This window comes from Sorex araneus, chromosome 2, assembly GCF_027595985.1.
Source record: "Sorex araneus isolate mSorAra2 chromosome 2, mSorAra2.pri, whole genome shotgun sequence".
NCBI lineage: Eukaryota > Metazoa > Chordata > Mammalia > Eulipotyphla > Soricidae > Sorex > Sorex araneus.
In genome coordinates, this window is record NC_073303.1 from 205,169,047 (window position 1) to 205,231,546 (window position 62,500).

Sequence of the window (62,500 nt, forward strand, 5' to 3'; positions counted from 1 at the left end):
CTCCTGGCTCTGCACTGCCAGGAAACACTCTGGCAGTCCTCAAGTGCCCCTCGGGGATGCCAGGGATTAACCCGGGTAGCCATGTGAAGGCAGGTGCCCTCCCAGCTGTGCTATGGCTCTGGCCCAAGGCTCAGCATTCTCTGTTCTTCGTAACCCCACTGGCTCAGCCTGAGACACGAAGGTCAGAACTATTGCATTAAGCAAAGGGTGTTTTATTTCAATAGAGCGAGTTACTTTCTCCTTTCCTTCAACAGCAACTAGCTGATCCTGTGCAGGAGCCAAGCTAAGCCTGCCCCCCACTGCAGGGACACCTCCCCAGGAGTTTCTTGAGCGCCCCTGTCACTTCCTTGTTCCGCAGGCTATAGATGAGGGGGTTGAGCATGGGGGTGATCATGGTATAGAAGGCGGACACCACCTTGTCCTGCTTGGAGGAGTGATAGGCCTGGGGTCGCATGTACGTGATCATCGCGGCCCCGTAGAAGAGAGAGACCACGGCCATGTGGGAGGAGCAGGTGGCGAAGGCCTTCTGCCGGCCTTCCGCAGAGCGCATGCGGAGCACTGTGGCCAGGATGCGCACGTAGGAGGCCGAGATGACAGAGAAGGGCAGCAGCAGCATGAGCACGCAGCAGACGTAAATCATGGTCTCGTAGAGAGACGTGTCGGCACAAGCCAACTTGAGCACGGCTGGGACCTCACAGAAGAAGTGGTCGATCTCCTGGGAGCCGCAGTAGGGGAAGCGCAGGGTGAAGACAGCCTGGATGAGTCCGTCCACCAGGCCAAAGAGCCATGAGCCCACCACCATGAGCCAGCAGACGCGACGGCTCATGATCACCGAGTACCTCAACGGGTTGCCGATGGCCACATAGCGGTCATAGGCCATGAAGGCCAGGAGGAAGCACTCATCGCCCAGAAGGGTGAGGAAGAAGAGGATCTGGAGCCCACAGCCGGTGAAGGAGATGGTACCGCCACCCAGGAGGAAGTCGGCAGCCATCCGAGGCACGATGGTGGAGATGAGCATGAGGTCCATGAGGGACAGCCAGCTGAGGAAGAAGTACATGGGGCTGTGCAGGCGAGCGTCCACGTTGATGAGTAGGATCATGAGCCCGTTGCCAGACAGGGCCACAAGAAACATGAGCATGATGAGCGAGAAGAGGAAGAGGTGGAGTGGCGTGTGGGTGAAGAGGCCCAGGAGGATGAAGTGGGAGATGAGGGTCTGGTTCCCCACCCAGGCCATCGTGCACACAATGCTGTGGTACCACACGGGGCAGATCTGGAAGCAGGAGGTGTGTGTTTAGTGCCACAGCACTGAGGACAAGGCAAGGTGTGATTCTCTTGAAATATAACATCATGGGACCTCCTGCAGCTATCCCCCAAACACAGAAGCCTTCATTTGGAAGGATATATGTTCATTGCCATACTTAGTACACTAGCCGAGATGTGGAAACAGCATGAATGGCCAACTACTGGTGAGTGGATCAAGAAGTTGTGGTCTAAGATATAAAGAGATAGAGTACAGCTGGGAAGAGGAGGAGAAGGAGGAGGAGGAGGAGGAGGAGGAGGAGAAGAAGAAGAAGAAGAAGAAGAAGAAGAAGAAGAAGAAGAAGAAGAAGAAGAAGAAGAAGAAGAAGAAGAAGAAGAAGAAGAAGAAGAAGAAGAAGAAGAAGAAGAAGAAGAAGGAGGAGGAGGAGGAGGAGGAGGAGGAGGAGGAGGAGGAGGAGGAGAGAGGAGGGGGAGGGGGAGGGGAAGGGATTGGGGAGGGGGAGGGGGAGGAAGAGTTGTAGTCTACATACACAATAGAATGCTATTAGAAAGAAGAAAATCATGCAATTTGCCACAATATGGATGGACCTACAGAATATTATTCTGAGTGAAGTCAGAAGGAAAGTGAGAGGTACACCATGATCTTTCTCATAGGTTGAACTTATGATGCATGGTCAGGAAGCAATAAAGGTCCAAAGACAACATAAAGAGAGAACTGATCCACACAACTGAATTCGGGGAGGGGGATTCAGAAAGAGAGGTGTTGGAGAGGGAGGCAGGTACATCAGTGGTGCTGGATGTGATGCCTTATTAATAATATTATAAACCACAGAATCTCAATCAATTAAAAATATTTTAACATGACTTGGATTAGAGGCCAGAGAGATAATACAGGGGTTAAGGCCTTGCAGGTGGCTGATGGCTGAATCCCTGCCACCAAACAATCACCTGATACTGCTGAATGTAATCTTGGAGGATTCTGAGCACTGCTGCTGGAGCCCAGACCACAGGGCCCACGCAGCACCCTCTCCTCAGGTCTTTGCATTGAACCACCTGCCACGTTGGCCAAATATCACCAGGAAATGCTTGAGAGGGCCTCCAAAAAAATTATTCATGAATGGATATGAGTTGGCTTAAAAGAAAAAGCATAATAAAATACCCCTAAGTAAAAAAATTTGGGCCCAGGGAGAAGACCCAAATCATTAGTATACAAGATCCCAGGAATCATGTGGTTTCTGTAGCACTGGCCCGAACAATATGTAGGAAGTAGATAGTCCTGAGTACTGCTGGGTAATGATCCAAAAAGAAAAGAGAAGAAAAAGAATCTGTAGCAAAATTCAGGGCATTTGCTGGCATATTAGTAAAGTGGGTAGGGCCCATGTCTTGCATGCGGTGACTGGGTTCAATTCCGGCACCATATGTGGTCCCCAGAGCCCTAGCAGGAGTGACCCCTGAGCACAGAGTCAGGACTAAGCCCTGGAACACTGCCAGATGTGGCACTTATGTAAGTGAAACTATATGTGACATAAAGGATGTAAAGTTTTCCCCAAAATTAATCTCTAAAATCCATGTGATGTTAATTAAGAGTCCAAATGGATACTTACAATGGGAAATGGCCGTGTGGAAGAGAAGTTTGAGTGCACCAGTACGGTTTATGCTGGACAGAGTGGAGGCAGCTGGAACATGAAACAAAATGGGAAGAGACAACAGGAGAAGTAGAAAATGAGCTGAGGTGGAGGAAAGAAGAAAGAAAGAGAGAAAGAAAAAAAGAAAGGAGGGAGGGAGGAAAAGAGAGAAAGAGAGAGAGACAAAGGAGAAAGAAAGAAAGAAAGAAAGAAAGAAAGAAAGAAAGAAAGAAAGAAAGAAAGAAAGAAAGAAAGAAAGAAAGAAAGAAAGAAAGAAAGAAAGAAAGAAAGAAAGAAAGAAAGAGAAAGAGAGAGAAAAAGAAAGAGAGAGAAAGAAAGAGAGAGAGAGAAGGGAGAAAGGAAGGGGAAGGAAGAGTGGAAGGGAGGGGGAGAAAGAGAGGACATAAAGAAAAAAAACAAGAAAGAGAAGAAATAGAGATAGAGAAAGAGAAAGAGAGAGATTTTGCAATGAAACGGTACATTTACTGACCACAGACTTTGTATGGGTGCTGTGGGCTCCAAGTCTAATCCACTCACATCTGAGCTCAGGTAGTACTTGGGAGCCAGGTGTCAAGGACACTCTCAGCCTGCCCTTCAGGGAGCAAGAGGTAATTCTCATTTGTTTGGTTCAAGCAGGTAGGGCTCCAGAGGGTGATGCTTTGTCCTGCAGGACTACTGGACTATCTACGGTTGATGTTCCATCAGATGCTGGTGATCAGTATTAAGCCCACAAAGAGAAGATGCAGGGCTGAGACGTTCAGACAGAGAAGGGAGCAGAGTGGGGACAGAAAGGCAGCTCGGGAGCAATGCAGGGAGTCTGCTCTGGGAGGTCAGGCAAGGCGCAAAGCCCTCACAGGTCAGTGATCACAGAGCAGGGTTGGAGTTCAAATTATTAGCTTTCAGCCAGTGCTCCCTAACACTTATATCAGCGCAGTGAAGACAAGAATAATCCTCTTACAGGGGCCAAAGTAATACAGCAGGGAGGGCACTTCCTTTGCAGGCTACCAACCCAGGTCCAATCCCTGGCACCCCATGGGGTCCCCCTGAGCTCTGCCAGGAGTGATGCCTGAGTGCAGAGCCAGGAGTAAGCCCTGAAATGGCCCCAATAAATAAATAAATAACCAGAGAGATAGTACAGTGAGCAGGGTGCTTGCCTTACTCCTTGCTCAGTGCTTGACGGTCTTCCAGTGATGTGCAGGAGACACGTGTGCTGAGGACAGCAGTTGTGCCTTCTGCATGCTAAGCAGAAAGTCATTCAATTCAGCTATCTCTCCAGCCTCTGGAAAATGCTCCTTTCAACATTCAGTGCTTTGGAAATCAGAATGTTCTAATGTAAAGGGAACACCACTGGGCAAAGTTAACATTTTTTTCTTTTTTTTTTCTTTTTGGCTTTTGGGGTCACACCCAGCAACGCTCAGGGGTTATTCCTGCTCTGCACTCCGGAATTACTCCTGGTGGTTCTCAAGGGATGCTCTGACCCTTATCAGATGCACTGTTTGCTTTTTTGTTTGCATTAGTACTGGGAAGTGAACCCAGGTCCCCACATGTGCAAAGCATGAACCCTAGTACAGAGTTACATTCCTGTGCCCATCAATTAGCTTTCAACACATGTATGTTTGTTTGTTTGAGTGTCACACCCAGCAATGTTCAGGGTTTCCTCCTGTCTCTGGACTCAGGGTTCATTCCTGTAGGGGCTCTGGGGATCATATAGGGTGGCCAGGATGGAATCCAGGTCAGGCATGAGATAGGCAAGCCCCTCCTTTTAATTAATTGACGAGGTAAATGAATCCTTGCTAGTGAAGGAGGTTGGACACAAACGTAATATAAACTCCTGCTACCAACTGAGATGCAAGTTCCCCTAACAAAGCTTTACTGAGGGCACGGGGGACGTGGCTACATCACGTAGAGCAGGGTGACAGCAAGAGGTTTTCTAAGGCAAGAAGGCTTGTCTGCATCCCTCAGATCAGACTCCCCAGGGCCCTAGGCTGTGTGTAAGAGGTTTTCCTGCTAAAGTGTACCTGAAAATTTGGGGAAAGTCCCTGCAGCAGAGAAGGGCAAAGTCAGGACCCCACCATCCACCCTCCCACGCCTAGCACACACACACAGCTTTCGTGGAAAGAAAGGAATTGCCCTGTGTGACAAGGACACACACATGCCGAAGAGTATTTTCCAAGCTAACAGCAGAGCCCTTAACTTGGAAACAAAATAGTATATGAAGTGGCCAGAGTGATAGTACAGCAGGGAGTGTGCCTGCCTCGCATGGAGCGAACCCAGATTGGATCCCCAGCATCTCATAGGGTATCCCGAGCACCTCCAGGAGTTATCCCTGCGTGATTCCTGAGTGCAGAGCCAGGAATAAGCCCTGAGCATCACCAGGTGTGATCAAAAAACCAAAAAAGTACCCAAGAAAAAAAGGTGTATAGTCAGGTACATCCTAACAGAAATATGCACACACATTCAGAGAGAAAGAGAGAGAGGTAATATAGTATAAACGGGATATGCATATATATGTCTATTTATATAGAGAGATAGAGATATATACAGATATATGTATATAATGTGGGAGGGAAGCAAGCAGAAATTTGTTTCCAATACTTTGAAGCACAACTGGAGAGAGAGGAAATAGGAGGAACAGAAGATTCTACCAAAATCTTACAAAATCTTAAAATAAGATACCAGGAACAATAAACTCTCCTGCCATCCTGCTTCAATTGAAGGGGGATTAGCCACTGTTACATCCTCCTTGATTTCAGAAAACAAGGTATGGTCATTCCTGCATAAAACCTGTGGTCAGGTTCTGAGGAAGGTCCCTTTCCCTCTCTGGGTCTCCAACTCCCCAGCTGTAAAATGACAGAATAAAAAAGGAGAAAGAGAGAAAGAAAGAGAGAGAAAGAAAGAGAGAAAGAGAGAGGGGGAGGGAGGAAGGAAGGAGGGAAGGAGGGAGGGAGGGAGGGAAAGAAGAAAGGAGAGAAAGAAAGAAAACCCTCAGGTGTTCTCTGCACACATTAAAGACAAAGATGATAGGGGAAAAATACAATGTTTTAGAAACCAAATCTAATGCCATGAGGGGTTGGAGTGATAGTACAGTGGGGAGTGCACTTGCCTTGCATGTGGCTGACCAAATTTCAACCCTGGCATCCCATATGATCTCCCAAGTCTGCCAGGAGTCATCCCTGAGCACAGAGTCAGAAGCCAACCCTGAGCACCTCTGGATGGGCCCAAAACACAAAACAACAACAGCAAAAGTCTAAGCACATGTGAGTTTTCTGTCTTAAGAGAAAGAGTGAAGAAGTGAAGGCAGGACTAGTTGTTGGGCGGACCTTTCAATCCTTTGATGAAGGGGAAATACAAGACAGTGGAGGAGACTTACCTACACCAAATAATCAATAACTCCTGAAAGGTTTTACAGTCTGCAGCCTCCCGTGTTCAGTGATCAGACCTGCACCCAGTGAGGGCTGTTCTCACCAGTACACTGGCTCTGCCACAGGTCTCTTAGGACGGGCAGCCAGTGCCCCTCCATCTTGAAGTAAATGGGCCTGAAATACAAATAATGAGCAAAAAAAGAAATTTCTTGGGGTTGGAGTAATAATACAGCAGGAAAGGTGCTTGCCTTACACATGGTCAACCTGTGTTCAATCTCCAGCATCCCCTATGGTCCCCTGAGCACCACCAGGAGTAATTCCTGAGTGCAGAGCCAGGAGTAACCCCTGAGCATTGCCAGGTGTGGTGCAAAAAAAAAAAATTCTAGAAGGCAGAAATAGAAGTTTCTAGAAGAAAGAAAGACAGCTGGGCTCAGAAGAAAACAAGACCAAAATAGAAGCACGAAGGGCCAAGGAAAGGCAGAACAAGAAGTTTCTAGAAGAAAGGGAGGCTGCTGGCCTCAGAACATCTCTAGAATTCCCTCCTGGTCTATGAAAATAGGGGTGGGCACTCCCCAGCACAGGCAGGAAATCCCCAAAACCTTTCTAAAGAACTGTGGAAAAATCTTGAAGACCTACCTTCAGCTTGATTAAATTGGGACAGAAGCAGGTTCTGAAAAGAGAAGCAAAAAGACCGGAGAGAGAGCGAGAGCCAGCTAAGTGGGGAGACAGACAGACAGAGAATTGCCAAATCCCCAGCAGAACAGGGCTAAGAAAACACTTTCCAAGGACTAGAGAGAGAGTAAGCAGGGTAGAGTGCTTGCCTTGCACCCAACTGACCCAGGTTCAGTTTCTGGCACCCCATATGGTCCTCAGAACCCACCAGTAGCAATCCCCTGAGTGCTGAGTCAAAAGTAAGCCCTGAACACAACCAGGTGTGGCCCCAAAACAAAAGTAAACACACCAAAAAAGAAAATGCCTTCCTGAAACCAAAGTTGCAGCACAAGATCTCGTGTCCCTCATCAAAAGAAAGTTGGACCCTGGAGCCAGCAAAGAGCCTCTCACCTGCGGAAGTGGCCCCCTCACTGGGCCAGGGCAAGCTGAGAGGTTTTATTCCCTGCTACCCCTTCACTCCCCCCACCGTTCTCTCCTGCATCCCTCTGCAATGACAAAGGAAAATAGTTTCTAATTTTCAGGAATCCCTGGAGACCTCCCCTCTTCCTCCCAACTCTGTCCCCAGTCTGGCAATTAGTCATCCCAGGGAAGGGAAAGTTTTCTGACAAGGTCTCTGCTCACCTCAGCTGCTCCAGCAGACAAACCATTTCCCACGGGACACTGGAGAAAGACATTGAGGAGATTTTCTGTGGACTAAGGGAGGAAGAACTGACTCCCCCTTCATTCCAAAAGGGAATGGGATCCACAGTTTGGGCTTTGTGTCTGCAGTCCACCTGGCGGATGGGCACAAAATATGGATGTAGAGCAAGTCAACAAGGCATCTACCATGGTCTTTCAGGGCCTCCAGCCTCTGCATCATTCTCCCTCTTGACCCAGGTGAGGCAGAAGCAGCAGATGTGGGGCTCTCTTCATTCCTGATTCCCAGGTTCTTCACTGTTTTCAAGAATGAAAATATTCAGTAATAAAGATGTTCAGACCCAGAGCTGGAAAATAGGAAATTTTGTAGGAAAGTAGAAGAGAAAAGAAAAAGAAGTTCCCCAAGCGGGGAGAAACTTAGTATAGGACTAAGTCAAGGGAAGGTAGTTTTTTGTAGACCTTTTAAGAGCTCCTGGAATTCCTTATCTGTTGGCAAGTGTTTACAAAAGACACCAGAAAAGCTTAGGGATGTCTATCTGGTCTAAATCTTTCTGGGCATTTTTGCCCCTTATCTTAGTCTCCCTGATGACCTAGGCTCCGGGACAGAGTGGTCCTGGAAATCTAGGAAGGCTGGGACAGGACCTTGGGAATGAAATGTGTGAAAGGTGAATGGGGAAAGGTGGCGAAAGGAAACTCTGGCTTCGTTCTTCATTGGCGAGGTGAAGCAAATTTTCCAGAACTGTTAATTATCTTAGTTTCCCCATCAGCCTAGACTCCAGGACAGAGTCTTATGGAAGCCCCAGGAATGCTGAGACAGAACCTGGGGGGTGGAATGTGTCAGGTTGGTGGAGAGAGATGAAACATCTGGAGAGGAGAAACTGTGGCTTTCTCTCTCACTGGCAAGGGGGAAACTGAGGCTTCCTATCTCACTCGTCGCATGACTCACGTTAAATGAGAAAATGGTGCTTGCCACCACCACACTGAAAAATCTTATGTCAGAGCTCAATTCCGTTTGAATTAACTGTGAGCCCCAAGAGATCAAGGGTTCAAGAAACACACACTGGGGCTAAAGGGATAATGCAGCGGGTAGGGCATTTTGCCTTGCATGTGATCCACTAGGGTTCGATGCTTTGCATTCCATATGGTCCCCCGAGCACCTCCAGGAGGCAGAGTGCAGAGCCAGAAGTAACCCCTAAACCCACCGGGTATGACCCAAAAAGAAAAGAAAATTTCTTTAAAAAATAAAGAAAGACACTTTGCTAAGACCAAGAGACTATCTGTTCCCAGCCCTCCCCACTCTCTGATAAGTTTCTCACCCAATTGAGTTTCTCTCCTACTCAAATATTTTCCAAAATAAAGGTTCAGGTAATCAGTGAGCTGAGTGAGGAACTTCTTTACACCTGACCATAGGCCCATCGAGAACCAGTTTCCTCATCTGTGAAATGGGAAAGTTGATGTTCACTAGAAAATATTAGGGGAGGGGAGATTTCATTGAATAGAGAATGGAAGATCATCTATTATTGGTTCAAAGAATTGTAGTTTCCCAATGCCCGTGGTTTCTATCAGTAGTTTTTTTTTCTTTTTTGTTTATGTTGAGCCACACCTGGCAATGTTCAGGGGTTCCTTCTGGCTCGGCAATCAGGGGTCATTTCTGGCAGTGCTCAGGGGACCCTATGGTGCTGGGGATCAAACCTGGTTCAACCATAACCATATGCAAGGCAAGTGCCCTACCCACTATACTACCTTTCGGGCCTCAAATTGTGTTGTTCCTAAGAAAGAAACTAAGGCATTTCTATCCTGCACTCCATTCTGAGCCTGCCCACATCCTAACTACAGGTACATTATCTCTCCTTTACTTTTGAACCCCCCTCCTCTCTCTCTCTCTCTCTCTCTCTCTCTCTCTCTCTCTCTCTCTCTCTCTCTCTCTCTCCTCTCTCTCAATCTCTCTCTTTAGATGCATTTAACTTTAACGCAACTAAAACCACCCTCCCTCTTTCCACATTCTCCTTAGAATTAGCATCCTCCCCTGATAAAACAATTTTTCTTCATATCCATACATATGTTACTGGCATTCCACAGGATGTCAAAAAAAAAACGCCTGGCCACCCACCTATGAGATGGTCAGACTTCTTCATCAAGACCCTTAACGAACGGTTTGATGATCTTCATGTTCCTGGAGTGAGCAGATGCCATTGGGCTACACTAGCATGCATCAGGGACGAATGGAGATGTTACCGGTGCCTGCTCAAGCAAATCGATGAGCAATGGGATGACAAGTGATACAAGTGACAAGTGATCCGTACATATGACAGTCCAAGCCAAAGAAAAATTAGGGAAATCTTGTTTTTTCTTTTTGGAGTCACCAAGCAGCGATGCTCAGGGGTTATTCCTGGCTCTGCACTCAGGAATTACTCCTGGCGGTGCTCAGGGGACCATTTGGGATGCTGGGAATCGAACCTGGGTTGACCACATGCAAGGCAAATGCCTTACCTGCTGTGCTATCACTTTAACCCCTAGAGGAGTCTTTTTTATTCTTTTGGTTTACTTTCTCTACAAGAAATACTAAAAGGGGGGTGGGCAGAGAGATAGTCTGTAGGATAACATAGCCTCAGTAGTTTAGGTTTATTGGGTTACTCCTGTTACAGTGCTCCTATTCCTCTTTGTTTACTTGTAGCTTCTTTCTTAGTGTTCTGTTGACTTGTAAATAATGTTTTTCTCTTCTCCTTGAGTCCTTTGCATAGTTTATTCAGAGCAAGTCCTTTTTGTATGGACATAGGAAGACTTAACAAATGTTATGCTTTTATAACCTGGGAGTCATTTGACTCTACATGATATTTTCCTCCAGGGCATCTGTTCTCTTGACCTAAGCCTCAGCTGCCCTTACTTCCTAGCACCCCCAAAGCACGGTCCCGACGTGGGACAAGAAGGACCCAGGGCAACCGGTGAGTTGTGTGCTACCCTGGCATCGAGATGGGCCTGGCCAAAGTGCCTAATGCTTAACTAGAAGTTAAGAGCTTGATCATGGACAATAGTCCAGTGGGTTGAGTGCTTGCCTTGCAGGCAGCTGACCAAAGTTTAATTCCAGGCACCACATATGGTTGCCAGGAGTGAGCCCTGATCAGGGATCACTCCTGGCAACCAAAAAAAAAAGCAAACAAAAGAAGAAATGAGAAAGGGACCTGGGAATGGGGCTCCGTGGTAGAGAACATGGTCCACACGTGTGAGATGCAGGATTCTATCACTAGCCCTAAAGCGGCAAAGGGGAAAAATGCTTTAAAGAAATAAAAGAAGCAAGTGGCCCACGTAGGTTCTATCCCTGGCATCCCATATGATCCCCCAAGCACTAACAAATGTAATTCCTGAGTGAAAATACAGGAATATACCTTGAGCATAACTAGGTATAATTAGATGAAAACAAAGCAAAACCAAAAATCTACAAATAAATAAATAAAAGGACCTGTTCAGGCTGAAATGACAAAGATTGAAAGAACTTGAAACCATATGAAGAAATAAACAAGTCTGGCAAAAGTAACATAGGCAAATATAAATACCAGTACAGGCTGGAAAGATAGCATAATAGGTTTGGCATTTGCCCTGCATATGGCCGACCTGGGTTCGATACCCAACAAGCAGAAAGTCCCCCAGGCCCATTAGAGTGACCACTCAGCACAGAGTCAGAGGTAAGCCCTGAACACAGTCAGTGCTTCCCAAAACAAAAGACAACTAAGGATCTATGTATGCATACATATAGATCAGGATTATTGTGGTTTTTATCTGTAATTTTTATTTCTTTACATGCTTTAAAGTTAGATGCATTTAATTTTGGTTAGCATTCACATGTGTATAGAAGGTAATATTTTTTTAATAATAATATAAGGGTGAGAGAGCCTTGTAGGAACAGAGTTTTCGTATGTTCTGAAGCTAACTTTTTATTAATCCATGCTGATGACTATAAATCTAGACCAGTTACTGCAATCCGTAAGGCAAGCACTAAGAAAATCATAATCGTTAAGATATGAGGGTCCATCCCAGTACTCTTAATGTTCCCCAAGCATTACCTGGAGTGATGCCTTAGACCTGAGCCAGGAGTATTCACTGAGCACCGCTGGGTGTGGTCCCAAAATCAAACAAAAAACAAGAAGAAAGATGGGGAAAAGATAATTCATAGAGTCAAACAGCTGGAGTAGCCCCTAAGCCCTGCTGGGTGTGGCCCTAAAACAAACAAAATAAGTAAGTAAGTAAATGCTTCACAGAATACTCTTCCAGGGCCTGAGTGATGGGGGATAGGGCACCTGCCTTGCACTTGGACGACCCAGGTTTCATCCCAGGCACTATATGGTGTCCCCAGCCCACCAGGAGAGATCCCTGAGCACAGAGGCAGGAATAAGCCCTGAGCACAGCTGGGTGTGGGCCAAAACCAAACAAGAAGCTCAATACAGGTGAAATCCCTAAATAATACAATGTTTTCTCTGCCCACAGTGAAATGAAACTGGCAAATGATATTGGAAGCAAAACTGGAAAATTCAAACATATGTGAAAATTAAACACATTTTTACTGAGGCACGCCTGGTTTACAAGGGTATTTATGTTAGGAAAACAATTAAAAAAAAAACCACACTCTTAACCCACCTATGGGTGAAAAAATAAAAACGAAAGAAAAACACAAGGGAAATTAGAAAGTACCTTGAGACCCAGAGAAATAAAAACACAATATAGCAAAATAATGTAATGCAAGAAAATCAGAACTCAGAGGGACATTCACAACTAAAATGCCCTACCTTTTAAAAAATAAGACATACAGGGGCTGGAGCAATAGCACAGCGGGTAGGGCATTTGCCTTGCATGCAGCCGACCCCGGTTCGATTCCCAGCATCCCATATGGTCCCCTGAGCACCGCCAGGGATAATTCCTGAGTGCAGAGCCAGGAGTGACCCCTGTGCATCGCCAGGTGTGACCAAAAAAAAAAAAAAGCAAAAAAAAAAAAAGACATACATTTCAAATTGTTATATTGTATGTCTGAAACTAATATATTATTATCGTCCATCATACCTCAATCCAAATCACATCAAACAAGGATAAAACTAAAATATGGAAGATCTTAAAAGATCTTTAGACCTGAAAGAACTAGGAAAAGTGGGCTGGAGCAATAGCACAGTGGGTAGGGCATTTTCCTTGGCCTACGGGGGCATCCCATATGGTCCCCTGAGCCCTGCCAGGAGTAATTCCTGAGTGCAGAGCCAGGAGTAATCCCTGAGCATCACCAGTGAGGCCCAAATACCAATAAATAAAAGCATCAAAGTGAGAAAGTCCACATCTCAAGAGAGGAAATGAGGAACCTCTTCCTTTGCCCAGTTAGTTTGTATACAGTTTTCCCAAATCACACCCCACCCCCCACGCCATCCCCACCTGTTGCTAGGATAGTTGTAACAGTCGTAGGTCTTTTTGATATTCTCTTCATGGCCTTTGTTCAGAGCTGGAGCCTCTGGTCCAGGTGTGCCTACCTCCTGCCTCTGGACTGCTCTGTCTGTATCTCAGCGGCTCTCTGGGCTCCTGAGATGGGTCCTCTATGTCAAAGGCCTCCATGACTTCAGGTCAGGCTTCTGAAGGGTAGATGTGTTTAAATATTTTAGGATCTGGAGTTGAATCTTTTGTTTTTGTCTTTGTTTTTGTTTTTTATTTATGGGTCACACCTGGCCATGCTGAGGGATTACTCCTGGCTCTGCACTCAGAAATTACCCCGACGGTGTTCAGGCACCAAATGGGAAGCCAGAGATTGAACCCAGGTCAGCCACATACAAGGCAAGTGTCCTACCCACAGTGATATCTCTCCAGCCCTTCAAAACATTCTCTATAAAACTCACACCCTTCCAGGGCTGGAGCAATAGCACAGCGGGTAGGGCGTTTGCCTTGCATGCAGCCGACCTGGATTCGATTCCCAGCATCCCATATGGTCCCCTGAGCACCACCAGGGGTGGTTCCTGAGTGCAGAGACAGTAGTAACCCCTGTGTATTGCCAGGTGTGACCCAAAAAGAAAAAAAAATTCACACCCTCCCCCGAATTGGCTACATGTCTCCTATTCACCCATTTCTCAGAATTAACTAATCTATAGAAAACAGTGAGAGTCGCCTGCACGTAAAGCATATGCCTAGCCCTTGGGCTATTTTCCCAGCCCTTATTAGGGCGTTTGCCTTGCACATGGCTGACCCAAGTTCGATTCCTCCATCCCTCTCGGAGAGCCCAGCAAGATACCGAGAATATCCCGCCCGCACAGCAGAGCCTGGCAAGCTCCCCGTGGCATATTTGATATGCCAAAAACTGTTACAACAGTCTCACAATGGAGACATTACTGGTGCCTGCTCAAGCAAATCAATAAACAATGGGACGACAGTGCAGTGCTACATATATATGTAATATATGTAACATATATAAATATATACATATATATATACATATATATATATATACTTGATGCCTCCCTCCTATCCTTCAGTAAGGTTTTGTTGATTTGTTTTGTCTTTTTGTTTGTGAGCCACACCCAGCAATGCTCAGGGCTCACTCCTGGAAGGCCCCTATGAGATGTTGGAGACCAAGCCAAGTGCTTGGTCTGCATGTCAAGCTGCTGCCCTCCCAACCATACTATCTCCCCAGCCCCCTCGATAAGGGTTTACCGAGCAAGTTCTATTTATAAGCATAAGTAAAGGCAGAGGATGGGGTGCAGAAGGGAAACTGAGGACATTTGTGGTGAGAAATGTACCGTGGTGAAGGACAGGTGTTGGAACATTGTATGACTGAAACCCAATCTTGAACAACTTTGTAACTATATCTCACTGTGATTCAATTTTAAAATGCTTGTTAATTTAATTTTTTAATTTTAAAATAAGCAAAAAAAATTTTAATAAGAATAAATAGAACCAGGTAGATACAGGCACTTCATAAATAGATAAGACATACCCTTGAAACAAAGGATTTATACTCTTATTTCTATTTTCCATCCTTTGACCCTCCACTGCTGCCATTGTTGTGATGGCCAAGGGTCTCTCTCTCTCTCCCTCTCCTTTGCCCTCTCCCTCTCTCTCTCTCTCTCTCTTTCTCTCTCTCTCAAACACACACACACACACACACACACACACACACGGTTGTGGCACTCACCAGAGGTAGCACTCCCTGAATTGTGGTGCTTTCCCACTCCAACTGCAAAAACCCCTTTAGCCCAGGTGCTCCCACACACTCAGCCACAGTGTGGCCCCAAGTTTCTTGCAGGGCTGGGGACCACAGACAGCAGAACTCCAGACTAGTACCTGGGGACAGACAGAACCAGGGATTGAACTCAGAGCTCCAACCGTACAAGACAGGCACTTGAGCCACTAAGCCATCACTCAGTCTCTGTTTTTGTTTCTTCAGGGAGGCCCATTAAAGTCTCTCATGGGACACAGAAAGAAGCTGGCACCTAGAGCTTCAACCTAGATGGTTCAACAGACTGAAATGCATGCTTTGCCCTGAGTTTTATTTCTTATACCACATGGTCCCCTGGATCCACATGAGCCCCTGAGCAATACCAGGAGTGATCCCTGAGCCTTGAGCTTGAGCTAGGAATAGCCCCTGAGCACCAGTAGGTGTGGGTGGAAAACCAGAAGAAAAAGAAAAAGAACCTGGTTCCTACCCAAGAAGAATTTGAGATGCTCAACTTCTACTAAATGGGAAGTTTTCACTTAGGGGACTCATTTATTTTGCAGAATTTTCAACTGATATTAGTTGTAAATAAGATCAATAGCACTTAGCACTCAGCAAAACACGAACAAAAATGCATTGAGAAAAAGAGAAAATTTACTTTTAAAATTCTGCAAATGATTAGCAATGACAATATTGTTTTGATACTTGTCTGGGCTTTAGATTCACATGCAGCAGTCCTTGCAAAATCCCAGTGAGTCAGGGAAGATGTCATGATCTTTATTTCTTAATATATACACAAGGGTGAGTGACTTATCAAGTGAGACATGAGGAGTTGGCAGCGGAGGCAGAGATGGCCCTGGCTTTTCAATGCTGGCTGCCAACCTTGCAACGCTCTAGCCCCTTCCTCAGGGCCCCCATCACCTCCCGGTTCCTCAGGCTATAAATGAGAGGGTTGAGCATAGGGGTGAGGACTGTGTAGAAGAGAGAGACCACCTTGTCATGGCTTGGGGCCCGGTAGCGCCTAGGCCTCAGGTAGATGAACATGGCAGCCCCGTAGAAGAGGGAGACAGCTGTGAGGTGGGAGGAACAGGTGGCCAGAGCCTTCTTACGGGCCTGGGCAGAGCGCATACGGAGCACTGCCCCGAGGATCCGTGCGTAGGAGGCCACAATGATGGAGAAGGGCAGGAGAAGCATGAAAACACAGCAGGCAAAGAGCAAAGTGTCAAACAGAGACGTGTCAGCACAGGCCAACTTCAGCAGAGCCGGCACCTCACAGAAGAAGTGGTCCACTGTCCTCGATCTGCAGTAGGGGAAGGTCATTGCTGCCACCATCTGGATCACACCATCCAGGATGCCAAAGGCCCAGGAGCTCCCGGCGATCTGGAGACAGACCTTGGGACTCATGAGGACGGGGTAGTGGAGTGGGTGGCTAATGGCTACGTAGCGGTCATAAGCCATGAGTCCCAGCAGGAGCCCTTCAGATCCCACCAGAGAGACAAAAAAGCCAATTTGTACGCCACAACCCAGGAAGGAGATGGACTTCTGGCCAGACAGGAAGTTGGTGGCCATCTTGGGCACAATGTCACAGACCAGCATGAGGTCCATGCAGGAGAGCTGGCTGAGAAAGAAGTACATGGGGGTGTGGAGCCGAGAGTCGGCGTAGATGAGACAGATAAGGAGGACGTTCCCACAGACGGCGATTAAGAAGACGACCATGACCACTGAGAAGAGGACAAGGTCAGTCTGGCTCTGGGAGAAGATGCCCAGGAGGATAAAGCCGTCTAGAGATGATTCATTCAACCACATCCCCATGGTCCGGTTGTTCAGTCACCTGGGAACATGGACAGAGAAATTCTGAGATTGTTTCATTTGTTATTTAGATCTGAATTCTTCTAGGATTAGCTTTGTCTTGCAGTTCATCAAAGCCCAACAACATGTTTTAAAATATATAGATTGGCACAGACAGCAGGATATTTGTTCATTTATAGAATTGAACCACAAATCTATATTTGTTTATATACATATCAGAAATAGAAACTGATTTGTTTCATATGTTAAACAATCCTCCTTCGATTCTAAAAATATTAACTTCCTCATATGCGACTGTTTAAGCAGGTGGGCCAGAGGGCCACACCAGGTGGTGGTCAGGGCTTATTCTTGGTTATGTACTCAGGGTTCACTGCTGACAGAGTTCGGGGATTGAACATGAGTCAGAGTGTGTAAGACAAGTGCCTGCCTGTCTTACGATCTCTCCTACCCCGACACTGACACTTTTTAAGCTGAGATTACACAAACTCGCAAAATGTCTCTAAAGGGGACTTAGATCATGTCAAGCCCAAATGATACCTTGTAGAGTTACAAAAGGAAAGATAACAAATACTTGAGTGCTTTTTTTCCTTTTGCTCAAGCCAAATACCTTGAAATAATTCTTTTTTTTTTTTTTTTTTTTGCTTTTTGGGTCACACCTGGCAATGCACAGGGGTTACTCCTGGCTCTGCACTCAGGAATCTCCCCTGGCGGTGCTCAGAGGACCATATGGGATGCTGGGAATCGATCCCGGGCTGGCCGCGTGCAAGGCAAACGCCCTACCCGCTGTGCTATCACTCCAGCCCCTACCTTGAAATAATTCTTAACTACTCTATCTATCATTCCCTAGATCCAAACAATTAGAAATCTCTTAACTTTACTTTCAAAAAAATCTCAGAGTCCAATTAACTCCTGTCTCTCATGACAACTGCCCTTATCCAAAATGTAACTCTCTCTATTTCTCTCTTTCTCTTCCTCTCTCCTCGTCTCTGTCTCTCTGTCTCTGTCCCTGTCTCTGCCTCTCTCTCTCTCTCTCTCTCTCTCTCTCTCTCTCTCAGGTTATTTTATGCCCCTACCCAGTCTTCTGTTTTTTAATCCTTTAGGTCTATCCTCATAAAAGTTCTACTGCAGGTCTAAGCAATGAGACAGCAGATAGGGTACTTGTCTTGCATGTGACTGATCCAGGTGTGATCCTTGGAACCCCATATGATCCCCTGAGCCCCTCCAGGAGTGAGCCCTGAGCACCACTGAGGTGGTCCAAAAACAAACAAAAAAGTTTACTGAATAATTGTTTATTAAATAGTCATCCAAATGGTTCTGCATCATAAATACATTCAAAGCATCATATAACGCAGATTTGTTGAAGAAAATATGTTGATGGCTTCCCAAATTATTCAAAATAAAGCCCATATTCTTGCAGTAGAACACCAGCCTTAGGATGACAGTGTACACATTCACACACACACACACACATGCACACTAGAAGTAAACTGACACTCTACTTTCAAGTGTTTGAAATGCTTATTTTGTTTTAAGTCAACAGTTTTATTGAGGGGGAATACTAGTACTAAGGATAATGCAGAGAGAGAGAAACAGATGGAGAGAGAAAGAGATCAAAGCATAGGATCATGAAGAAAGAGATAGCTCACAGGACTGGAAGTCCATACTTTGCATTTAAGAACCTAGTTTCAAGCCATGGCACCACATAGTCCTCCAAGTATCCATGGGAGAAACCCCTGAGCAGACTCTGAGCCTGCTAGATGTATTCCAAAGCCACCCATCTTCACAAGAGAGTAAAGGAAATTCATTCCCTAACTGGGAAAAACATTGGCGTTGGGGTTAGAGCAATAGTAAGCGGGGAGTGCCTTGCACACAGCTGGGTTCAATCCCCAGCATCCCATATGGTCCTCCAAGCCCACCAAGAGTGACTCCTGAGTGGAGAGCCAAGAGTCAGCTCTGAGCACCCCGGGTATGGCCCCAAATCCAAAACCAAACAGGAAGAGAATGCTCTCCATGCATGAATAGTATGGTCAGCTGGACAGGCACTGGAGTGGGGTCTGTACAGGTGTGTCTTACCTTACTGATAAACATGAAATAAGGTGACATAGAAGCAGAATAAGTTCCTAAAATAGAACGTACCTGTCCAGACATACCGAAAAGGAGGCAGGCATCGTAGCTGTGTCCCTACAACAAGAAGTTCACACTCACTCTCACCCGCGGAGACTGGCCCAGGAATCTGACTCATGACTCTCAGCTCTCTTCTCGGGCAATGAGGGGAAAATCTTAGAAAACCCTAAATTCCTTACTACACAGCTGTTAGGAAAAATGAAGTCATGAGATTAGATTATAAGTGAATGGACATGGACAGTACCATGCTGAGTGAAATGAGTCAGGAGAGGGACAGACATAGAAGGACTGCACTCATCTGTGGGATACAGGGAAAAAAACAGTAGGAGTCGATTACCCATGGACAGTAGAAATGAGGGCCAGGAGGTCTGACCCACAAGTGGAAGCTTGCCACAAGTGGGGATGACGGGAGAGGGCAGTTAGGACAGAAAAAGGACCACTATGACAATGACAGGTGGAAATGATCACTCTGGACAAGAATTGGTGCTAAGAGTAGGCAAAGTGATAGCCTACATTTATCTGTACCACAAGCCATAATGATCAAAAGAAAAGAGAGAGGAGAAAAGTGCAGGCTGTAGGGGCAACTGCAGGGAGGGGGGAGGGAGGGGAGTAGCGGTGGGGAGGATGGATGGAGAGAAATTGGGGGGACATTGGTAGTGGGAAATGTAGACTGGTGAAGTATGGGAACATTGTATGACTGAAACCCAATCATGAGCAACTTTGTAACTGTTTATCTCATGGTGATTTAATTTTAAAAAATCACCATTCCTGAAGCCGTCAAGCAAATACCTGATCTATTTTAGCCCCAAGTCGTCCCCACCAACTGCGTAAACTAAACCAGACTTCACAGGGGGATTTCACCTGTGTTCAGAACGTTCATCTGCCCACTACGAGCAAAACCACTCGCCCTGCTCCTGCCCAGGCATGTGCTCCATAGCACACCTAGATTCCTCTTCTTACACTAGACTCTGGTGAGTTAGAGAGATTTTCCTCCCTGTCCTTCACAGTCCTTAAAACTCTGATTCTTGAGCCCACGGTGTACTCAGCATCGTCATCCAGATATCCAGGGGCTTGTCCTAAACTAAGGGACTAAACTGAAGCTCTTGGTCTCCCCTGAGAAGCACGTGACCTTCCCCCTTCCCGTGTCAAGCTACAGCAGGTATGCCCAGGTGTCCCGGACATAACTCAAAGGTCATCCTCGACTTCTGTCCTCTCGCACAGCTGTCAGAAGGCTCTAAGAGACCAAAGAGATAGCACAGCAGGTAGAGCACTTGCCTTGAACACAGCCAACCCAGGTTTGATTCCAGCACCCTGCAGGGTTCCCCAGTTCTGCCAGGAGTGATGCCTGAGTGCAGAGCCAGGAGTCAGCCCTGAGCACAGCTGGACGTGGCCCCCTAAAAACAAACAAACAAAAAAAAAAACAGAATGTCAAAATGGACCTGCTGTTATTTGCTTGGGGCTTGGAGGCCACACCCAGCAGTGCTCAGGGTTTACTTCTGAATCAGGAGGCACCCATGGTGGTGCTCGGTGCTGAGGGAACCATGGTTATGCAACCAAAGGTCAGAGAACCATGTAGGCTGCTGGGGATAGAAGCCAGGCCAGCTGCATGCAAGATTAGCTGGGCTGGAGAGATAGTACAGCAGGTAAGGCACTTGCCTCACATGCAGCCAACCTGGGCTCAATGCCCAACATCCCATATGGTCCCCCGAGCACTGCCACGTGATTCCTGTGTGGAGAGCCAGGAGTAACCACTGAGTATTGCTGGGTGCAGCCTCCCAAAAAAAGAGATAAGCACCCTATGCTCTGTACTATCACTCTGGCCCATATCTTGCTATGTTTTACTCCATTTAGGTTTGCAGAATGAGTAACTTCTTTGTCAAATTAACCCTAGGTCCCCGGATGCCAAACCCACAGAAGGGTCCTAGTGTTTGACATCTATTATGCTCTTAGTAAAGATTTGTTGCAGGGGCTGGAGCGACAGTACAGCGGGGAGGGAGTTTGCCTTGCACGAGGCTGACCTGGGTTTGATTCCCAGCATCCCAAATGGTCCCCCGAGCACTGCCAGGAGTAATTACTGAGTGCAGAGCCAGGAGTCAGCCCTGAGCATCACCGGCTGTGACCCAAAAAACATATTTGTTGCATGATAAATTGTATTTGATAAACAACTCAGAAAAGCATTTGAGCTGCTCACAAACTCATTTCCTAATCTCATTTCTTTGGTATGGAGTTGAATTAGTGATGTAATTTTTTTTCTCCTAGGAATAACACCACAAAATAACTCAACTTCTCTCTACAATGTTCATTTGGGGGGCACACTGCAGGTCTGAAGGGGGCTCCCCACTACTCACCTTCACCTCTCCCCACCCATCCTTGTCGTCCTGCGTTAGATCACCCTTCAGTACTAGAACCCATCTCCCAACCTGCACTGCAGAGAGAGGCAAATATAAGGGAAAGCTGGATGGGACATTAAAAGCAGAAACAGAGAGAAGCAAATGAGAAAGAGAAGTTGAGAGGGGAGGGACAGAGCACTCTAAGTGATGCTCTGTAACCCAGAAGACAAGGAAAAGCCTTAATAGGGAAGGCAATGGTAGAGAGAGGAAGTGCTGATCCACAAGTCAAAATACAGAGAAGAGCCTGCAGTCAGCCTCGAACTATGGGGAAGGCAGAGGGGCTCACCGGGAAAGCTCCCTCACTTACCTGGGAGTGGAAGGAGGCAGATTCAACAGGCATCCCGCACAGACCTTCCCGCACTCAACATCACCTCCTCCCCTCCTGGGCTTGCACTTTCAGAGGGAACAGGTAGGGCCCCCCCACTTGTCACCTCCTTCCTTAGCCCCCCACCAAACTCTCAGATAGGCTGAGACCCACGAGGCTCAGACCAGAGTCTGCCCCCTGGAAGGGAGAGGGGGCACTTAGCAAGGAGACGGTGGTGGGTAACGGGTCAGCGTCTGACCCGGATATCCATGCTGCCCATGGGTACCCATCAGCTGCCACAGCATCCCCCGACTCTCAGGCTGCACTGCCCAAACAGGTACTTAACTCAGAGCCTGAGGGAGCAGATGGAACTGATGACTCTCAAGGGAAACCACAAACTCCAGCCCTGAAACCAGAACTCCCAAGCTCACAATTAGAAAGGTGCCAAGAGGGAGCTTGGGGCTGAAGCAGGAGAAGGGTCAGTAGCGACCAGTGAGGGGACCGGGTCAGAGGAGGGCCTGAGGGCCACTGGGGTGCAGGAAGAGGGACAGGGTTCTTGGTGTTTAAGAACCCTGTTCCGGCACATTCCACCACTTCTCCAGGACCCCAGAACCCCAGGGTGTCTCCCCTGTGGATGTTTCTTAAGCTCACCCATACCCTGCCGTTCATCCCGTTCTTCCAAACTCCAGGCTGCATGGAAGAAAGCTCATTGCATGCAGAGCACTAGCCAGGAGTTTGGGAGCTGAGCCCCATGTGGGTGTGAAGGGTTCACAATCTAGCGGGGGAGGGAGGAGCACCCACTTTGCTCAGAGTTCACAGTATGAGACGGAGAACCTGACAGGGGGCATTGCTACACGCCCACAGCTCTTCAGCGTTGCTCCGGCTGCGTCACTGTGCCCCTTCCCCGCTATATCACTGGCACCCCCCCTTCATTCTCAGGAGTTCAAGGCCACACAGTGAATTCAGGACATGACACTCTACTTTTTTCCCTTTGTGTCCCCATGGCAGTAAGTTCATTCTCCAAACGGCCAATTGGCTGGAAACCCAGTCATCAAATGCCCATTTGCCTTTCTCTTTGAGCTCTTTAGCTGTATTGAATGCCTTTTATTTTCATTGGATGCCATTAATTTCTATGCCATTTATTTGCTGGAAATATGTATTTTATTTTCATCAATAATTGATGGAAAATTTTGCATTTTGTTTTTGCTAATTGATTGTGTCTTACCTGCCTCACAGAGCCCTCGGTGGTCTTCAGGTAGATGTGATGCACAGAGGAGAGAGTAGATTGGGGACAAAGAGAAAGAGAACTGGAGAGGTGGGCAGACACCTCTTGTATACAACACACTTGTTGTATACAAACAAGATCCAGCTTCCCGCCAAACTAGGATCACTAGCTCAGCTAGAATCTTCTTCCCCATCTCTTCATGATGACCAAGTTGACTTCAGAGCTCTCCAGTCAGCTGTGGCTACAAACCTACTCCAAAAAAAAATGAATCAAAACCAGCTTTCAGAAACACTCTACATTGCTAACTATCAGGAATTAGGGGAAAGTGGCCCCTGTTAGGTGCATCCAGGCTCAGTAATCTGACTTTTGTTTTTGTTTGGGGGCCACACCTGCTGATTCTCAGGGGTTATTCCTGGTTATGTGCTCAGGAATTTCTCCTAGAGGTGCTCAGGAGACCATATGGGATGCCAACGATTGAACCCAGGTCAGCCTTGTGCAAGGCAAGCACCTGACTCGCTGGACTAAGGCTCTGGCCCACCAACCTAGTTTCTGAAGAAGCCCCGTATGGACATCTCACCCTCTATCCCACCTCCTTCTGACGACTCTCTATTACCTCCCACCCAATCTACTCTGCTCACCTCCTCCACATTCCTATTCTAGTCTATTTGTTTTAAACCTTCTTTGTCCTTTTTTGGTTTTTCCTTATCAAAACTTAATCTACTGGAATCTACTTAGTCACTGGAAGCTCATTGTGACTTTTCTGATCTTCTGTTCTTTATTGGGTTTTGTTTTGTTTTGTTTTAATTTTTTTAATTGAATCACAGTGAGATACAGTTACAAAGCTGTTCATAGTTGGGTTTCAGGCATATATGTTCCAACCATTTTTCACCAGTGTACATTTCCCACAACCAGTGTCCCCAGTTTCCCTTCCCTCTGCCTCCATAGCAGGCACTTTTATTCTCTATCTACTTCTCATTTTTTTATTTGGGGCCACACCTGACTGGACACAGGACCACACGACTTATTCCTGACTTTCTTTCTTCCTATTGGTTTTTGGCTCATACCTAGTAGTTCTCAGGACTTACTCATGGCTCTACACTCTAAGATCATTCCTGGCAATGCCTAGAGGGACCATATGGGATGCCAGAGATTAAACGTGGGTTGGTTGCATGCAAGGCAAGCACCCTACCCACTGTACTATCTCTTCAACCCCTATTCTGGTCATCTATAGGTTCATTTTAAGGTCACAGTCAGCCTTTGTCAGCTCCTTCAGACTATGACATGTATAATTACCAAATGACAGAGCAGAGAGGCAGTACCTCCTGTAAGGTGTTTACCCTGTGTATGGCTGATCCAGGTTCCATCTCTGTTACCCCATGTTTCCCCAAGCTGAACCAGGAGTACAGAGCCAGGACTAAGCCTTGAGCACATCTAGGTGTGGCTCCAAAAGAAAAAGGCAAAATCAAAGCAAATGTCAAGTTACTCTGTTCTACCGTATAGCATCTGGTACATTATCATTAGCTTGCCCGGTACCACTACAAATAACCGGTCTAGCACCTTGGTTCTGTCAGTCATGGATTAATAAATAAGACAGGTTCTGATCCGCAGGTTGAAGACCCTGCTCTACCTACATACTGAGTGAATTTCTATTGTATACAAACAAGATCCAGCTTCCCACCAAACTAGGACCACTTGCTCAGCTAGAACCTTCTTCCCCATCTCTCATAATGATCAAGTTGACTCCAGAGCTCTCTAGTCAGCTGTGGCTACAAACCTACTCCTAAAAAAATGAATCAAAACCAGCTTTCAGAAATGCTCTACATCACTAATCATCAGGGAGATGCAAATCAAAACAACAATGAGGTATCATCTTACACGACAGTAACTGGTCCACATCAAAAAGAACGAGAACAACAAGTGCTGGTGCAGATGTGGGGAGAAAGGGACTCTCACTCATTGTTGGTGCAAATGCTGACTGGTCCAGCCTTTTGGGAAAACAATATAGACATTCCTCCAAAACCTAGAAATCGAGTTTCCACATGACCCAGCAATCCTACTTCTGGGAATATATCCTGGGAATAAAAACTGAAACCACAGTAGAAAGGACATACGTACTTGTATAGTTACTGCAGCATTGTTCACAATAGCCAGAATCTAGAAACAACCCAGGTGCCTGAGAATGGACGACTGGTTAAAGAAACTTTGGAACATCTACACAATGAAATACGATGCAGCTATTAGAAAAGATGAAGTCATAAAATTTGCTTATAATTAGATGGACAAAGAGAGTAACATGTTAAGTGAAATGAGAGGAACAGTCATAGAATGACTGTACTCATTTGTGGAATATAAAATAACATAATAGGAGACCAACACCCAAGGACAGTAGAGACAAGGGCCAGAAGGATCACTCCAAAGTTTGGAAGCCTGTGTCATGTGCTGGGGGAGAAGGCAATTGGGATGGAGAAGGGACCAGTAAGTCATTAATGGTTGGAGGGATTGCTTGGAATGGGAGATGTGTGCCAAAAGTAGACAAAGAACCAAACATGATGGCCTGTCAGCATCTGTAATGCAAACCATGATGCCCAAAAGGAGAGAGAGAGTCTGAAGTAAGGTGTCTGCCACAGAGGCAGGAGTGGGATTGGGTGGGGGTGACAGGAGGGATACTGAGGACATATGTGGTGGGAAATGCACACTAGTGGAGGGATGGGTGTTCAGTCATTGTATGACTGAAACAAATCATAAAGCTTTATAACTGTACCTCACGATGGTGATTCAATTAAAAATACATATTTAAAAAACCAGCTCTCAGGCCATGATACATTCTCATCTACGTCACAACATAAATCTCCCACCCAATTCTAAACACCTCCCGTTGCCTGTTCCCAGCACAGACCCAGTGGGTCTGGACAAGTCACCAAGGGGGGAGGGGAAGAGTCTGTCCTCTGACTCTGTTCCTTACTTCTCGTGACCCTTAGGCGTCACTCTTCCTTCTTGGTTTTCCGCAGTATGAGGAAAGATCATGGGGGTGGGGCAAGTGGACCACACTGCTAAGTTTATTGTACATCAGTGTCATCTGTACTGAGAATTCTGGAAGTCAGCGACTGCTCTGTCTATCTGCCATTCTATACATCCCTGTATCTGTATGTCTAGTTACCATCACTGTTTGCATCTTTATGTTCTGTATGACGTATTCCTATATGTATAGCTATTGATTTGCTGATCCCTTTGTCCAGCTATTCATGTAATTATCTATCTGCTTTCCTACAGTATCTGCACATTGACAGAAGCTGTGTGGCCTCCACATTCTCCCAGAACTCCACAGGGACAGTTTTCAGACACAGGAAGACACACTCCCATTGGACTCTTGTGACTTCCTCTTTTCCTACCCCTGGAATTTCACTTTCATACCCTCACACAGACCACTCTCAAGTAAGGGTTTTCCAAAAAAGGTTTCGACCCCCAGAATCCTATATGGTTCCCTAAGCATCACCAAGAGTCACTTCTGAGTGCAGGGCCAGGAGTAACCCCTGAGCACAGTTGAGTTTGGCCCGCCCAAAACAAAGAAAAAGAAGGCTGGAGGTGGTGGCCTGACAATGGATCTACTTGACAAATATGCCACTGAGTCATCTTCACTCTGGACTGTCATTGACCTTTGCTCTGTCCAGCTTGTCTCAAAAACTCAGAATTCTCCCAAGCACCAGTTCTTCGTTCACCTAGATTCAGGCTTCCTGGAAAACACATCCCAGGCTCTCCAGGGAAATTTGCCTCAGGCTCCATGGAATCAAGCCACAAGTGCCTAATCAGGGAGTTTACACCCAAAGCTGCCAGCTCCCACCTAGTGGTATTGTCGGAATCTCCTGATAGATCAGACGAGTTGTCAAAGACTTACTGCAAAGAAGGGTCTCCTTACCAGGATGTTGGGAGGAATATGTTAGAGGGTTCTTATTTAACTTGTTTGCCAGGTACCCTTTATTAGTTCAGGCTTTTTCTGGTATTTTGTTTTGGCTTTTGGTTTTGGTTTTGGGGGCCACACCCAGTGGTGCTTAGGGCTTACTCCTGGCTCCCCACTCAGGGATCATTCCTGGTTGAGGTCAAGGGACACTATGGGGTGCCTGGGATTGAACCCCGGTTGGCCCACATCAAGACAAGCACCCTCCCCTCTGTGCTATCGTTCCAACCCTTTATCTGGTACATTGAAATAAGTTTAACACTGAACAATCATCTGATCATAAATACAACACCCACCTCTGATACTTGATGTGCACCCAGTGGTCCTGGAGTGATAAATATTGTCAGTCTGGGGCTGGAGTGATAGCACAGCGGGGAGGGCGTTTGCCTTGCACGAGGCCGACCCAGGTTTGATTCCCAGCATCCCATAGGGTCCCCTGAGCACCGCCAGGAGTAAATCCTGAGTGCAGAGCCAGGAGTAACCCCTGTGCATTGCTGGGAGTGACCCAAAAAGAAAAAAAAGTACATATATATATAGTGTTTTAGTCTACTCGCCCATGTCATACCACAGAAAGCAAAGACTTAGATCGTAGAAATCTGTTTTTACAACGTTTAAGAATCTTGAAGACCCACAGCCAAGTCTTGGCAGAGTTCAGTTGCAAGCGCTGACTCTCTTTCTGACTTACAAATGGGTACTTGTCTTCACATGTCTCTAGCATGTGCAAAGAAAACTTTTCTGATAAGGATACTAATCCTACTGTAGCAAGACCCTATGTTATGAATTTCTTTAACCTTAATTATTGCCTTACTCAAAATAGATTCACAATGGGAATTAGCATGACAAAGCATGTATTTATTTATTTATCTAATTTTTTATTGGCTCACCCTGAGATACAGTTTCAAAGTTGCTCATGATTGGGTTTCATTAATACAATGTTCCAACACCTTTCCCTTCACCAATGCATGTATCCCACCACCAATGTCCCCAGTTTCCCTCCTGCCATACACATACCCTCAGCTGCCTCTATGGTGGATACGTTTCTTCTCGCTCTCTCTCTCAATCTCCCTTTCTCTTACTCTTTCCTTTTTGGCATTATGGTTTGCAATGCAGGTACTGAAAGGTTATTATATATATTTCTTTATGGCATCTCAGTTCTTGTCCAAAATGATCACTTCTAACTGACATTGTCATAACGGTCCCTTCTCTATCCTAACTGCCCTCCCACATCACCACTTGTGGCAAGTTTCCAATCACCCACCAGTCCTCCTGGCCCCTGTTTCTACTGTCTTTGGAATTAGTCTCATATTATGTTTTTTATATCCCACAAATGAGTGCTGTCATCCTATGTCTATCCCTCTCCTTCTTTTTTTCCCCCCTTCCCCCTATCCCTCTCCTTCTGACTCATTTCTCTCAGCATGATAGTCTCCATAGTCATCCCTCATAAGCAAATTTCTTTTTTAAAAAATCATGATTTACAACGTTGTTCATAACACAATTGTTTCAAGCATTTGGTGTTTTAATACCACCAATGTGACTGCCCCTCCATCAGTGTCTCCAGTTTCCCACCCAATCCCAACCTACCCATGTAAGCAAATTTTATTACTTCATTTTTTTGTTGTTGGCTTGGTAGTATTCCATTGTGTAGACAATGCATGCATTTAGAGGAAACACAAACATTGATTCCTTAAAAATAGATACCATGCGTGTGTATGTGTGTGTGTGTGTGTTGGTTTTGGTTTGGTTTTTTTGTGTTTTCTCAATGCTGTTCATGGCTAGGTTTCATGCATAAAACATTTTAGCACCACACCCTCTACCGGACTGTCCACCTCCCTCCCCACTCCCAATGTCCCCTCCCCATCCTATTCTCCCAGCCTCCCACCAGGGTAAGCTATCTACTGAAAACCAGTTCTTAGTTTCTATACCTTTGGAAATTTATTTTTCCTCTATTGTGTTTCTTTATATCCCGCATACAAGAGGGATCATTCTGTATCTTCCCTCTCCTTCTGACTTCACTCAGCATGGTGTTCTCCAAACCCATCCAAGTAGTGTCGAATTGCATGATTTTATTGTGTATGCAAAGCAAGATAGTTTTTAAATTTTTTTATTGACTATCCATGAGCTAGATCATTACAAAGCTGTTTATGATTGATTTTCAGTCATACAACAATCCAAGACCCATCTCTCCACCAGTGTAAATTTCCCACCATCAATGTCCCCAATTTCCCCTCCTGTCATCCCCCAACACACACCCCGCCAGCCTGCCTTCATGGCAGGCACTTGTCTTCTTGCTCTCTCTGTCCTTTTGTGCATTGTGGTTTGCTATACAGGTACTAAGAGATCACTGTGTTTGTTCAGAGCATTCATTATTTTTATCAGGAAAAGAAAGCTGGAGTAGCTTTTTTAACTGGGTGGCAGCTGTGGGGTGTAGATATGACTCCTGAGGCTTCCAGAAGTATAGGGAGGTGAGGGGAGGTAGTCCATCCTGAGCCCGAGAAAGCCTGAGATTTCAGTCAAAAAGCCTGCGTACCCGAATTTTCAGTAAACTGTATCTTGGTGAGGTCCACCCCAAGATGGTGAAGTCCAGCTGTCGGCAGGGCGGCGATTTTGGATTGTGGGAGCAAGTGGCTGTCAGGAGCTCTGCTTGGGCGGGCATAAGGCTGATCCGCCCCCACTCCAATTTACCCTCGTCTGTTCAGCCTTGTGCGGGTCCGAGATAAACTGTGGTGTTTGATCTCTTTTAAGATTTATTTATGGGTCTCTGAAGCAAGGACAATAAATGAGCTTATATAACTGAGCAGGAGGTGGTTTGTGGGCATAGCTCCCCTATACCTAACTTTTGGCCATTTAATTTATCAGGGAACTTGGTCCTGAGTTGTTGGGGTCTGACCAGAGGCACAGCGACAATCCTGGGGTATCAGGAAGCCTCAACGCACCCTCATGCTGCTGGTGCACTCACCCTGGGGGTCCAGGTTGTCCTGCTTGTGGCACTGCGCCCCCAGCAAGATAGTTTCATTGAAACTTATTTAGAAAGATGTAAGGACATGGGGCTAAAGTGATAGGACAGTGGGTAGGGCATTTGCCTTTAACGCGCCAACCTGGGTTCAATCCCTAGCACCATCTATAGTCCCCCAAACTTCCAGTAGTGATTCCCTGAACGCAGAGCCAGGAATAAGCCCTGAGCACCACCAAATATAGCCCAAAAAGCTAAATAAATAATTTTATAGATGATGGCTTTTTGGTGAAATTATTCATCTTATTTTATAATTTTATCAGGACTGAGAAATAGTATAGCAGGTAAGACACTTGCCTTACACACACCTGGCCCAGATTCAATCCTCAGTATCCCATATGGTCCCCGAGCCTTCCAAAAGTGCTCTCTGAGCTCAGAACCAGGATTAACACCTGAGCATCCCCGGGTGTGGCCCAAAACCAAACCAAAATATTAATAAATAATATTTTCATATAATAAAAATTATATTATCCTGTGATTTAAAATATTTTTATTACAGTTAAGATGCTACAGAGATACCTCTGGACCCTGCACCAGGCTGTCTTATTAAGAGCAACCTGGAGGGGGGCGGCAAGCGAGTATCACCAGCTGCCCAGCAAAGCCCTGGCAGCCAACAACCTCCAGAACTCAGTCACCGCCATGCTCATGGCCAATCTCCACCGGCTCAATAAGCCTCAGCCATGAGTGAATCTCCTGAGATTCCCAGGTATGCAGGACTTATGACTGAAATCTCCAGGATCACAGAGTCAGGAGTGGGCAACCTCCCCCCAACTCCCTCTGCTTCTGGTAGCCTGACAGGCACGCCCACAAACTGCCTCTGGTGCCATATAAGCTCATTAATGGCCATGATCACAAATACACCTCACATTCTGCAGAGATGCTTCTGTACCCCAAGGTCACTGTCCAGTTAAAAATTTAATTCTAGCTGTATCACCCTATTTTATATCTTAGAACTCCTGGAGCACGCGACCATCCAACATTTCATACTCTACATCACTGATGTAACAAGAGTAGCACACCACATTTGAAGGGTTGTAAAATAGAAGGCAATCAATCTCGATTAAAAATATTTTTTCCTCCAAGGAAACTTTTTTTATCATTATAGAAGATTATTCATAACAAGCAATACAAAATAAATTATTTAGGAACTGCTTTGGGGGCAGGCTTTGGTGTCAGGGTGGAAAAATTCGAAATATGGTGGTGGGAAGGTATAATGGTGGTGGGGTTGGTGTTGGAATATTGAATGTAATTAATTATTGTGAACAACTTTATGAAAATAAAATAAAATTTTTAATAAAATAAAAATATTATTATTATCATTGTTTTAATGTTTATGAATGTAAGTGCCAACACTAGGAGATCCTTTGAGTATGTTACCTTTTCTTTTTGAATTTTGGTCATTTTGTCCTGCCTCTGGAGTGCCTGATAATGTTTTATAAATGTCAGATATTGTCAATTAAAGTTACAGAGATAATAAGAAGTTGAATTGACTGAAGATTACATTTGACCTAGCCTAGGACAATTATGTATCTGGGCTCAACTTCTTATGAAAATTGTCTATTTCTGATTAATCATTATTTATAGAGTATGGTTTTTCTATGGTCTTAGCTGGAAGATTGGAAGAAGTTTTTGAGGACTTAAAAGAGGTAGAGCTGAGGCAAGAGTGATAGTACAGAAGGTAGGATGTTTTCATTGCACCTGGTCACAACCTGGGCTCAATCCCCAGAATTCCATAGGGCCCCTTGAGCACCACTAGGAGTAATTCTTGAGTGCAGAATCATGTGTAACCCCCAAGCACCACTGTGTGTGACTCAAACACAAAACAAAACAAAAAGCTGGTAGAGTTTATGCCTTGCATGAATACCATGTGGTCCCCTTAACACTGCGGGATATGACCTGGTGGCCCCTGAGTACCACCAGAGTGGCCCTTAAAAATTAAATTTTAAGAGCCAGAGCAATAGCACAGAAGTAGGGCATTTGCTTTGTATATGGCCAACCCAGGTTCAATTCCCCACATCCTATATGGTCCCCCAAGCACCACCAGGAGTAATTTCTGATCACAGAGCCAGGAGTGACCATCACCAAGTGTGGCCCAAAAACAATCATAAATAAATAAATAAATAAATAAATAAGTCTGAAAAGCTCTACTAGGCTTTCCATTTATTAGTTTCCACCATTTATGTATCAGAAAACCCACTAGAAGGAAAGGTATCAAAGAGTCTCCAACCCTCACCTCACATTTGTTTTCTTTCTGGGATCTCATCCCCTTGATTCATGGCTAATTTTTGTACTGTTATTATGTCTTTAGATTTTTTTCTAGACGTCTATGAAGAGGACAGATGGATTTCCAGTAGGTATATGAAAAAGTGTTTGTCATCACCTACTATCAGGAATATCCAAATCAAGATGACAATTAGATACCACCAGTGAGGATGGCACATACCAAAAAGGATGGAAACAGCCTGTGTGGCAGGAAAGTGGCAATGAAACTCGCACCCACTGCAGAATGTCGTGGTGTTCAACCCCTAAGGAAAACTGTACGGAAATCAATTTCTCCAAAAGGTAAGAATAGAATTTCCTGAGAACTGGACCTCAGTAGGAAGCTTGCCACTGAGGGGTGTGTGTGTGTGTGTGTGTGTGTGTGTGTGTGTGTGTGTGTGTGTTTGTGGGGGAAGGTGATAAAGTTTCATGCATGCAGCCCTATCAGCAATAGTATTTTAAAAACACAATGCCTAGAGGGAAAAATATAAATAAGGCGCATGCCATAGGGGCAAGCTGAGTGGTGGGAAGATAACTGGGAATGTCAGTTATCTGTCCTGAAAGTGAACACTGGCTAAGGGGCTGTGTTGAAACATTGTGTGCCCGAAACTCAATCATGCGTAACTTTGTAAATCACAGTGCCTCAACTAAAAATGAAAAAAAAAGAATAAAGCTTTTCTATAACCCAGTAAATCCACTGAGCAGTATCTATCCCCCAAGATACAAAGCATTCCTTTAAATGGAGAAATAGAAGAACTGGTAAGGTTTTTGCCTTGCACAAAGCTGACCAGGTTTCAATCCCTGGCACCCCATATGGTTCTCTGAGCCTGCCAGGAGTTTTCTGAGCATAGAAAAGAGTAATCCCTAAGTAACTTCGAGTATGGTCCAACAACAACAACAACAAAATAACTCTTTGAAAGGAGTATGTGCATACCATAATTTATTGCAGCACTTAGTTCAATAGCTAGAATGTGAATCAACCTAGGCATCCAACAATAAATGAATGGGTAAGGGAAATGTGGCATGGAATACTACACAGTCACAAAGGATAATGAAATCATGCAATCTGCTACAACTTGGATGACTTGTAGGCTATCATTGTTCAGTGAGGTAAGTCAGAAGAAGAAGGTCAAATACTGAAGGATCTCACTTATCTATGGCACATAGAATAACATGACAAAGAAACGCAAAACCTTTGGTCCCATATCATAGTAATAAAAAGACCAGGAATGTGCCTGCCACCGAGGCAGGAGGTTGGAAGGAGTGAGGGTGGAAGGAGGGATACTGGGAATGTTGGTGCTGGAGAATGGACACTAGTGGAGGGAAGGGTGCTTGATTATTGAATGACCAAAACATAATCATGAAAGTTTGTAAGTCTGTAGCTGTATCTCACAGTGATTCAATAAAACAAATACTAAAATAATAAAAATAAAAAGACCAGGGAGGGAGAGAAATGGAGGGGGAAATAAGAAAAGGCATAGGGGAGGTAACAGGGCAAGGTTTAGACCTTGAATGTCTAGATTGTGTAGAAATGAAGTATATGAAAAAAAGAAGAAATGAAGTATATGTGTATATCCAAACAACAGAGCCATAAGTATTGAAGCATGGAATCCAGACTACAATATTTTATCTTTAAAACGCATCTGCTCAGAGAAGGGACCACCAAGTAAAGGGTGCTAAGAGGGCCCGCTCGGGATGGGAGATGCGGGCTGAAAGTAGACTACAGACCGAACATGATGGCCACTTGATACCTCTATTTCAAACCACAAGACCCAAAAGGAGAGAGAGAAAAAGGGAATGCCCTGTCACAGAGGTGGGGTGGGGTGGAGGGGACGGGGTGGGGGTGGTGGGAGGGATACTGGGATCATTGGTGGTGGAAAATGGGCACTAGTGGAGGGATGGGTACTCGACCATTGTATGACTGAAACGCAAGCACGAAAGTTTGTAAGTCTGTAACTGTACCCCACGGTGATTCACTAATAAAAAAAAAATTTTAATGTGTCTGCTGAAAAAAAAAGGGGGGGCTGGAGAGATAGCACAGCGGGTAGGGCATTTGCCTTGCACACAGCCGACCCGGGTTCGATTCCCAGCATCCCATATGGTTCCCCAACACCTCCAGGAGTAATTCCTGAGTGCATGAGCCAGGAGTAACCCCTGAGCATCGCTGGGTGTGACCCAAAAAGCAAAAACAAAAAAAAAGGAAAAGAGAACAATGCGTCTGCTGAGGAGGCAGACCATGGGAGGAGAGGAGGGAATCCAGAAACAACCCGAATGCCCAAGTACAGGTGAGTGATCTTTTCTCGAGAACAGAATTCCCACTCAGCTATGCTGGAGGGTCAGCGTCACTCCTGGTGATGCCTGGCCTGGCAGCAGAAGCCTGAATATCTGGTGCTCAACTCGGCTGTTCAGTGCTCGGGCCGGGCTTCTACAGTGCCCTCAGAGCCACCAGGCCTACACAGGACAGTGCTGGGAGGAGGGGAGAGGAGGGCATGCAGTGCTAGGGGGCTAACTCAGGGTATCACCTACGCTACGCCTGTGTTCTACCACATGAGGTACATCCCTTATTCATTCGTTTTTTAAAAATATATTTATTTTGGATGCCTGGGTGTGCTCCTGGCCCTGTGCTCAAATATCACTGCTGACAATGCCAGGGATAAAAATGGGGAATACCCACAGGACAGGCTAGCACCTTGATCTCTGTCCTACCTCTCCGGACCCTCCTCTGTGACTTAATAATCTTATTAAACTCATTCATTCATGAGGAAGCCAAAAAAAGAGTGTAACTAACAAGTTCACAGTGAATTTGAAGAACAGAAATATATATAGGTTAATCAAGGAATGAGGAAATTATTTAACTCATGAAAGCAAAATTGGTTAATACTCTAAGAAATTAATATTTGGGGTGTCAGAGAGATAGCACAGCAGATAGGGCACTTGTCTTGCTTGCAGCCACTCAAGTTTCATCACCATCACCATAGGGTCCCCAAGCCTGCCAGGAGTGATTTCCTGAGCACAGAGTCACAAATCAGCCTTAACACTACCAGATATAACTCAAAAACAAAAATAATAATAATAAAAATGAATCCATATGTTTTTGAGAAAATAAGGTTCACACTATATGTTTCATTTTTTATTAAATTTTTTAAACACTATGATTTACAACACCATATTTGTAATTACCACACCATATTTGATGGAGTTCAGACAGCAGGCAACAAATCATAGTTATATATATATATATGTATATATATATATTCGAGCAGGCACCAGTAACGTATATATATATACACATACCTCTCGGAGAGCCTGGCAAGCTACCGAGAGTATCCCTCCCGCACAGTCAGAGCCTGGCAAGCTACCCGTGATGTTTTTGATATGCCAAAATAGTAATGATAGGTCTCATTCCCCTGACCCTGAAAAAGCCCCCAATCATTGGGAAAGATGAGTAAGGAGAAGCTGCTAAAATTTCAGGGCTGGGAGGAATAGAGACGTTACTGGCGCCCACTCGATTAAATCGATGAATAACGGGATGACAGTGACACAGTGACAATGATTTATAAAACTGTCCATAATACTGTTATTTCAGACATTTAGTATTCCAGCACCACCAGTGTGACCTTCCCTCCACCAATATCCCCAGTTTCCCTCCCAATCCCTACCTGCCATCTTTGGCACAAAACAAATTTACTTTCTATTGAGTATTCCAATAAAACTTTAAGAAGTGGCAAATGGAACGATGAGACACTGAATGAGTAAGGAAGAGCCACCCTCTCATCATTCCCAGGGATCTGCGTTCTTTCCTATAGATCCAAGTCAGATCTGATGTCAGTTACTTTCCCCTGAAGACTGCCTGTGTGTCTGGCATAGTTATCTTCTGACGATGAATCGTCTGGGTTTTCTTTGCAGCATATAAAGTCATGGGGCTAGAGAAATGGCACAGTGGGGAAGATACTTGCCCTGCACAAAGCCGACCTGAATTCCTTTATTTTTCAAAGCATTTGGGGGCCACACCCAGTGGCTCTGCACTCAGGAACTACTCCTGGTGGTGTTTGAGAGGGCACGTGGGATGCCAGGGGTTGATGCTGGGTCAGCCCTTCCACAGTACTATCACTCCAGCCTACCAACCTGGGTTCCATCCCCAGCACCCATAGCCCCTGAAGCAGCAGGAGTGATCTCTGAGCCCAGAGCCAGGAGTGAGCCCTACGCACGGCCAGGTGTGGCCCAAAAAGCAAACCAAAAGCACAGTCATGTGGGACACTCATAAGACTGAGAGTGGGAGGCACCCGCAGCTGTCAGGAGGAAAGCAAAGACCCATCAGCCTATGGCACATTGGGAAGAACTCCAGGTGTGCAGAAATGCCCCCACTGGGATGGAGCAACCCAGCTTCTACCACCATGGGCGCTCAGGACAGTGGGTGCTCCCCTACCCCCGACTTGGTTGTGCGTCCTTTCACACTCAAATGGGGCTCAGCTCTCACCCTGAACGCATCACAGCATCCAGCTGAGTCTGCATGCAGTGAGCCCTCCCCAGGCAGAAGGGGGCGAATGGCGTCTGGGCGCAGGGAATCCCTAGGAAACATCCACAGGGGAGACCCTGCGGGAGTTCAGGGTTCTGAAGAAGTGATGGAATGTGTCTGTGCTGGAAACTAGACACCAAGAACCCTGTCCCTCTTCCTGCACGCCAGCGGCCCTCAGGCCCCCCTCCGACCTGGTCCCCTCACTGGCTCCCACTGCCCTTCTCCTTCCTGGCTTCATCCCCAAGCTCCTTCTTGTCATCTCTCTAATTGTAAGCTTGGGAGTTCTGGTTCTGGACTGGAGTTTGTGGGTTCCCCAGGGATTCCTCCAGGCTCCGAGTTAAGTAGCTGTTTGGGCTGTGCAGACAGAGTCAGGGGACACTGTGGCAGCTGATGGGCACGCATGGGCAGCATGGATACCCGGGTCAGTCGCTGACCCGTAACCCACCACCGTCTCCTTGCTAAGTGCCCCCTCTCCCTCCCACCAGAGACAGATGCTGGTCTGACCTTGTGGGTTTCAGCCTGAGAGTTTGGTGGGGGGCTAAGGAAGGAGGTGACAAGTGGGGGGCCCTCCCGGTCCCCCTCTGAAAGTGCAAGACCAGGAGAGGAGGAGGTGATGTTGAGTGCAGGAAGGTCTGTGCGGGATGCCTGTTGAATCTGCCTCCTTCCACTCCCAGGTAAGTGAGGGACCTTTCCCGGTGAGCCCCTCTGCCTTCCCCACAGTTTGCGGCTGACTGCAGGCTCCTCTCTGCATTTTGACTTGCGTATCAGCACATTCTATGCTTATAAGTTGTGCTCCCTAATAAGGTTTTTTCCTGTCTTCGGGGTTACAGAGCATCATTTAGAGTGCCCCGTCCCTCCCCACTCCCTCTCCTTGTCTCTTCCTTGTTTGCTTCTCCTTTTTTTGTCCTTAAGGTCTCATTGGTGTTTGTCTCTCTCTGTATTGGGAAGCTGGGCAACGGATTCTTGAGTTGTGGGTGATCTAAAGTCAAGTATTAAAGAGAAGTGAGGAGAAGCGAGGGTGGAGTGGTAGAAAGGGCGGCGAGTGATGACCGGACCTGCAGATCTCATCAGACCTGCTGGTCTCCTCCCCAGAAAGTACCTTTTAGAGAACCTTGAGTTATTTTGCGGTGTTGTTTCTAGGAGGAAAAACTGAAATCACTATCTCAGCATCACTCCAAGGCATGAAGTGAGAGGGCAGGAAACTGGCTTTGGAGATGCCAGAATAATTTCCTGAGTTGTTTGTAAAATACAATTCATCATTCAACAAATATTTCCTGGGAAAATAATACAGACCTTCCTCTGCTTATGGTGGGTTACATCCTGATGTTGACCTCACAAGCCGAAAATACCTACTGTTGAGGAAGCTTTGAATTCCCCAGATCCCTGGGCATCAGAGAGCGCCCAGCAGCCTGCCCTCCCGTGCTCAGAACAGCTCTATGAATGACATGATATCATTTCTTCACCCTCACAGTCTCAAGGCTGCCGTCCCTCATCACAAGGGTAGTGGCAGATGCTAGTTCAGGAAAAATCAAAGTTGAAAGAAAGGGTTCTAGCGATGCAGGGTCCTCTTTTGTACCATCATGACACATAAACATCTTTGTGCAGGGACTGATCACTGGCAGTGGTGTTCTAGGAGCCAGTGTCCCCTGAAAGCTGAACTGACACCAGGGATTTAGAACCTAGGTGAGGAAGCACAAAGCAAGCCAGTCTAACATGATTAAGATATAGTCTATCCAGGCAGAGCAATAGTACAGCAGGTACTATTTGCCTTGCATGTGGCCAACCCGGGTTCAATCTCCCGCATCCCATATGGTCTCCTGAGCACCAGCAGGGGTAATTTCTGAGTGCAGAGCCAGGAGTAACCCCTGAGCACTGCCGGATGTGACAAAAATACCTCCGCTCCCCCCCTCCAAAAAAAATATAGTCTACTTGATGGTATTGGAGGTATGAGAAACACAAAACAAGGCATTGAAGAAAATTTAGGTTTTGGGGCTGGAGCAATAGCACAGCGGGGAGGGCATCTACCTTGTATGCAATTCCCAATATGGGATGCTGGGAATTGACCTGGGTTCAATTCCCAGCATCCCATATTGGCCCCTGAGTACCACCAGGAGTAATTCCTGGGTGCAGAGCCAGGAGCAACCCGAGCATTGCCAGGTCTGACCCAAAAAGAAAAAAATGCAGGATTGAAGATTTCAAACCCACATTGGGTGGACTGAGAAGGTGAAGGGACAGTATGAAGCCAACTGGAAGATCCTTACGTGGGTAGGTGGGAGACAGACCAAGACTCCCAGACTTGACACTGGTGAAAGCAGGGCCGGGGGGAGTCTGAGTGATGACAAAGGAAGGGGGTCTAGGGAAGTCTTGCTTGTTCTCGGAACATTCTGGCTTTCTGGCTGTGGCTATAGTTCACTCCGTTCCTGTGGAGGGAAGGACGGAAGGGAGGCAAATCCAGTTATGAGCCTTGTCATTGTCCAGGTGGGAATGGGTGGGTGAGAGAAGTCATCAGGGCAGGGAGAGGGTACTTTTGGGCAGAAGGACCAGCAGGACCTCCTGATGGTCAGTTTTTTATGACAGGACTAGAATTAAGAATGACCTGTGGTGGGGCTGGAGCGATAGCACAGCAGGTAGGGCATTTGCCTTGCACACGGGCGACTCGGGTTCGACTCCCAGCATCCCATATGGTCCCCCGAGCACCTCCAGGAGTCATTCCTGAGTGAAGAGCCAGGAGTAACTCCTAAGCACTGCTGCGTGTGACTCAAAAAGGAAAAAAAAAGAATGGCCTGTGAGTTTAGTCTTGGACAGCTGGACACAGCTACAATTAGCTAGGACAGGAATTTTGAGGGTGAGGCAAAGGCTCAGGTTCATGCTTAGTCTAGGACAAGCTCATGGAAAGCCACGTAGGGATGTGGGTGGATCCCAGATAAATAGTAGATCGAGAATCAGAGATCAACTAGTCTTCAGTAGGGAGCTGGCAGCAGGACTAGTGGAAGAAAGTGAGGGAGGGGGCAGGTCGAGGAAGGGGACATGAGGACAGTGACAGAGGGGAATGGTCACTCTGGAGGAGAACTGGGCACTGACAGGGAGGTAAGGTGGCATCCATGATGCCCTCTATGTAATATTATTACCATAAACCACAGTGCCCAAAAGAAAAAGAAATGTCCCTGCCTGGGGACAGTGTGGGGGCTCTGTCTCACTGCCCGCGTTCGGTGCTCTGGAACCGCTGTGTGTGGGCTGGATCGGGACGGCCATTGGCCAAGGACCGGCCAAGCTGGTTGCTGATTAGTTACCGTTTATTCAATCTTCCATCTTTCTCATCTCCCGCACTCCCAGCTCCGTCCTCTCTCTGGATCAACTGCCGCCTCTCTCCTTCACTAGTCTCTGCTCTTACTTGTCTCTCCCACCGTGCCCTCTAGGCTACACCCAGCCAGGTAGCAAAATCAACATAAGAAAGCCCTTCCTGAGGGCAGGGCATTCCAAAGCCCTTCCTGACTCTTAAGTTTTTTTTCCTTTCCTTAGTCCAAATACTCATTAACATCTTAATACTAGTTATTTTTGTATGGACATAGCAAGAGACACATTGAGGAGGCTTGCCAGGCAGCTCTCCTGGCAACATCTTGCCACAGACTCAGACCACAGCACTCAGGCCAGATTAATCACTCCTAACCCTAGCAGGGTCCAAATCTAGTTATCACTGTTTGGATCATGACATTTGTCCATGATCAAGCTCTTAACTTATAGTTAAGCATTAGGCACTTTGGCCAGGCCCATCTCGATGCCAGGGTAGCACACAACTCACCGCTTGCCCTGGGTCCGTCTCGTCCCTCGTTGGGACCCTCCTCGTTGGGAGTACTAGGAAGTAAGGGCAGCTGAGGCTTAGGTCAAGAGAACAGATGCCCAGGAGGAAAATATCATGTAGAGTCAAATGACTCCCAGGTTACAAAAGCATAGCATTTGCTAAGTCTTCCTGTGTCCATACAAAAAGGACATGGCTCTGAATAAACTATGCAAAGGACTCAAGGAGAAGAGAAAAACAGTATTTATAAGTCAACAGAACACTAAGAAAGAAGCTACAGGGCTGGGGTGATAGCATAGCGGGTAGGGCGTTTGCCTTGCACGCGGCCGACCCGGGTTCAAATCCCAGCATCCCATATGGTCCCCTGAGCACCGCCAGGAGTAATTCCTGAGTGCAGAGCCAGGAGTAACCCCTGTGCATTGCCAGGTGTGACCCCAAAACCAAAAAAAAAAAAAAAAAAAAAAAAAAGAAAGAAGCTACAAATAAACAAAGAGGAGTGGGAGCACTGTAACGGGAGTAACCCAATAAACCTAAACTACCAGAGGCTATGTTATCCTACACTGGGGACCCTGGTAAAGTAAAGAGATTGGTGTTGGAACATTGTCTGCATGAAGTCCAACCATAAGTAACTTTATGACTTTGTCATTCATAATGATTCAATAATTTTTGTTTTGTGTTTTGTCTCGGGGGTCACACCTAGCGGTGCTCAGGGGTTACTCCTGGCTCCGCACTCAGGGATTACTCCTGGTGGTTTTCAGAGGACCATATGGGATGCCGGGGATTGAACCTCAGATTGCCCCTGTACAAGGCAAACACCTTACCTCCTGTGCTATCTTTCTGTCCCCACTCAATAACTTTTAATAATACTTTTTAAATATGCCATCAGACTACACTAGCACACGACAGGGACGAATAGAGATGTTACTGGCACCCGCTCGAGCAAATCGATGAACAATGGGATGACAGTGATACAGTGATGCTTTTTAAATAAGTTTTTAAAAAAGAATCAGAGATCAGAGGCAAGAGAAGATAGTGGGGGGTTAAGGGACATGCCTTGCTTGCAGTCAGCCCAGATAGACCCCCAGCACTGCATGGGCCCCTGAACCCCATCAGGTGAGCCTTGAGGCCCCTTAAGCACTGCTGGGGTGACAGGTAATCCCCAGCATCGTAGGGTCCCCACACTAAAACATCCATCCCATTTGACCAACAGTGGCTGGGCCCCTAAGTGTTGTTTGGGAGGATCTCCCAAAATACAGAAATAATCATGGGGCCAGAGAGATAGTATAGCAGGTAGGGCGTTTGCCTTGCACACGGCTGACCCCGGTTCAATCCCCAGCACCCCGTAGGGTCCCCCGAGCACCGCCAGGAGTAATTCCTGAGTACAGAGCCAGGAGTAACCCCTGAGCATGGCTGGGTGTGACCCAAAAAGAAAAAAGAAAAGAGGGGCTGAAGCAATAGCACAGCGGGTAGGGCATTTGCCTTGCACGAGGCCGACCCGGGTTCAATTCCCAGCATCCCATATGGTCCCCTGAGCACCGCCAAGGGTGGTTCCTGAGTGCAGAGCCAGGAGTAACCCCTGTGCATCGCCAGGTGTGACCCAAAAAGCAAAAAAAAAAGAAAAGGAATAATCAGGGCCAGGGCTGGATTCATAGTACAGGGGGTAAGGTGTTCATCTTGCACACAGCCAGCCTGGGTTCAATTCCCGGCATCCAATATGGTCCCCAGAACCCACCAGGAGTGATTTCTGAGCACAGCCGGGTGTGGCCAAAAACCAAAATAAGAAATAATCAGGACCAGAAAAATAGCTCAATAGGCTGAATGCATGCTTTGTATGAAAGAGGCCCAGATTTGATCCCAACACTGTATATAATTCACAGAGCACTGAGCCAGGAATAGCCCTGAGCACCACCAGGTGTGAGCCAAAAAAAGCAACAAAATAAAAATAAATTAAATTATTTAAAAAGAGGGAGGCCAGCTAGCAACAAACAATTCAGTGACTTCAGACTTTAATAACAGTGTCTTATTTAATGTATTTAAAATTACTTATTTATTTAAAACTGATTTTTATTAAAAACACCATGATTTACAAACTTGTTCATTGAACAGTTGTTTCAAGCATTTAGTGTTTCAGCACCACAGTGTCACTTTCCCTCCACCAAAATCCCCAATTTCCTTCCCAATCCCAATCTGCCCTCTTTGGCACAAATTTACTTTCTGTTGCTTATTCCAACAAAACTTTTAGAACTGGCAAATAGAATGATCAGAAAATAAATCAGTGAAAGCAAATTTGTGATTATTATATGATTTTTATGTAAATAATAAAATTTAAACCATTTAATACAATATAATAAAATACTTATTCTCATTTATATACATAAGCTTTTAACTCTCGTATCTAAAATATATTGCATTAATTTTTTTTTTTTTTTGCTTTTTGGGTCATATCCAGCAATGTACAGGGGTTACTCTTGGCTTTGCACTCAGGAATTACTCCTGGTGGTGCTCAGGGGACCATATGGGATGCTGGGAATAGAACCCTGGTCAGCCACGTGCAAGGCAAATGCCCTACCCGCTGTACCGTCACTCCAGCCCCTGCATTAAATTTTGTTTTATACTTGGATCTAATTATGGTAATTATCATGTCTTACCTGTCATTAATAAACTTTTTTAAAAGTTCTGTGCTAATATACTTTGGAGTTTACATAATATAGGTAAGGCCTACATACAGAAAAAAAATTTCTCACCCTGTACTTTATTTAGAACATTGATAACAACATGTTAGTAATGTCTTATCACTGTCATCCCGTTGTTCATCGATTTGCTCGAGCGGGCACCAGTAATGTCTCCATTATGAGACTTGTTACTGTTTTTGGCATATTGAATACACCACAGGTAGCTTGCCAGGCTCTGCTGTGTGGGTGGGATACTCTCGGTAGCTTGCTGGGCTCTCTGAGAGGGACGGAGGAATCGAACCTGGGTCGGCTGCGTGCAAGGCGAACACCCTACCTGCTGTGCTATCACTCCACCATATTATAATATAGAAAAAATTGAAACATCATAATTATTCCATTTTTACATACATGTGTACAATATAATACATCGTATACAATATAGCATAAAAATAGTTCACTGTATCACTGTATCACTGTCATCCTGTTGTTCATCGATTTGCTCGAGTGGGCACCAGTAACGTCTCCATTCGTCCCAGCCCTGAGATTTTAGCAGCCTCTCCTTACTCGTCTTTCCCAACGACTGGAGACTCTTTCAGTCAGAATGAGACTGTTATTGTTACTGTATTTGGCATATCGAATCCGCCACGGGGAGCTTGCCAGGCTCTTCAGTGCCAAAAATAAATAAAATAAAGACCCCCCTGCTTCTCCCCAGCCCCTGTGCCCTGCTTTGAAAAAAAAAAGAAGTAGGAAGCGAGAAAAAAACAAGCAGATCTCTGAAGCATGGCTTCCAGGAACAGCTTTTCTGTCTTATGAGAGAGAGAGATCACTGAAGGGCTCTCAGGTAGGAGTGAGCCTGAATTGTTCCAGAAAGAAATACAAGAGAAGGTGGGTGCAGGCAGACAGCTTAAGAGCAAGAACTCATTGTGTGCGGGCTATAAGCCTGGGTTCAGTTCCTGGTTCAATTCCTACCGTTTGTGGGTGGGCCAGAGCACGGCACAGCTGATAGGGCACTTGCCTTGCTCACAGCTGACCTGGGGCCCATTCCCAGCATCCCATATGCTCCCCTGAGCCAGCTGTGGCCAAAAACAAACAAATGAAGTTTGTCGAGTCTTTGTGCTATCATTTAAGAAGAAAGAAATAACTCAATATCACATGACAAGTTAAGACTTTGCTTGCTAGGGGCTGGAGCAATAAATAGCACAGCGGGTAGGGTGTTTGCCTTGCGCGTGGCCAACCCAGGTTTGATTCCCAGCATCCCATATGGTCCCCTGAGCACTGCCAGGGGTAATTCCTGAGTGCAGAGCCAGGAGTAACCCTTGTGCATCTCCGGGTGTGACCCAAAAAGCAAAAAAAAAAAAAAAAAAGACTTTGCTTGCCATATATGGTCCCATGACATATAAAATAGCTACATTTTGAGACTTGCTGCCAATGTAGATTTGTGATTCAGCTCTATGAGCTGGAAATACTCATGTCCATGTTAAAGGAAATATGAGGGCCAGAGAGAGAGTATAGCAAGTAGAGTGTTTGCCTTGCACGTGGTCAACCAGGGTTTGACATCTGGCAGTGTCAGGAGTAATTCCTGAGTGCAGAGCCAGGAGGTACCCTGGAGTATTGCTGTATGTGACCAAAAAAAGCAAAAAAATGAAGAAAATATGAAAAAATGATCCTATTCCCTTCATATTCCTAAGTTTCCCCTTTGTGTTATAAAAAACAACTGATTAAAATAGGCAGGCAGGTAATAAGGAAATAGCCTGAAATCCAAGACTATCTTGTTGTTTGGGTTTTTCTGTTTGTTTTGGAGGGGTGGGGAGGTTCATTTGTTGCTGTTGTTGTGTTATTGTTGTTATTGTAGGTATTTGGGTTTGGGGGGCAGTGTCCAGTGTGTTCTCCTGCCTCTCTGCTCAAGGGACCACATGGTGTGCCAGAGATCAGACTGGGGGCTGCGTGCAAGGCAAACACTATCCATTTATCATCTCTCCAGGTGCAGGAATCCAGTAATTATTTTTAATCCCACCTTTCCAGGTGTCCAGGAGCATCAGCCGAGCCATGGCACTATGGCTGAACCAATCTTCCACGGACGGCTTCATCCTCCTGGGCATCTTCTCCCAGAGCCAGACTGACCTTGTCCTCTTCTCAGCGGTCATGGTTGTCTTCTTAGTCGCCGTCTGTGGGAACGTCCTCCTCATCTGTCTCATCTACACCGACTCTCGGCTCCACAGCCCCATGTACTTCTTCCTCAGCCAGCTCTCCTGCATGGACCTCATGCTGGTCTGTGACATCGTGCCCAAGATGGCCACCAACTTCCTGTCTGGCCAGAAGTCCATCTCCTTCCTGGGTTGTGGTGTACAAATCGTCTTTTTTGCCTCTCTGGTGGGATCTGAAGGGCTCCTGCTGGGACTCATGGCTTATGACCGCTACGTAGCCATTAGCCACCCACTCCACTACCCCGTCCTCATGAGTCCCAAGGTCTGTCTCCAGATCGCCGGGAGCTCCTGGGCCTTTGGCATCCTGGATGGTGTGATCCAGGTGGTGGCCGCGATGACCTTCCCCTACTGTGGCTTGAGGGAGGTGGACCACTTCTTCTGCGAGTTTCTGTCCTTACTGAAGCTGGTCTGTATCGATACGTCCACTTTCGAGCACGTGCTCTTCGCCTGCTGTGTTCTCATGCTCCTCCTGCCCTTCTCCATCATTGTGGCCTCCTATGCATGGATCCTCGGGGCAGTGCTCCGTATGCGCTCTGCTCAGGCCCGTAAGAAGGCTCTGGCCACCTGTTCCTCCCACCTCTCAGCTGTCTCCCTCTTCTTTGGGGCCGCCATGTTCATCTACCTGAGGCCTAAGCGCTACCGGGCCCCACGCCATGACAAGGTGGTCTCTCTCTTCTACACAGTCCTCACCCCTATGCTCAACCCTCTCATTTATAGCCTGAGGAACCAGGAGGTGATGGGGGCCCTGAGGAAGGGGCTAAACCATTGCAGAATTGGCATCCTGTAATGAAAAGCCAGGGCAACCTCTACCCAGTGCTGCCAACTCGTGACTAAACGATAAGGTAAGTCACATTCCCATGAGTCTGCTTTCTCAATAACACAGATTGTATATCCACTGCATCTTTGAGAAATCTTTGCAAATGCAAAAGCTAAGCTATATCACTTTGTTGACAGAAAGAAAGGAAGAAAGAAGAGAAGAAGGAAGGAAGGAAGGAAGGAAGGAAGGAAGGAAGGAAGGAAGGAAGGAAGGAAGGAAGGAAGGAAGGAAGGGAGGGAGGGAGGGAGGGAGGGAGGGAGGGAGGGAGGGAGGGAGGGAGGGAGGGAGGGAGAGAGAGAGAGAGAAAGAAAGAAAGAAAGAAAGAAAGAAAGAAAGAAAGAAAGAAAGAAAGAAAGAAAGAAAGAAAGAAAGAAAGAAAGAAAGAAAGAAAGAAAGAAAGAAAGAAAGAGAGAGAAAGAGGGAGGGAGGGAGGAAGGAAGAAAGAAAGAAAGAAAGAAAGAAAGAAAGAAAGAAAGAAAGAAAGAAAGAAAGAAAGAAAGAAAGAAAGAAAGAAAGAAAGAAAGAAGGAAAGAAAGTATTTTCCCCTGTCTTGTGAACTGACTTTTTGATAAAATACATTAAAATAGAAGTAGAGTGCAACAGACTGATAGTACACCGGGTATCATTTGCCTTGCACATGGCCAACCCCGGTTCAATCCATTCAGTCCCCCAAGCAACGCCAGGAGTAATCCCTGAGTGCAGAGCCAGGAGTAACCCCTGAGCATCACGAGGTAATAATGAATAAATAAATAAATAAATGTAGGGGGCTGGAGAGATAGTACAGCAGGGAGGGTGCTCAAATTGCATGTGCTCAATGCAGGTTTCGTCCCTGGAATCTTATATGGTCCCCCAGATCATCAGATGATTCCTGAGTGCAGAGCCAGGAGTATACCCCTGAACATTGCCAGGAATGGCCCAAGAATAAATTATTAACAATAATAGTAATATGGAATGTAAAGGGCCAGAGCAATAGTGTGTGGGTAGGGCATTTGTCTTGCATTCACCCCAACCGCCCCATACAGCACGCCACACGGTCCCCTGAGCACTGCCAGGAGTGATCCCTGAATGCAGAGTCAGCTGTAAGCCCTGAGCACCATCAGGTGTGGCCCAAAAACAAAAACAAAATATGAATGCAGATATATAGAAACCACCAAATGTTACGTTCATCAGGTGTATTTAACTTCTTAGGAAATTGCTAAATTGTTTTTCAATGTGGGCTCTTCATTCTTCATTCCCATAAACGTAGGAGAGAGAAACTGATCAGCCTCTTGACTACGCTTGGTACGGTTAATTCTTTTAGTTCTGGTTAATAAAGTGGGTAATGATTTGCATTTCTCAGATGGCTGACTAATGAGGGTCGTGTCTTTTTATTTGTTGTGCCTCTGTCTTCTTTAATAAAGTATCTTCTCACATATTTTTTTTATTTGGTAAGGATTCTTTTCAGGGTTTCGTTTGTTTTGTTGTTGTTTGGGGGCCACACCCAGTGGTGCTCATGACTTACTCCTGGCTCTGCACTCAGGGATCACCCCTGGTGGAGCTCACGGTCATGCATATAATGTGGAGCCAGGAATCGAACCCCAGTTGACTGCATGCAAGGCAAGGGCCACACCTGCTATACTATACCTCTCAGGCCCTGCTCAAATGCTTTTTAATGGGATGTAAAGTTTTCAAAGCTCTTTATAAGCTCTCTGCAGATACAGGCAATTAGATCTACTATCCCATGACGCTACAGGGAGTTTCTTTTCTCTCTTTCCACTAAGCTTTTCTACTTTAAATATATACATATACACATTTTTAAAAATAAAATTGAAATCATTGGGGACCGGAGAGATAGTACAGTGGCAGGGAGGCGCTGGCCCTGCACAGCCAAGCCAGGTTCAATCCCCGGTACCCTATAGGGTCCCCCCAAACCTACCAGAAGTGATTCCAGAGAGCAGAGCCAGGAGTAAGACCTGAGCACCGTTTCATGTGGCCCCCAAATTTTTTAATTAAAAAAAAGGTAAAGGGGCCTGAACAATAACACAGTAGGTAGGGTGTTTGCCTTGCACGCGGCCAACCCCAATTCAATACTCAGCATCCCATACGGTCCCCTGAGCCCCAGCAGGAGTAACCCCTGAGCATCACCAAATGTGACCCAAAAGGCTAAAACTGAATGAATTGATTTTTAAAATAAACTAAAATTGAAATACAAACTTGAAACATGGCTCAGTAGAATGAGTTGTATGTTTTGTATGCAGGAGGCCTGGATTCGGTCCCCAGGACCAAATGGTCCCTGGTCATGGCCAGAAGGTGGGACCAGAGAGTTAGTACATACATGAAAGCATTTGCCTTGTATGTGGCTGCATGTGGCTTACACCTCTTCAATCCCTGACACCACAAATGGTCCCCTGAGCCTTCCAGGATTGATGACTGAGCACAGAGCCAGGAGTCATCCCTGAATACTGCTGGGTATAGCCCAAAACCAAAAATCTTATAAAGTTCTGTTTTAAAAATTAATAATGAGGGGCTGGAGTGATAGCACAGCGGGTAGGGCGTTTGCCTTGCACGCGGCCGACCCGGGTTCGAATCCCAGCATCCCATATGGTCCCCTGAGCACCGCCAGGGGTAATTCCTGAGTGCATGAGCCAGGAATGATCCCTGTGCATTGCCGGGTGTGACCCAAAAAGCAAAAAAAAAAAAAAAAAAAATTAATAATGAGGGGACCAGAGCAGTACTACAGCAAGGAGGGCATTTTTTTCTTGAATGAAGGCAGCCAATCCAGGTTCGATCCTGGGCAACCATATGGTCCCTTGAGCACTGCCAGCAGTAACATCTGAGTGCAGAGCCAGGAACAACCCCTGAGCATCACTGGATGTGGCCCAAAAACAAACAAACAAGAAAACACATAACGGAGTAAAATTCTGTTCAGAGAACTGAAAGGGACGCCCCAGGGGCTGGCTGCATGTTTGCATGCTGGGCCTGGCTCCGTCCCCTGCAAAGCTGCGAGGGATTCCCCGAACAGCTCACTTCAGAGCATGATCGCCATCCACTCCTGTAACTGGGTCCTAAATGCTTCGTCAGGGCCTAGGGAGAACGCCCCTGACTGTAGTTTGCATGCTGGAAGCCTGAGGTTGAGCCCCCCGCGCTGCAGGTACCCAGATCTCTCAGAGATGCCACCACCATCCCCAAACAGCCTGAGCCCAGAGTAGCCCCTGAGCCCTGCAGGGTGTGGCCCTAAAACAAATCACCAAATAAATAAATACATATTACAGAATACTCTTTTACAGAGTAAAAATGCAAACATAAAATAAACTTTTGATCATTCTGTTAGCAGTTTATTGCTATGTAAAGGGCTTTATATCACTGTAGCACTGTTGTTCAATCGATTTGCTAGAGTGGGAACCAGTAAGATCTCCATTGTGAGACTTGTTGTTGCTGTTTTTGGCATATCGAATACGCCACGGGGAGCTTGCCAGGCTCTGCCATGCAGGCGGGATACTCTCGGTAGCTTGCCGGCCTCTCCAAGAGGGGTGGAGGAATCTAACCCAGGTCGGCCGCATGCAAGGCAAACGCCCTCCCCGCTGTGCTACCGCTCCAGTCCAGCTGTTTAATGGTAAGAAGAAATATCAATGAAATTATTGTGGCCTCCACAGGAGCGACTTGATGTATTGTCGGGGAAATGGAGACAGAGATGAAGGGGAGGAGGCAGTGGCAGGGGGTTGGGGTTGGAGTACTGAATGCCTGTAACAAACCATCACAAACTCTGTAAACTTCGGTGTTTAAATAAAGTAGGGGGAATGCAAATATTGTTTTTTATTCTAAGCAAAGGGGAAAGACATGCTTTTTAGTGTATTTAACGATCTAATACATAGGGGCCAGAAGGTAAGGGGGTAGGGCATTTGCCTCGCACGGGGCTGACCCGGGTTCGATCCCCAGCACCCCATACGGTCCCCTGAGCACTCAGTGGGGTGATTCCTGAGTGCAGAGCCAGGAATAACCCCTGAGAACCACCACATGTCACTCAAAAGAAATACAAAAACACAGGAAAGGGCTTTATATACACCGTCCTTGAACAAAATTAGCAGCATTTCATTACCTCACGTTTCTGTGACAGGAAAATGTTTCCCCTTGGGATATTTAGAGCAGGACACAAATGGCAGTCCTTTTCTTTAGGGCCACACCAGCAGAGCACAGGGCTTAGTCCTGCTCTGCACTCAGGGGTCGCTCCTATAGAAAATCACTATGGGATGCTAGGGATTGAATGCTGGTTGGCCGTGTGCAAAGCAAGAGCCCTACCCACTGTACTGACACTCCATAATAAATTGTTAAATTCAAAAAAATTTTTCAGTTTTAATTAGTTCAAACCTTCCTCCTCTGGGAAGCATTCCTTGATTTAACCCACACACTCTTGAATATTTTCAGGATTTTTCTACCATTTAATCCTTGAGAATTGCTATTGTTTTGGTTTGTTTTGTTTCGTGGGCCACCCCGGCGATGCTCAGGGGTTCCACCTGGCTGTGCACTTAGGAATTATTCCTGGTGGTGTTCATATGGGATGCCGGGAATCAAAATCAGGCCTGCGTGTGCCAGGCAAACACCCTCCTCATTATACTATTGGTCCAGCCCCAAACCCTTAAGTATTTTTACTATGTAAACAATATCTATAACCTCTGAACTACAAGATTAAAATAAAATTCAGAGGAAATTTAATCCAACAAAATTCCAGGAAGGTATGAATCTAGACTGACCATACATTCAAACACAAGTTTTATGAGTCTTTACCTTAATCGGTTCTATTTTATTTGCACTTTTGGAATCAGAGAGAATAAAAAGAAAGAGTAGGGTAGAAGAAACAGAATAGAAATCTGGACTAGAGGGGAAATAACATAGGAATTTGTGATACTTGCTTAACTTTGATAGATGCTTAAAATTTTTGTGATAAACAGTTAAAAATGCTCACGGGAGTGGGGGGAGGGCTGGAGCAGGTCAGTCGTTTGCCTTGCACATGCCCACCAGGGCTGTCTACCTCACATGGTCCCCTGAGCCCACCAGGAGTGAAGCCTGTGTCTCGTCGTTCAAGGCAGGCAAGAGCTAGTGCCTGCCGTACTCTCTCTCTGGCCTTCGGGATTGTGTTTTGTACTTCACCTAAAGCCCACCACATTAAATCCACGTCTCTAACCACTGGCCCTTGAGTGCTGGTGAGGGTCAGTTGGGGAATCAAACCCAGGTTGGCCGCATGCAAGGCTAGGGCCCTCTCTGCCCACTTGAACGGGCCTTTTCCCGTTGGTCATTGAAATTGGTCCTTGCCACACTCCAGGCTGGGCTTGCAGCACTCCACACAGTAACAGCGTCTGTGTTACCTTGCACCTTACACTCAGCAGGCCTGGTTCCAGCCCTGGCACTGCAGATGCTCTCCTGAGCCTCTCTAGTGGTCTCTGGGCTCGGGGGTCACTCCTGGCTGGGCTCAGGGGGGCTGGGGGTGGTGCTGAGGATGGAAGCTGGGTCAGCCGCATGCAACGCAAGTGCTCTGTCCTATCACTCTGGGCCTTGACCCCCGGTCTCTGGGCACCATCATAGGTGCTCCCTATTCTCCTGTCACAGTGATCATCGAGGTAAGTGTTGTGACCCGGTTTCACAGATGATCGAGTCTGGGGAGATCAGAACTTGCCTGGTGTGTTCGGACAGAGATAACAACAACACACACCGTTCTCATAAACCCGGTTAAAAAAATAACAGTTATCCCATTTCACCTTCACCTTTTGGAGGAAGTAGCTTATGTCTTGCATGTCATGAGAAAAATAAAAAAACCAAACGACGGTCCTTGAGCATAGCAGGGGCCAGCCTTCCTGGGCCTGGCGCGGTTCCTGCTCTCTGCTGCCCTCTCGTGGCCATTTGTTTTTTTTTTTTTTGGGTAGAACAGGGAAGGCGGATTTCAAAGGGTCAAATTAAGGGACGGTGTGAAAAATGGAGACAAGATCCCCGCTTTCAAAAAAGTACAATCGAAACAACATCTGCACATGTATGTTCATCGCAGCACTGTTTACAATAGCCAGAATCTGGAAAAAACCCGAATGCCCCAGAACCGATGACTGGTTGAGGAAACTTTGGTACATCTATACAATGGAATACTATGCAGCTGTTAGAAAAAAGGAGGTCAAGAATTTTGTAGTCAAGTGGATGGGCATGAAAAGTTTCATGCTGAGTGAAATGAGTCAGAAAGAGAGAGACAGACATAGAAAGATTGCACTCATCTATGGTATATAGAATAACAGTGGGAGACTAACACCCAAGAACTGTAGAAATAAGTACCAGGAGGTTGACTCCATGGCTTCGAGGCTGGCCTCACGTTCCGGGGAAAGGTCAACTCAGAGAAGCGATCACCAACTACACTGTAGTCGAAGGCCATGTGGGGGAAGGGAGTTGCGGGCTGAATGAGGGCTAGAGACTGAGCACAGCGGCCACTCAACACCTTTATTGCAAACCACAACAGCTAATTAGAGAGAGAAAACAGAAGGGAATGCCTTGCCACAGTGGCAGGGTGGGGTGGGGGGGAGATGGGATTGGGGAGGGTGGGAGGGACACTGGGTTTACGGGTGGTGGAGAATGGGCACTGGTGAAGGGATGGGTTCCAAACTTTGTATGAGGGAAGTATAAGCACAAAAGTGTATAAATCTGTAACTGTACCCTCACGGTGATTCTCTAATTAAAAATAAATAAATATAAAAAAAATCATAATCATATAAGGAATAAAAAAAAAAAAGAAAGAATGCTAAATCAACCTCCAAACAATATGTATTTGGTTTTAGGATTTGGGATATTGTTTGTGGAGGTTTTTTTTTTAATGATGTTTCAGGTTATTTTTCTTTATGTGTAAGTTCTCTGTTGTTTACAGAAAAATAAACTAAGAAAAGTACAGCAGTCAAAAAAAAAAAAAAAAAGATCCCCGCTTTCTTTATAAACCACTTTAATAAATGACACAACACACTCACAGTTGTTTATTTATGTATTAAAAATACAAATTAAAAAACAAATACAAGGTAAAGCTTGGTGGGGTTTTGTGTGTGTGTGTGTGTGTGTGTGTGTGTGTGTTTTTCCTTTGGCCACACCTGGCAATGATCAGGACTAATTCCTGGCTCTGCACTCAGAGATCACTACCGGCAGGGCTCCTGGGTTGGCTGGGTGTGGCAGGAGCCCACCCCACTGTTCCTACCTGCTTTATTATCTCTCTGGCCCAAAGCAAATTTTTATATTCATTAAAAAAGTGGACCCACCACTGTCACTGTCATCCCATTGCTCATCAATTTGCTAGAGCAGGCACAAGTAACGTCTCCATTGTGAGACTTGCTATGGAACTAGCACACATGATTAAGGGCACTGATAAAGAGTTTGTTGTTTTTTCTTAAATTCAGTAAAACTGGAAAAGATATACCCCTGATATATATATATATATATATATAATATATATATTTCTATCACTATGACTTTTTTTAAATTTTTTATTGAGTCACCATGTGGAAAGTTACAAAGTTTTCAGGTTTAAATCTCAGTTATACAATGCTCGAATACCCATCCCTTCACCAGTGCTCATATTCCACCACCAAGAATCCCAGTATAGCTCCACCCCGCCCCCTCACACCCCTAACCCCCCCACGCCCCTAACCCCCCCACCCTAAGCCCCCCCCCGCCTGTGTAACTAATAAATTTCACTTTACTTTCAAAAAAAAAAAAGTGGACCCACTCCTCACATGCACACAAGAAAATGAAAAGAAATTGGGATCATTGGTGGAGGAGAATGGGCACTGGTGGAGGGATGGGTAAATGATCACTGTACGACTGACATGCAAACACGAAAGTTCATAAGTTTGTAACTGTACCTCACAGTGATTCACTAATAAAAAAATTTTTTAAAAAAAGAAAATGGAAGAAAAGGAAGACAGGATGGAGGGAGAGTGTAGCTGGTTGGGTGCTGGCCTTGCACACAGCCAAACTGGGTTTGATCCCGGGCATCCCATATGGTCCCCAAGCACCACCAGGAGTGATTCCTAGGTGCAGAGCCAGGAGTAAACGCTGATCATCCCCGGATGTGGCTCAAAGAAAACATGAAAACGACCAGAACAGGGGCTGGAGCCCTAGAACAGCACATACCTTTCCTTGCATGAGGCTGACCTGGATTCAATGCCCTGCACCAAAAACCAAAATAAGGGCGAGAGAGACTGTACGATGAGGAGGGTGCTTGCCTGGCATGTGACCAACCGGGTTCAATCCCCGGCATCCCATACGGCCCCTCCTCTCCCCTCTCCACCCAGGGCCCACCAGGAGTGATTCCTGAGTGTCTGTGTACAGAGTGAGAAGTGAACCCACTACACTAGAAGGTGTGACCCAAAAACCAAACAGAAGAAACAAAACCCCACAAAAACCAGTCAACCAAACAAAAATACCCAAAACCAAAATAAAGAACAACAAACAAAAAAAGAGCAAAATAAGCCCAGAAAGGCCATCCCGGAGACAGGGCTTTTGCTTGACACAGTGGCCAATCTGGATTCGATCACAGGCTGGTGAGGCCCAGAAACACGCAAACTAACGAACCAAACAAACAAAAAGACCAAACCGGGAAAAAAATATCTGAGAGGCCCTGCTCCCAAGGTGAAATTAATAGGTGATCCTGATTACATTATTCTGAAAGAAGATATAAATTTGGGCATTGAATTCAACAGGATTTGAGATGCGTTCTGGATAGAACCCATAATCATGACACCTGTCCTAACACCTCCTCCTCCAGAGAGGATTCCTGGATTTCTCCATCAGCAGAGGCCCCCCCCTTTCCCTATGAACAAGCAGCTGTGACAGTTCTCTCCAGATGGCCCTGCTGTTTTGACTGGCCTGCTCCTCCTCCTCTGCCCGCTCCTTCCACACTAACTGCTAATTGAGTTGCATGCTTTCATTTCTTTCCTCCCAATGAAATCATCTCGAAATTTTGTACTAGACTGAGTCATAAGGTGAAACCTGGCCCTTAAGGGTGGAAGTTAGCACTCCAAATAGATTTCATATTACACGTTGAACTGTAAATGCAAGGGGGTATTTGTGGAGGTAGTTGGGAAACACATTTTGTCTATGAGCATGGGGGGTGTGGTGGAGAGCCACATCCAGCAGTGCTCAGGGTTCACTCCTGACTCAACAATCGGGTTTCACTCCTAATGGGCTCAGGGAACCATATGGGGTGCCAGGGATTGAACCCTGGTTCGGCACATGCGAGCAAACATCACACCTGTTGTATTACCTCTCCAGCCCTCCCACCCCACCACCTCTGTATTTTTAACTGTTTATCACAAAAAAAAATTTAAGCATCTATCTAAGTTAAGCAAATATCACAAATTCCTACGTCTTCCCCCTTCTAATCCAGATTTCTATTTTGTTTCCTCTACCCTACTCTCTTTTTATTCTCTCCGTTTCCAAAAGTGCAAATAAAATAGAACCAACTAAGGTAAAGACTCATAAAACTTGTGTTTGAAAGTATAGTCAGTCTAGATTCCTACCTTCCTGGAATTTTGTTGGATTAAATTTCCTCTGAATATTTTTTTCTTTTTGGGTCACACCCGGCGATGCTCAGGGGTTCCTCCTGGCTCTGCACTCAGGAATTATTCCTGGCGGTGCCCGGGGTACCATATGGGGGGGATACTGGGGATCAAACACAGGTGGACCACATGCAAGGCAAATGCCCTACTCGCTGTGCTATTGTCCGGCCCCTAAATTTTATTTTAATCTTGTAGTTCAGAGGTCATAGATAGTTATTGTTTATATAGTTAAAATACTTAAGGGTTTCGGGGCTGGAGTGATAGCACAGCAGGTAGGGCCTTGCACGCAGCCAACCCGGGTTCGGTTCCCAGCATCCCATAATGGTCCCCTGGTCCCCGGCTGGGGGTAATTCCTGAGTGCAGAGCCCGGAGTGACCCTGAGCATCTCTGGGTGTAACCCAAAAAGCAAAAACAAAAAAAGAAACACTTAAGGGTTTGGGGCTGGACCAATAGTACAGTGGGTAGGGTGTTAGCCTTGCACATGCAGACCTGATTCCGATTCCCGGCATCCCATATGAGCACCACCAGGAGTAGTTTCTGAGTGCAGAGCCAGGAGGAACCCCTCCTGGCATCACCAACTGTGAGATTCCCCCACCCAAAAAAAAGTACACACTTCACATTTTAGTATGTCCATTGCATAGCAGCAAATTTTTTGCATTTTTACAAACTTATACTGATTTACATTTGCCGCCAATGTAAATTGGGAAGCAGCAGCAGTGAGATTAGAGGTCTGAGTGGAATCTTCCAAAACAGCCACGCCTGTTGAGGAAGCAGAAACAGCCCACTTCAAGGCTGTGACAGTAACACTCGACTCTCTGCTGTGAATCTGTGTTGGTCATTGTTTCCCTGGTTCATACATATTTCCAAGAATGAAGAGACTGTTGTGAAGATGCTGTCAGTAAGACAGGGAAGTTTACTGGGGAGTAGAAGAGAAAGAAACCGATGGGACTGGAGCAATGGTGCAGCAGGGAGAGCACTTGCCTTGCATGCTGCCGGCCCAGGTTTGACCCCCTGAGCACCGGCAGCCCGTATGACCCCCTGAGCACCACAAGGAGTAACCCCTGAGCACAGAGCCCAGAGTAAGCCCTGAGCACGTGGGTTGTGACCCAAAGACCAAAAATAAACCTCTTTTCTTTTTAACTTTTTTGAGGGGTTACACCAGCGATGCTCAGGACTTATTCCTGGCTCTGCACTCAGCAGTTACTCCTGGTGGTGCCTTGGGGACCCTACAGGATGCTGGGGACTGAACCCGTCTGGATCATGCAAGACAAACGCCTCTCACTATACTATCGCTCCAGCCCTAGACCAAGATTTTTTTTTCTTTTTGGGTCACAGCCGGCATTTCACAGGGCTTACTCCTGGCTCTGCACTCAAGAATTACTCCTGGCGGTGCTCGGGGGACCATATGGGATGCTGGGAATCGAACCCCGGTCAGCCGCATGCAAGGCAAGCGCCCTACCCACTGTGCTATCACTCCAGCCCCAAGATAATTTTTTTAATAAAAGAAATAAAGTCCTAAAATTACGTTTGTATTTTTAAAAAGGGAAGTAGCACACGCAGTGGAGAACTGAGTCAGGGCCCTGCAGGAGGCTGCCGGCTCCTCCGCGCCCCTCCCTCCAGTGGGGTCGGGTTCAGGAGCTCAGCAATTACTCTGCCTGCAGGGGCCCCTGGGAGCCCCGCGTCCCCAGGAGTCCCCAAGGCCCGTGGCTGTCCTCACGGGTGGGAGCAACCTCAGGAAGTGACGGGACTTCCTTGGGGGTCTTGCTCGCTCATTAGGAGCCGCCGGCGTTAACGAGCCAGCAGGGACGCCGCCGAGAGCCTCAGAGCAGCTGAGGAGGAACCGGCGACTCGAAATCTCCTGGCAAGCTCCTGGCAAGCTCCTCGGCACCCTGGGGAGCCGCTAACACTGTTAATGAGAGGCCAGACCCTCAGTCTCCACCCTCAACTTTTCATATGCTCTGTCCGTACACTCACACACACACACACACACACATACACACACGCAAACACACCTACATGCAAACCACATACACATGCAAATACAAATGCACGCATACAAACACACATTTGCAAATACAAATAGAAACACATGCAAACACACAAATGCACATGCATGCACACAAACAAAAACATACACGAACACTTGCAAACACAAACACATAGTTACAAACCACACATGCATGCATATGCACACATACAAACACAAACACATATACACACATAATATGTACAGACACACATAAACATGCACAAATACAAACACACACTTGCAAACACAAATACAAACACATGCACACATACAAGCATACATACAACACACAAACACACATGAATATACACGCATACAAATATACACACACATGCACTCACACTGCCCTACAATTTCCAACAGTTGTTTCCATTTGTTTTTAATAAAGCACCGTGATTTGCAAAGATATTAATAGATGAGGGTTTTTTTTCAAAATTTTATTTGTGTTGAGTTTTTTTTCAATTTTGTCTTAAGGATCATAAAATAAGCAAAAATTTCAAAATTCTTTATTCCATGTACAGCCAATTAGAAGGAAAAGAATTAGGAGGAAATTTTTGAAGGGTTTAGACAAAAGGGTTGGGCAGAAGTCTGGGGAGAGGCAGCGAGAAACAGAGGTGGGAGGTGTCTCAGAACCACATTTTATGGGTAGCTGGAGGGGGGTCCCTACTGAATCCTCCCTGGACAAGACAGGAGAGGCCAAACTGACATTGGCAGAATGACTCAGGACCCAGGCATCCTCTGAACCCAAAAGGCAGCTTGCCACACTGCCTCCTACCCTCCTCGGGCTTACTGACGCAGTGTAGAGTTCCATGGCAGGGCACTGTGGAGTTTCAGACATGCACCACCCCAGCACGGCTCCCACTACCAGAATCACCAGCCTGCCACTTTGACAGGCACATTTTGAAGTTTGGTGGTGACAGTCTGGATCTGGCATTTTCGGGCTGTTGCCGGTGGGCTGGCTCTGGAGCTGGACCACTCCCCGGCATCAAGGGTCCATTTTTCTGTGCTCAAAAGCCTTTCACTTCTTTCCATCTTACTAGTGCTCTTTTATTATTTCATTTTATTTTTAGGGGCTGGAGCAATAGTATGCTGCCTTGCATGCAACCAACCCAGGTTCGATCCAAGGCATCCCATAGGGTTCCCCAAGTGCTGCCAGAAGTAATTCTTGAGTGCAAAGGCAGGAGGAATCCCTGAGCATCGCCAGGTGTTACTCAAAAAGCAAAAATAATAAAAATAAAAATAAAATCTCTGAGCTCATGAATCATTCTTGGCAGTGCTCAGGGGACCATGTGGGTTGCCAGGAATCAAACCTTGGTTGGCCTCATTCAAGGCAAGCACCCTACCTGATCACTCTATCACTCTAGCCCCTACATCTATAAATGATTTTATACAGTAATATGTCTTTCTCTTATTTAGAATAGTGATAACAGACCTTCCTTCTTTAAATATATATGTGTATATATTTAATATGTATATATTTAACATTTATATTTTAAAGCCTAGTTCTCCCTCTGGGAGAACCTGGCAAGCTACCGAGAGTTTCCTGCCCTTCTGGGAGATCCTGGCAAGTTCCCCGTGGCATATTCATATGCCAAAACCAGTAACAATGATGGGTATCATTCCCCTGACCCTGAAAGAGCCTCCAATGTGGCACAGTTGGGAAGGATGAGTAAAGAGAGGCTTCTAAAATCTCAGGGCTAGAACGAATGGAGACGTTACTGGGCCCGCTCGAGAAATTCGACGATCAACAGGATAATGATGATTATTTTAACTAAATCCGTATGAATGATAGTTCTATGGTTCACAATACTTTTCTTGGTGCTTTCCCGGGCATATAATTCCAACACCAACACACATCACCATTGATTTTCTATAGCATTAGTCTTGCGGGAAAGAATTTACAAGCTCCTTGGCCCAACCTCCCAGCTCTGGGAGCTGTGGGACCCAGACTGGAGAGGGGGATTACTCTTGGAAGGAAAAGAAAGGCAGGCCTAAGTCTGACCTAGACTTTGAAGGAATGCTGCTTCCCTCCCAGAAAAGAATTTCAGAAAGAGACAAATAGTGAAGTCAATTCGTTTTAACTTAGAGTGGAGAAGGAGAGAGAGAAAGAAAAAGGGCAGGGGAGAGAGGGGGGAAGAGAGAGGGGGGGAGAAAGAGAGAGAGAGATGCATTCAAGAGAGAACTTGATCTTCTCCAGCCAGCCACCCTACATTCCCCACCCCACCTACACACACACAGAGGGTAGTGGGGGCACACTGCTTGCCTTGCAGAATGATTGTATAGGTTTTCTCCAAAACTGCCCTGTGTGGGATTTTCACCTTAGATCTTAAAAGTACCTTAATATTATTGTTTTGGTGTTTTGTTTTGTTTTGTTTTTTAATTTTTAGTTTGCCTGGTTTTGTTTTGGCAATGTTTTTTTTTTTTGCTTTTTGGGTCACACCCAGCGATGCACAGGGGTTATTCCTGGCTTTGCACTCAGGAATTACTCCTGGTGGTGCTCAGGGGACCATATAGGATACTGGGAATTGAACCCAGGTCAGCCACATGCAAGGCAAACACCCTACCCACTGTGCTATCGCTCCAGACCCTTGTTTTTGTTTTGGGATCACACCCAGTGGTGCTCGGGATTTACTCCTGACTCTGTGCTCAGGAATCTCTCCTGGTGGGGCTTAGGTGATCACTTGGGATCGAACTGGGGTCAGCCCTGTGCAAAGAAGGTGCCCTCCCACTGTGCTATAGCTCAGGCCCCAACATTTGAAACATTTTAAATGGTCCATCTTCATGTCCTATCACAAGCTCCTGCTAGATCTTCTTCCCGGTAAAGGAACCAGCCTTCTCTGGACCTGGGCTGGCACCAGTTAGAGTCTTAGCAGGTCTCAGTTGCTGTGTCCACAAAGTGGGTCCAGCCATAATATGTTTTGCTACTTTAGAGTTGGAGAAATAGTCACTTCTTCAAACCCCAACTTGGTTTAATTACTTCCCAAGAAGTCATTGCCCGGGGTTTCTACGACTACTACCTACTTCATTTTGTTTCCATTTGGTGTGCAGATGGGGCCATACCCGGCAGTGCTCAAGAGTTATTTTTCATTCTGTGCTCCTGGTGATGCCCAGGGAGCCACATGAGGTGTGGGGGATGAATCTAGGATTGGGCCCATGTAAGGTGAGAACCTTAAGCTCTGTTTTATCTCTTCAGCCTACATATGGCTTCTTTGGTGCAGAGGTCACTTGAGGTCCTAGAAATTCAGAAAAATTTTGGGCGCTAGAGAGACAGTACATTCAGTAAGGTGATGGCCTTGAACTCAATCAACTGGGTTCTATACCCAGGTCCCCTGACCCCTGCCAGGAGTGCTCACTCCCCTCCCCCCTAAAAAAGAAAAAACTTTTACCACTCCTCAACTATAGCCAAGAATGAAACTTACCCCAGACTTGAACTTTTTACAATAACCTACCAAAGAAAACAATCTATTTGACAGAGCAAACATTTTTGGTCTTGTTTTTGTTTTGTTTTGTTTGGGAGGGTATGGTTAGGGATCACTCCTGGCAGGGATCAGGGGACCATACACAGTGCAAGGGACAGAACCAGGTCAGCGCATGCAAGGCAAGAGTCCTGCCTTCTGTACATTCTCTCCAGCCCATATTGTTCTTTTAGACATAAACAGTCCCACAGATTTCCAAGCCCAGATAATGTTCCCCTGAGGTGCTGGTAAAATGCAGCAAACCAGCGACAAACCAACAGGAGCCTAGTGCCACCGATAAAAGCTCACTTTCCATGGGTTGGATTCCCAGCATCCCATATGGTCCCCCGAGCACTCAGGAGTAATTCCTGAGTGCAAAGCCAGGAGTAACCCCTGTGCATCGCCGGGAGTGATCCAAAGAGAAAAAAAAGCCCACTTTCCCCCAACATCAGAAACTGCTGCTTCTTTGCAATGATAGCTGAGTCTTGCCTCTCCTTAGGATAAGGTAAGAGTATTGGGCGGTGGGGGAGATGCAGCTTCATCGTAGAGCACACACCGGCATGGTCCAATCCCCTGAGCCTGATACCAACAACAGCCTCCCGTTCCTCAGACCTTCCCCCAAAGCACCTAACTAAGGCCCAATTCTTTCTCTCCTTTCCAACTGACATACACCCCCACCGCTCCCAGCGGTGTGGCCAGAATATGTGGCCACCCCCAGCAGTCCTTCGTGGCTGCTCCCAACTTAGTGCTCAAGCATTGCTCCTGGCTATTCTCAGGAACCACGAATACTGGGAAGCAATCCTGCACCCCAACCTGCTTAGCTAACTCCCTGATGCTGTGATTTATAGTACAAAACCATATTCTTTATTTACCCTTATTCCTAGCACAGGGAACCCCAGCAAGGGGCTTTTTTCTAATTTATCTTTGCTTCTTTTGTTGTCTGATTGGTTTTCGTGGGGAGGGAGTTTGGGGCACACCAGCCATGCTGAAGGCTACTTCTGGCTCTGTACTCAGGGTCACTAGCAAGACAAGCACCTTCATCCAGCACTGTCTCTCCAGCCCTGGGAAGTTTTCCTGGTTCTGTGAAGGAAGTACTTTTTGGAAAGTCACTAAGTCACTCAGGTTGTGAAGGTCAGTTGTCAAGGGAAACCAAAGTAGACAAAGGGTATTCACTTCCAGACCTACCCGCACCCCCAGACCTCCCCGGATTTTCCCAGGGCTTGACCCAGTAATTCACCGCCGGCCTATGTACTGCAGCTCCAGAGCACTCGACTGCCCTGTTTGAGAGCGCCTCTGACCTGGAGCGCGGAGACTTGGGGAGAAAGGGGAGCAGCTGAGCGAGAGCAACGCGGGGCGCAGACGGTTCCCCCTTCCAGGTTCTGCTGCGTCTCTCCAGCTGTGACCCCTAATCTGTAAGACGCTTCTGTGGAGCCTGGACCGGGAGTCCAGCGAGGAGGGCTGCCTTGCACGCGGCCCACCTGGCTTTAACTTCCAGCATCCCATAGGGTCCCCCGAGCACTGTCAGGAGTAATTCCTAAGCGCAGAGCCAGGAGGAACCCCTGAGCATCGCCAGGTTTGACCCAAAAAGCACAAAAAAAAACCAATAACTGAAGAACCCTTCCTTAGAGCCATAGAGGGAAATTTCTGGAGAGAGCATATTG

General features: G+C 46.3%; 3 protein-coding genes across 3 annotated transcripts; 1 reads left to right on the forward strand and 2 right to left on the reverse strand.

The window, feature by feature from the left end:
* Positions 1 to 283: 283 nt before the first annotated feature.
* On the reverse strand, positions 284 to 1,234 carry LOC101550703 (olfactory receptor 56-like). Its single transcript, XM_004615366.2, has one exon. The coding sequence runs from the start codon at positions 1,232 to 1,234 to the stop codon at positions 284 to 286; it is 951 nt and encodes a 316-aa protein (XP_004615423.2).
* A 14,356-nt stretch (positions 1,235 to 15,590) lies between these two features.
* LOC101557460 (olfactory receptor 56) lies at positions 15,591 to 16,538 on the reverse strand. Its single transcript, XM_004615305.2, has one exon. It carries the CDS (start codon positions 16,536 to 16,538, stop codon positions 15,591 to 15,593), a length of 948 nt encoding a protein of 315 aa, XP_004615362.2.
* Positions 16,539 to 44,829: 28,291 nt separating this feature from the next.
* On the forward strand, positions 44,830 to 45,774 carry LOC101550445 (olfactory receptor 56-like). The gene has a single exon (XM_004615365.2). It carries the CDS (start codon positions 44,830 to 44,832, stop codon positions 45,772 to 45,774), a length of 945 nt encoding a protein of 314 aa, XP_004615422.2.
* Positions 45,775 to 62,500: the final 16,726 nt, after the last annotated feature.

Coding starts and splice junctions, on each gene's coding strand:
- LOC101550703 (XM_004615366.2), bottom strand. CDS start 1,234: ATGGCCTGGGTGGGGAACCAGACCCTCATCTCCCACTTCATCCTCCTG.
- LOC101557460 (XM_004615305.2), bottom strand. CDS start 16,538: ATGGGGATGTGGTTGAATGAATCATCTCTAGACGGCTTTATCCTCCTG.
- LOC101550445 (XM_004615365.2), top strand. CDS start 44,830: ATGGCACTATGGCTGAACCAATCTTCCACGGACGGCTTCATCCTCCTG.